General features: G+C 49.1%; 1 protein-coding gene and 1 long non-coding RNA gene across 2 annotated transcripts; one reads left to right on the forward strand and one right to left on the reverse strand.

Moving 5' to 3' along the window:
- Positions 1 to 2,041: 2,041 nt before the first annotated feature.
- Positions 2,042 to 10,047, reverse strand: LOC135575759 (uncharacterized). The gene is made up of 2 exons (XR_010467007.1): positions 9,654 to 10,047; positions 2,042 to 3,567 (listed from the first exon to the last, which is right to left on the reverse strand). It is a non-coding gene; the product is annotated as an uncharacterized LOC135575759 (long non-coding RNA).
- Positions 8,282 to 44,574, forward strand: HS3ST3A1 (heparan sulfate-glucosamine 3-sulfotransferase 3A1). Its single transcript, XM_065034596.1, has 2 exons — positions 8,282 to 9,166; positions 39,335 to 44,574. Exons 1-2 carry the CDS (start codon positions 8,595 to 8,597, stop codon positions 39,951 to 39,953), a joined length of 1,191 nt encoding a protein of 396 aa, XP_064890668.1. The 5' UTR covers positions 8,282 to 8,594; the 3' UTR covers positions 39,954 to 44,574.
- The last annotated feature ends 26,610 nt before the right edge of the window (positions 44,575 to 71,184 follow it).

The raw sequence follows: 71,184 nt of genomic DNA on the forward strand, positions 1-71,184 counted from the left end.
CCCTCCCAGCATATCACTGCAGATGCCTCTGACAGCTCCCAGGAGGGACGGAAGGGCTCACAGGTGAACATGGTGGCCAGGAAGGGAATAGAGAGATAGGAAGATGGAATCTGGGGGCTGAGAAATGTAGATTTGGCCAGCACGTGGCAGATATGGAGGCCAAGAAGGTCCATTGCTGGCCATCAACATGTTCAGACAAACCTGACTTTGTCTCAGCCCTCTGCCCTGTGTAGAGGAGGTGACCATGTTCAACCGATGCTGGGTGGCTGGACCTGTCTGACCTCCACCCACCCCACAGCTTCTCTTATCCGAACTTCACACGTGACTGCATCGAGGGAAAGGTGTCTGCTTATGTTTCCTGAAGCACTAAAGATCATGTTTTGAAACAGCTGAGCTGCTGACTGCCTGCACAGCTCAGTAATTACACACTCGGCACTGTGCTGTATATGCAAATTAGTCCTAAAATGACACCGGGATGTTGTGCTCCCAAGTTGTCAAAGCTCAGCCCTGGGATTGCTTCCAAAACCCGCCAGTGCTGGGGCGTGCTCACCAGCCAGGCAGTCCCTGGGGGGGATGGCTATTGGGGTCATGTCACACCCCACTCTGGCCACATCCAGACCTCATCCCAGCACAGTGATGGGCTTATCTGTGAGCTAGTGCATGCATGAGAATCCCCACAAACACCCCAGCACAGACCAGCAGGTGGGTGCAAACACACTGCCAAAAGCACAACAGGGCAGGTTATCCTCCTGGGATTTTTCTGGTGCGTTTGGTGCAGCTGTTGCTGATTCTCAGCCATCGCCCAGCCCTATCTCAAAGCCTCAGTGAGTTGTCCAGCCCTGACTTCACCCGCTGCTGAAGCACAGCCGCCTCCGAGCTGGCAGTGGGTTTTAGCATCGCCTAGAAGGAGTGCGGGCTGCCTGAGGATGGGATGCTGAGAATACAGTATTCAGCCCAAACTCCTGGGGTGATGCAAGCAGGCCAGATTTCCCATACAAGGCAGGAATGTGCGGCTCTCGTTCCCCCTTCCAGCAGAAACCAATGCTATGTTACTGCTTTGCTTCCTTTTAAAGTGCTCTCTTCAGCCCAGCAAAGCCAATAACTGGAGCTGTCACCAGCTCCGCTCAGCCGGGATGGAGCGAGAGCGGCAGCGCAGGGTGTCCTGGGGATGGGGGCAAAACCCTTGCCCTTCCCATGGCACCCCCAGGGGTTTGCGGGCTCTGATGCTGTTTTGCTGGGGGTACATCATTGCCCCTCTCTGCTGCTGGTGACACCACAGGGTTCGGTGTTTGCTTGGTGTTACAAAAGCCCCGGGAGCACCATGGAGCTCCTGGCTCAGGTCCTGGCGCTGAACCAGCTGTTTCCAGGTGTGGTTTCAGCCTTCCTGAGGGGGTGTGATATTTCAAAGGTATTGCATGGAAAGCACAAGCCATGGGGTACGAATCAACACCTTTGGAGCTCCACAGATACCATTGCTGTACAAAGGACAAGTTCTTTCTTAAAATCTGCTGTGAAGGGAGGAGCTGATGGACCTTACAACCAGCCCTTGGTCTCTGCCTCTTCTGTCCAGCACAGCTGCCCTGTCCCAGCCCTTCAGGAGCCTGATTCAGCACTCAACGCTCTCTAAACATTGCTGGACATCCAATGAAGTCAATGAAAAGACCACCTTTAACTTCAGAGCCCTTTGGTTATACTTTTGGAGAGAGACAAGGCTTTGTACAGGCTTGCAAGAGGAACGAAGTGAAGCAGCACGTGTACATGAGCATCTTCACGAATGGGGCACCTTGTCCCCAGCCTGGTCCTTGGGGACATTTTCTGTGGCTGGCCTGTCCATCCTGAACCAGGAAAACCTTACTGAGCACATCTTCATGAAAGCCAAGCCTTCCCCCAAAGCAACAGTTGGAAATCAGGCTTCCCCGCATCTTTAATATAGAACCATAAATGCAGATTTAGGGTTTAATTTTCCCTGTATTGCTTTCATTGTCTGGTTTGGCATTTTTTTTAAAAAAGTAGAGAATAATATTAAAAAGCACAAAAGTCCTGGAAGGTATTTATTGTTGTTCCAACCTGTAACCAGTCACAACTGTATCAAACCCAGCACAATGAAGCCCACAGCGCACAAATAAAACGAGACACAAACAAAGGTAATAAAAGAGACAAGTATCTGTTTCAAAAGCACTGGAAGAGCAGCAGGAGTGTAACTACTTCATGTTCCAGCTAATATAGCTGTCTGGAGTGAGCCTCAGAGCTGTACCAGGGAGCAGTTTATGGGTTTCCCTTGGAGAGCTCTTGTAAATATTTGCCTGCAGTGGCTGAGGACCCTTGGGAACTCTGGGGAGACGTTCATCATCTCGGTTTGCCAGCCCAGCTAATGGACCCGCTGCTCAGGGTGCCGCACAGCTCACCCTGCGCCGCGGGCGGGGGGCACGACCCTCGGTTATCACACCATTGTCATTATTATATCATGTACTGGGGGGTTCAGCCTGGAGAAAAAGGAGGCTCAGGGAAGACCTTCTTGCTCTCTACAACTGCATGGAAGGAGGTTGGAGCCATGGGGGGTGTTGGTCCATTCTCCAAGTAACAAGGAACAGGACAAGAGGAAATGGCCCAAAGTTGCACCAGGGGAGGTTCAGATTGGATCTTGGGAACAATTTCTTCACCAAAGGGCTGTCGGACATTGGAACAGGCTGCCCAGGGCAGTGGTGGAGTCACCATCCCTGGAGGGGTTGAACAGACACAGAGATGAGGTTCTCAGGGACATGGGGTAGTGCCAGGGGTGGGTTAATGGACGGACTGGATCATCTTGAGGGTTCCTTTCATCCAAAACGATTCTATGATTCTATTCTAGGTGCAGGGCCAGTCCCCTTAGGTTGCTGGGTGAAGTAGGTGTCACTAGCTGAGTCCACCAAAACCACAACTGCGAGCTGTGAATTCAATAAACCAGGGAGAGGTGTGATCAGTCCTGCTGGCCCTGGAGGGTCTGTAGCCTGTGCCAGTCTTTGGTAAACACCGATGCAGCTGCTTTCATGGGAGGTTGAGCTGTTAACAAGCTGCAGACGCCCTCCAGATAAATCATCAGCCCATATATCTCAGGGAAGGACAAACAGGGATCATCTAAACACCAGCCCTTTTGCTCCCCAGAGTATATTGCACATGATGAAGCGCCCAGCTCCAGGCCATGCTCTCCCCACCTTTGTGGCAGATGCATCACCCTGAGTGTGGTGGCCACGCTGGGAAGGGCAGGTCCAGAAATCCCAACCCCCCCACAGCATCCCATCGGGGCTCTGAATCCCAGTCAATCTCCTCTTCTTACTGGTTCTTATTAATTCATGCTCCCGATCCAAGGCCTCTAGGATGTCCTCACATCTTGTGCCAGCTCTCTAATGAAGTTGGCTTGTTCTCCATCCCGCTGGGCAGGAGGTATCAGGTACAAGGTGGACAGCGTGCCACATTCAGACGTCAGGTACAGAGATACGTTTCCTCCTGCCTCAGCCAAACCAGGACTAAGATTTCATCCACTTTCTGCTCACGGATCTGTTTGCTTTCTGGGGGCAGGCACTGCATATTCTGCAACAGGATAAACCATTTTGTCAGGTTAAGTGAGTGTAGGATGAAAATACTCCCTCAAAACCTTTTTTCTTTTTGGTCTATATTATATTTCCTGTGGATACTCTTGCCTTTCAAAAAAAAAAAGGAAAAAAAAAGCCCATCCCTACATTTTTAGTGTCTATGGCTCAGTATTTCAGGACACCTTTCCAACAAAATGCCCAGAACTGGAGAGACTACTCAGCTCTCCCACACATTTCCAGCACCTGCCCCTACTTGTGGTGATGCTCCATGGGGATGCAGTTCCCAGTCCCAGTGCTCGCTTGGCTGTGCTGCTGCCCTGTACACCCTGAGCACACGCTGCGCCTAATGAGGGCTCTGCAGATCCCCTAAGAGAAAGACCACAGTTCCTTTTTTAATAAAATAGGAGGCTTCATCTGGAACCTCACTGCGCCAGGCTCTGTACATCCACCCACACTCCTGCTCTGGAGACATTCAAAACCCACCTGGACATGATCCTGTGTGATCTGCACTGGTCACCCTGCTTTAGTAGGTGGGTTGGACTGGGTGATCTCCAGAGATCCCTTCCAACCCAAACCAGCCTGTGATTCTGTGAAAAAGTTTGGTGGAGTCAAAACCCACTCAGGAGCCAGAGAGCACTGGGGTGAGGACACCAGCCATGGTCTTTCTGCCACCTCTGCCAGTCTGGGGCTGCAGACACCCCAGGGCTGCCCTGGTGATGGTAGCAGCTCATCCCTGGCACCCTGGTCCCGCTCCAGGGCATTTCCCACCAGCCTTCCCCCGCCACACCTCGCTGGCTGCCAGTCCTGCTGACTCTTGAGGACAATGCATGTCCCTACAATCCAAAGGCAAAAAGTCCTTGAACTTTCTGTGTGATTTCAAGGGGGGGGAAGGCCCAGGAGATTACCGAGATCAATAGAGGATTTGGGTAAAACAGGACCCGCCATTGACTGCTCCCTCTCCTTGAGCTCTCAGATCCTCGGCACTGCTGGCCTGTCCTCATCAGCTATTGTTCCGATTCATTTTAGATGAAGGGGCTTTTGTTGTAGGAGCCCATGCAGGGTCACATCGCCCCTCGGTTATCAATCTGGTTCTCTCCTCTGTCCCATACTCCACCTCCCCACTACAATGGGATGTTTTCTTCGGCAACAGCTTCCTGACAGGCAGTGGTTCCCTTTGCCTTCAGACCTTATAATCACTTGTCAAGCTGCGCTCGCCTCGGGCTCCCCCGGTCCCTTTTCCACCATACTCCCAGTTTAACCCCTGATCCCATCTATGCTACGGGTCAGCAGGAAGGGGAAAAAATACATCTGTCCCCATGGGGCTGGCACGGGCTGTGCACACACGAGGCATCCAAGCTGGGTGCTTTCCACTTGCCTGATTGTGCGGGAGCACCTAGAAGTATCAGATGGCGGAAGCCAAACCTTCAGCTCTTGTTTGCCAAAGTGTCAGAGGATTTCGGCTGCTGAGTTTAAACTTTTGCAGACTTGCTTGCCAAAGGGCTCTCCTGGTAAGCAGACGTGTTTCTGTTGTGCCTCATGAAGGGACCCCAAACGAAGGGCATCTGAAAACAGCCCGTTTGGAATAGGAAACCTTACTAATGGGTGAGGCTTATGGTGGTGGAAGAGCATTTCGGCACCAACCATGCTGGGTGAAGAGTCCCACTTGCTCTCAGAAGTAGCAGCAGAAACGCCTTGTGCGGCACAGCATTCCTTGGGGGGAGCAGGAGGAGGACAAGCAATTAAATCAGAAATAGATAAAAGGAGAAAGGAACAGCCGAGTAAAGTCAGGAACAAGTGCAAACAGGACCACAGATGAGAAGCTGCCAGGACCATCCCCGGGCTGAGCCTGCGCCAGCAGCGGGGCCGCTGCCAGGGAGCCGTGAGTCACGACGTGCAGCCCTGCGAGCCCGGACAGCCGCGCTTGCCCCCGCCTGCAGCCCACCGGGGAGGGTGACCACGCACCCCTGCACCCACCACAGCACCCACCACAGCACCGGAGCTCCCCTGGGCCCCCTGGGATCCCGGCACCCCGGGGCACCCTGCTGCTGCCAGGCTGCAGGAAAGGGATGCTGAGGTCTGGGATGGGGCGTAGCGAAATGCTCTGAAACAGGGAGATTGATCAGTGTGGAATAAATTTAAGGGGAAAAGAAAGAAGCTGCACTGAAAATGTTAAGTCAGTTGTGTAAGAGGCTGAGTAAAATGGAAATCACCTTTTGCTCCAAGCATCTAAGTCATTAAAAAAAAAAAAAAAACAAACAAAAAAAACACGTTATCCCTGAGAAGGGTTATTTTGGCATTAGGGCTAAAACAGATAAGAGGTGTAAATTCTCAGAACTGGATGTCATGACATCAGCCACTCAATTTTTCCAACTTTATAGTACAGCATTCACCAAACAGTCTTTGCACCAAGAGAAACTCATCTAAAAATAAGGACAAAACCAGCCTGCCAATGAACCTCAGTGGAATCTTGTATTTGCAGCTGTACTAGCAGAGTCCGCAGCAATATGGGGTACAGAAGGGTGAAGCTATTTGCTATTTGATTTCCCTGTCTTGCCCGTTCTACCAGGTCAGACACCTCTTTTCTCGGAGAGCTGTTTCTGCTGCCGGAGCCCCCGGTGCCTTCAGCCCCAGCAGGCAGGAACAGTGAGTCAGGTTCTGAAAAAACTCACAAGATTGCCTTAAATATAGTAAGGCTGTTTTAAATACAGATATATTTGGCTTATTGCTTTCTAGACACCGAAACTTTTAAAATAGACTCTGGTCATATTTTCCCTAGGCAACTGGTGACTTTTTAACGGGAAGCTGAGATTCTCACCAATACTTCCAGGAAAAAAAAGCAGCAAATGTGAGTCCTGTGATACCATCACAGCAGATACACACACATCATCCCTCTGCACTGTTTCACAATGATTTTACTTCTCTTTTCTTGTTTTCCCTGCTTGAAATGACCATTTATTCAAACAGAAAATGTAGCATTGTTCTAAGTGTCTAGGAAAAAAAAGTATCATAATAACCAGCATAAAGAAGTCAAACCACTTTGCATTGATCGTGCTCCTTCTGCAGGGCCCACTCCAAAGCCCATTGATGTCAGCAAAGTCTTTTCATTGGCTTCAATGAGCTGCGGATCACAGCGCAGATTTATAAAGGCGTTTAGGTTCCTAATGATGTAAGTAGTTGCCTAGAGGTGCTGGGGGCCTAACCTGCTTATAGCCTTTTGTAAATCACACCAGGCATCTACTTACATGTTGAAGCATTGAAATACCTGAAACGCTACAGTTTCTTGAAGTCACCAAACATATCGAGTTGGAATTACACACACTAATTTTAGATAAAGTGATCTGGCTGCGTTGTGGCTGGGCTGGGTATAGATCTGGAAATCCATATATTCAAGATAAGTTTCTTTGCTTAGAGAGGAAAAATGTAATAAAGTTGGGAGAAGATCTAATAAAATAATTCCTTGCAAATAACATTTGTTATTAATTTTGGCCTGTTTACTATTTGGAAACACATTTTTACTTGCCAGCCAGCTCTGCAGATGGCTCATTATTATTCATTGCAATTCCCCCCCTTTCATTGAATAATTTGTGGATACACCAGCTTTATTTCCAAGTAGTTGAAGTTTAATTCCTCAGCTAGGTCCACACCAAACAGAGGGGGGGAAAAAAGATCTAAGTCAAGTGTTTCATGTGCAAGTTTGTTTAAAAATTCTATAATCTATGACAAACATTTCAAATTAAAAGGACATTCCCACAGGCAATGAAATAATGAAGTCCTTAGAATCAGGCAGCCGAGGCATGAAGCTGATAGCTATTTCCACATTTTATGTACTCTCAAAGGAGAAGAGCAAATTCTGAAAGCAATATCATGTTGTGTTTGTAGATATTTCTTACCAACTCCGAGCCAGATTCTGCAGCCAGCCTAGAGGTAATTTGCACAAGCGAGTGGGGAAAAGTCTGATTTCAGGGTTTTTTCCGTGCTGTATTCAGTACAGTGCTTAGTCTAACTGTTGGCTGTAAGCCTGCAAATATATTTTACACCCAGATCAGCAGTTTGACCAATTTGAAGGGGGACTATTCTTCCATTCAAGGTATTTGTGTATGTAAGGGTGGATAATATCAGCAGGCAAATCAGGAATTTGTACTCAGGTACCAGAGGGATGGAGAGCAGGTAGTTCAAAAATCTGAGTGGACAGACAGAAAGGTGGACAGAGTGCAGTCAGATGGACATCATGGTCTCATCACACTACACACACTTTAAGGAAAAGTCCTGCAGAGTTCGGCTCACAAATGAGCCCACTGCAGCTCCAGCGGGCGGCTGGAAAAAGTCAGCACCTAGGGAAAAGACGGAGAGAGCTGACATCTCCTCTGACTTGCGGGACATCTCCGCATCCCCTGGGTCACCTTCCCGGCGACCCTTCTGCTCCCGGGACAGCCTACTTGGCATCCCCGCACCCCCCGGGTCAGCTTCCTGGGGACCCCTCTACTCCCGGGACAGCCTCCGGAGCATCCCTGCACCCCTCGGGAGAGCCTCTGGGGCATCCCTGTATCCCCCGGGAGAGGCTCCCGGGTCACCCCCGCACCCTGCTCTCCCTGAAGGGGCTCGGAAGCTGCTTCCCCGCGGCTGTACCGGGGCCGGGCAGGGGGCGGCCCTGCCCCCCGCCCCCGCCGCGCCGTTGCCCCGCCTCGCCCGCCCCGCTCCGCCCCGCGCCCGGCGATGTCTCCGCCGAAGTTTGCCGCGGCAAGCGCCGCACGTGGGAGCCCCGCACCGAGCCCCCAGCGCCGGCGGCTCCCGGCCCCGCGTCCCCGCCCGGCCCCGGAGCAGCAGCGGGGGCGGTGGCGGCGGCGGCGGCTCCCGGCCCCCCCCAGCTGGGGGATGCCCCCCTGAAGCGCCGCCGCGCCGTGGCCCCAGCGCTGGGGATGCGGCAGCGCGCAGCCCCCCGGCACCGCTGAGCGCTGCGCGGAGGGGCCGCGCCGGGGGGCGGCCGCGGAGCATGGCCAAGGCGCCCGGCCGCCGCCTCGGGGTAGCATGGCCGTGAGCGCGGCGGCCGCCCCCGCCGCCGAGCCCCTGCCCCGCAGCATCTTCAAGAAGTTCCTGGTGATGCTCTGCTCCCTCCTCATGTCCCTCTACGTCTTCTATTGCCTGGCCGACCGCTGCCAGACCCTGCCCGGACCCATCATCGCCGCCGGCGCCGCCTCGGAGGAGGAGGAGGGCGGTGGCGGCGGGTACCTGGGGGGCTCGGCCGAGTTGCCCCCCTGGCAGGCGGCGGCGGCGCGGCGGAAGCGGCTGCTGCAGCGGCTCAAGCAGCGGCGGCGGCGGCAGGAGGCGGCGCCGGGCGAGGAGGTGCCGGCCGGGGGCGGCGGGAGCCGGGCCGGCGGCTCGGGCGGCGGCGGGGGCAGCACGGCGGGCACGCCCGGCACCCTGACGTTGCTGCTGGGCGAGGGCAGCAAGCGGCTGCCTCAGGCCATCATCATCGGCGTGAAGAAGGGGGGGACGCGGGCGCTGCTGGAGTTCCTGCGGGTGCACCCTGACGTCCGCGCCGTCGGCGCCGAACCCCATTTCTTCGACCGCAACTACGAGCGGGGACTCGCCTGGTACAGGTACGGGACGGGCTGGGGCGGGCGGTGGCACCGCGGTGGGGACGGGGACATGGCCGGGCCGGCAGTGCCCCCCGCTGGCCGCCCAGCCCCTCCGCCGCCCACCGCGTTCCCGGAGCCGCGTCTCCCCGACCTCCAGCCCCGCTGCCGAGCTCCCCAGACCCACTCGCCAACGCTTTTGTCACTCCCTAGGTCCCCCAGCCTCCGTCTCCGTTTCCCGATTCCCCAGACGCTCTCCCCTCCATCCTCCCTCTCTCCACCCCTTCTTCCATCCCTGCTCCCAAATTCCCAGCCCCGCTCTTCCCCCAGATCCTCCTCCCTGCTCCCTGCCACCCATCTCCTGATCCTCTACCCTTCCTCTCCTGCTGACACCCAGCCCCAGTGCCGGGTCCCCCCGTGGGTGCCTCCCTATAGCAGGGGGGGCAACGGGAAGAGCAGTGGGTGCCCCATAGCCCAGGCGACTACACAGGGATGCTGTGTCAGAGCTCACCACCCCCGAGGAGCACAGGTTCCCCAACATCGTGCTGCTCCCTGGATTTTCTCGGGCGTAGGGGCTTTGCAAAACCTGTGGCTCATCCTAACTCCCAGCAGAGCCCCAGCTGCCTTCCCTTGCAAAGCATCGTGCCATCAAGTCCTGCAACTCCCAGCCCAGAGATGCAGCCGTTCAAAGCAGCTTTCCTGTGTCCAATGTGGAATAAAAAACAGATTTCCCATGCAAATGTTTCAGCAGCCTGCTAGTGAGTAACCAAAACTGTCAGTTCCAGGAGCGCAACCCATGCACTCACCTTGTCTAAAAAAATGAGCAGAAAGGTAGATGGGGTTCTTCCTTGAATTAATTAGTGTTTCATTAAACCAAATAAAAGGTATTCCCTTTAAAACAAGACAGTAAATGTTAAAGCCAAGGGGCAGGATTCTCATTAAATGTTTTCCGTGTGTGTTTTAGAGTTAATAGAGCAGCGTCTTCTGGCAGATTCCTATGGGAAGGACTGGTTAGGGTGGGGGCGAAACTGCTCTTTCCCAGACCGTGTCTGTGTTTGTGGCTTTTTTGAATGAACAAGCAAAAAGGAGAGGATTTCGGGTACCCCCGGAGCTTGTTTTACTTTCATGTTAAGCCCAGCTATTAGCAGAGAGGAGAGGATGATTTTGGCTCAGCTTGCCGTGACAGTATTGAAATGTGGAGTAGGATAGTACTGACAGTCCGAGTGTTTATGTAAAAGTCTTAACACGTGGAAGTGATGAGCTTCCTTGTGTATCTGCCAGTGTCAGAAACACGCTGGGTTTTTGAAGGCAGGAGAGTGTGGCTTCTCCGAGAAGAAAGATTTCCTTTTGTGTGGGCTGAAGCTGTCTACAGAATTATATTTTTAGTCTGTGCTTATCCAATTTCCCCATGCTGACCCTGTATCAGAAAGGAAACATTAAAAACGAATCTGAAAAACCTCAAGAACTTTAATCAAGTCTTGACTTTGAAAAATAAACACGTGGCTTTGGGATGGCATCTACTGAAATTTATGGTGGCTATGCAGAAAAGCTCATTTATCAAAGATGCTCTGGAAGCCTTGAGGAGCAGATGGCAGTGGGATAGACCCGCTTCTGGAAGCGGTGCCTGGGTGAGGAGTGCAGACCTAGACAGAGGAGGAGCCACCAGCATTTAGGGCATAATGCAGCCATCAGTGTAGGGGATTTAATTTTCCAGAGGTTTTGGTCTTGATCTTGCAGCTCTTACTCATTCGAGGTGCTGCCCTGCAGGCTGTTTGTGTGATCATTATGTTTTACCATTTGGTACATGAGCTCTCCCATTAATTGCTGCAGTTTGTTTGTTCTGGTATTTGATGTACTGAATTTCATCTCTTTTTTTTTTTTTTTATTAGCCCTGTGGAGGCTGAGGTACAGTGAATTCTTTGTATGAGATTATTCCTTTGAGACCTAATCTTGCTGGCTTTGCTCGTATGAGTAATCTTTACTAACACACGGAGTCCCGGTGTGATGGCAGAGCTGCAGTGTCAGCTCGCTGGTAACCAGTTACCAGCCTGTTATAAATACTCATTTAAAAACATATCTGTCTCTCTCCGTGGGTTTGTTGTAATCTTTGATGAGGGTTCAGTGCTGGGGAAATGGCCAGATGTTTGCCAGGGGTCCTGATTCCTTATCTTTGGCATCGGCAGCTTAGGTTTCACGTGCATTTCTGTTTCCCAGCAGTCAGACTAAACAGCATCATTACGAGGTATAAACAGTTGGGTTCGCTTTCAGCGCCCGCAGGAAGCCGGCGCGGGCAGCGAGCGCCCTGACCAAGGGAACAAAAAGCTCTTGGGTGTTTGCAGCAACACAGGTTTGCAAACGGAGAAGGGCCAGCCAGCCTTTGTGCGTGATAGTGCCATTGTCACCAGAGCGCAGAGGTGGGCTGTCGCTACGGTGCCACACCAGGACCGTGGCAGGTCTGGGGCATTGAGGGGACCCCGGTGCCTCTGGGAAACAAAAGCAGCTCCAGTAATAGCTGCTTGTTATATGGCATGAGGATGGATGAACAGGGGCTGAGCTGTGGCTGCAGCAGCAGGATGATGCTCCCAAAGTGGCCAATTGGATGGTTAGTACCTGTAGGGCAGCGTGAAAGTCTTGTCACCCTCTGGGGTGCCACAGAACGCAGGAAAACACTGTCCGTTAAATCAAGTGGAATAATCACTCGGCTCTTACAGCCTGAGCCGTGCCTGCGTAAGAAGGCAGCTGTCCTACCGAGTGGCTGACTTCATAAAAAACAATCCGAGTGATTGAATTTGGTAAGTGTGACACCTCCATGTGCGCCCCTGTGTGGGTTGAATATCAAGGGATGCTGTGCGCCGAAAGCAGCTTTCTCTGTATTGGGTTTGCGAGTCCTCTCTTCGTACAGGGACAAAAGGCGGGAGGGGGCAGCCCACAATGCTCGCATTGACTTCCCAGCGCAGAAACCTCCCCTCCAGCCCTGAACAAGGCTATTGAGCCAACAGAGTTCAATAGCAGGTGACCATGGGTTTTAATAGAGTTCAGCTGCCATCCCCCACCTCGAATACAGCTGTATACTGCCTGGGGAAAACTCCAAGAATAGGAGCTAAGTCATTCAAGTACAGAAAAAAAAGTCTGGATTAAAACAAAAATCTGTATTTGCGGGTGATATTGCGAGTCTGGCTGGTTCCCTCTGATCCTTTGTTAGTCTCGCGCTGATTGAGCTGCCTGTTGGAATGTCATTATACTGTCAGTCACCCCAGGAACATTTATTTCATATGTTTTAATCTCTCTGCCTCTGTAGCACCGATGCCAATTTCACTAGAGCGAAGCCAAGCTAATGTCATTAGATTACACCCGATCCAGGGGAAGATGAAAGATAGTTCAAAGTTACTCCGTCAGGTTGGGAATTTAAGTATCACTCCTCCCCGATGCTTCCAGAGCTGGGGAGTTCTGTCTCCTAATTAGCGTTCTCTTGGGATTTTTCTCCAATTTTGTTTTGTTTTGGTTTTTCTTCTTTCTATTCTAGGCAACCACTGATTTTTTTTTTTTTTGAGTCAAAGGGAACAGAGAACATCTCAGGTGCTTAAGAGATCTGGGATGGAGGAAAAGGAGGTTTCTTCAGGGGAAATGTGCATACAGTAGCTATGAGCAGCTGCATCCCTCCTCGTGCCATTTCCCATCCTCTGTGTCTCAAATCCTGGTGAAATCAGGGCCCTGGGCTTGAAAGAGTTGGGTCATTCCTGTATCAGTGGATGGCCAGGAGGTCCGTGGGGTTTTGTGGTCACTGTAATTCAGCTGCACAGCCTGTGAGTGCTTTGTAGCCATGGAAGTGAGGATGGGAGCAAAGGTGTGGGGAGCAGGAGTGTGTGGATGATGCCAGGGGAGACTTCAGGGGAGCGAGTACAGTTCATGAAAGCTGGAGCAGGACCAGGTGGCCAACAGGAGAAATGTTTTGTTGTAAAACCTCTGTGGGAGGGAGATGCGTTAGCTGTAGTTGCTCTATAGTTATTTTCTCCCCCACGTTTTTCAGCCATCCTTGCAGCCCCTGCAAGAAACATCAGGTCTTTGATTGTGTTGAGGGTGTGTCCAGCCCAGAACAAGGGTTGTGCCGTTGGACATCGAGTTTGAGCCAGTTTGGGTTTTACACTCTCTGCTGTGCTTGTAGGAAGGTCTGGTTTAGCAGTGTTGGCTCCTTGTCCTGGGAACATCTCGTCTCCCAAACACTAATTGCATCAAGCGCAGCCTGCAGCAGTTTCTCTGGAAATTGCAGCCTTGGACAACCACATGCTGAAGAGGATCAAGGTCCTTGTTTATTTATTAGCTGTGTAATCAGATACCTCCCCGTACCGAGCTCATTGTGCCAGGTGCTATATAAAAAGGGAACAAAAGATGGTCTTGGCCCCAAAGTGCAGGTAATTTGCTGTAAACAACAGGTGATGGGCTGAGACAGGTGCAAAAATGAGTGATTGTTGATTGGACAGCCTGGGTCTCCTGGTCAGGGAGTCATTGGAGATGAGGTGGGAGTTGAGGTGGTTGAGGGAACCTCTCCTTGCTGGGAAAGAGCAACAGGAAGAAGGAACTTGCTGGAAATGATGATGAGATCATGGCTGGGGTCATTGAGTCCGTTATAAAAAGATATTAAGTGGCTCTGTGGCTCACGTGCTTTGCTGCTGCCTTTGTGTGTCACCTGAACTCAGACACTCCAAGGCATTTTGGTAAAGATTTGAAATAGTTTGAAGGCTGGCACCTCACTTCTGGGGAGATGTCCTGGTGTGCCTCAGTCTGGCCATCTGTAAAGCGTGAGGAATGTCACTGCCCTGTGCTGCAGGGTGGGGCAGCGGCGTGGTGACTCTGCAGCACCTCTCTTCATCACAGATATGAGGTGCCATATGGAGTCTGAGCTTGTTGGGCTGTGCTGTGGGTTAAGTAACAGCCAAAGCAGCTGTACCCCACCAGAACTGCTGGCAGAGGTCCTGTAGCCTTGGCGCAGCTTCGGCTCGCTGTCCTCTCATGGCTAGGTGGATTGGCAGCTAGTGTGCCCACCTGATGGATTCTGCTGTCCAGACACACACCCCGAGCAAGATCTGTCTACAAAGAGCTGGGACTGGGCTCTTTCCCTTCTTACTCCTTAAATAAACCCCAAAGGGTTATTATTTTTGGTGGTTCTTTTAAGCATTTTGCATCTATATATATCACTTCTGTTTTCTGTTAGCGGACAAGTTCATACCCAGGCCTCATGTCCATTCCTGATGATGGGGTGAGCTCATGAGTTGGTATGTGAGGAGACATTAACCCTATTCCCCTTAGAAAGCATCAAGATTATGCCCTCGGACACATGGTGTGAATTTTGGGGTTGTCTTATGCAGGGAGTTGGACTCGATGATCTTTTTGGGTCCCTTCCAACTCAGGACATTCTGCGATTCTATGAAATTAAGTGCTTTGGATTTTATTGGATTCTGCTCCTGCCAGATCCTGTGGTGTGCATGGGGGTGTACTGGAGAGGTTCAGAAGTCAACAGACCCCATCCTTCTCTCCAATATGGCTTCATGCCCTGGGACATGGGGGGTTGGAGGGGATCGGCACCTTCCTTGTCCCCCCATAGCTCTGCCTGGGACTGGGGTGTTTGGAAAATGGGGCTCCCCTGGCCCTGCCTGCTGGTGCTGAGCAATCCTGAAAATATGGCCTCGACTGTCCAAGATTTTGTCAGTTAAATTCATAGAGCCGGGTCTCGTGAAGAGCAGCACAAAGCTCCAGCTGGCTGGGGCGAGAGCCCATTTATGGCAAAAATTGCGATATGCTTTAGACGAGCAGCAGATTCACCCCGCTTAAACCATTAGTCTTCCTTTAAGGTCAGATCTTGCAAATCCCCACCTAGGCACATAGTCTGTCCTTCTGCTGCATTTGGGGTGCTCCTGGGAATAATTACATTGAGTCTGGGGTCTGGGGCCATGGTCTGGCTGCACCATCACCACCGGTGTATCTGTTCAGCGTGGCCAAGCTAGGATTTCACCCTGAGCTTTTGAAGTCTCTAATAAGAGCAGTTAGGTCTGGGGAAGGGGGAAGGGAGCTGGTGCCTTTCCAAAGAGTTCAGAGTGAACAACAAGTGAGCAGAAAACCTGAGAATAACCCCCCCGTGTGCCCCCTTCCTGACGTAGGCATTAAAAGTCCTGAGCTGCTAATTATGCTTTTCCCCTGGAGAATATCGACGTAACCCAAACTGCTTTTGTAGGGAAACAGCAGCAGCTAGCGAGGGGGAGCAGGGGTGGTTGTTATGGCCATAAATCTTTGCAAATTCTCATTACGTGCAGGTATTATGGAAGGGAAGTGGATTAAGTTGCAGCTAAAGTTGCATTGCTGGGGTTTCACCCCCTTACAAAGGCGTGTGCGGGTCAGTGGGGCTGTTTGTGGAAGGTCTGTAGGACTGGGGCCATCCTGGGGACCGTGACAGTGGCCGGTGTCTCTGCCTGTCTCCTGCATAACCCACCTCTTGGGTAATTCAGTTTTTCACGGTTTGTGGTTAAACATGTCAACCTCCAAACTGTGCCCTCCTGAGCCCTCGTGGCTCCCCGGGGGGTACATGAGTAGGATCATGGCCATGGTGAGAATATAAATAGAGTTACTCTAGGAAGTGAATTATTCTTAGCGTTTCTATCATTGAATGATGCGATTCTGCAGGAGGAAATCTTTCAGCAAAAGAAATCACCGGTTCCCTTCATGCGTGGCAAGACCATCCTTCTTGCTTCCTGGAAGGGAGGCGACTCAGAACATGCTCTTGCTGTTGTGACACCATCTGTTGCAGAGATATAAAGATCCCTGCTCAAATTCCCCCAGGCTCCAGGCTGCTGCCGAGTACATCTCTGGTGGGAAACAGAGGAGAAACTTCCCATTGCTACCCTGAGGGAGCTTTGGAAACCTTGTGTGGTCGTTTCCTTCTCTGTTGAGCAGCCGTGCCCAAGTGTCACATAAGAAAACCCCAGCTGGGCAACTCCAGGCATCCAGCTGCCTTCCTTGCACAAAGCTGTGCAGACCATGGATGCCAGCACAGCAGCTTCAGCGGGATCCTGCCTGTCTCCCGGCTGGGAACAAGGGATGGAGCATCCTCCCTTGGCCCGGCCGTGCTGTTCAGCTTTGCTTCCCAAGCACAACTAAGGGCTGGAATTTGGGATGTGAACAGTTGTGTCAGATCTGACCACAACTGCCCTTCCCACCCCTGCCCCTGGTGAGAGATGTTCAAGAGTGACATCGTAATGGGAAGCTGGCTATTTATTAATTTCTCTCTCTAGCGGGGTCTCATTTTTAATGGGAAAATATCAAATCAAATTGTTTTGACTTCCGTGCTTGTCTGGTGGTTTATGTGCATGAACACTCACATGTGCATCTTCAGGCTCTCAAGTGTTCCATTTTGTCATTAACATTTGATTTCTGCTTTCATGGTATTGTATCCTAACATCTAGTACCACATACCAGCATCTTTTAGCATACAGGACCTTTGTTATCTAGCTTGGTGCTGCTGTTGGTCTCCTGTAATCCTGGTAGGGAGGCTGGTACCAGCATCAGCAATGGGGATTCAGCATGGGCTGAGCTTCCCTCAGCATCAGCCACATCCCCCCGGTGCTGCCCTGCTTCTCAACCAGCTCCTTGTGCAGAAGGTCATGGAAAGTTCTCCTGACTCCTCTTACAAGGGTTGAGGGTGCTAATCCCCGTGTCCGGGCTAACTTCCAGCACAGGTAATTCTAGTCTCTGCCCCTAAAAATTAACTCTGCGGTTTTAACTGGCTCCAGTCATCTTTGTTTGCCATCCGCGGACCTGCTGGGCACCGTGCTGCTGGCAGAGCCCTACGGGGCTCAGGGCAGTTGGCTTTTGATGGCTGGGAAATGATCTTTCCTCTGGTCTGCAAGATGGTTTGGGTTTTTCTCTGTGCAAAAGCTGCGTGTCGCTGCAAGGGATAAAGCTAACGTTGTGCAATCTTCCCACCCTCCTGCACTGTTGAACTGCGCTAGGTGAATATTAATATTTGTCTATAAATATTTGCCTGGTATTTATCAATCTCATACCTGTGTGACAATGGTTGTTAGCTCATTCATCATCTCTAAAGAAGGAAAAAAAACCCCAAAAGCCAGATTTTACTGCACGCAGTGAGCAGAGCATGGGTAGTACCCCAGTTCTTCACTTCTGCCCATCTGCTGGAGGGTTTTGCTGCCTGAACGGGGGTGTGAGCCCCGTGTAAACCTGGCTGGGTCTAAAGGGCTGCTGGAGGTGTCTGAGCAAGCATTAAAACCCCAGCCTATCTGTGTGTTTGGGTGGCTGGAGGGCGATACATCCCCCAGGAGAGATGTGGCAGGGATGGTGGCATTGCCTGTCCCATGTCCTGTGGAAGGAGGTCATGGAGCCAAGGAAAAAATGTCATTACAGGGCAGGTTGGAGAGGAGGGAGGAGCACAGAGTTGTGTGCTGAGGCTGCTGGAAGGAAAACTTTCTACCAACACTTGTCTCTCCAAGGAGACCAGCAACACCAACCTCTCCATTTCATAGCAAAGAAGTGAAGGTAGGAAAGCCCATCAAACAGCCAAGAGTTTCTTGTCTGGCTGCTACTGCTCCTTGTTTGAACCAGGGTGGCTGGTTCCCACCTCACTGGTCCCAGCTGTAGCAGGGTCTTGCTCAGGCTAGACCCTCCTTAGAGCCGGAGATGAGATTTTTGTTGTGCTGTGTGTCTTTTGTGTCATGTCCAGGGCAGCGACGATGCTCTGGGACACACTCAGCCTGGCCGGGTGGTGGTGAGCAAGGGCCTGTTCTGTCCCGTGCCTCAGTTTCTCCATATCTGAAATGAGGTTACACTGCTGAGCTCATAAGAAAATACTAAGGTCATTGCTAAAGATGCTTCTAGTGCTGGTGGGACTTGGCTTTCCTGCAGTTGGTGAGCACCCGGATCCCTCCCTCCAGCATCTCCCGCTCCAGATTGTGTTTGCTCCAACCACAGGCAGATGCAGAGGATGCACAGAGGGTTGGAAACAGCATCTCATCAGTTTTAAGTGTTGTTTCCACGTGCATGGGGTGTGATCCCTGCTCAGCCCAGCTGGGCTCAGGGCAGCAGAGCTCAGCTCCCAGAGCTTTGTTTGCAACAAGTCTCGATGCTGCTCTGCCACTCTCGCTTCCAGCAGCAGTAAATCCTCTGGAAAAGCCTCAGAAAGAAAAAAATCTAGTAGGACGCACAACTGGTTAGCCCGGGAGCCTCTGAAGGGGCCAAGATGGGGGGAAGGACTTTGCAGCCTGACCCAGATGCTGTGCACAGCATGTAATTGAGTTTGACCAGTCAGCCCCGGTGGCGAAGCCCATTGAGGCACTGGAGCCGCTTCATTTGCCACTTGCACAGGTTGAGCTCTGCCCTGCCTGCATGGGGGGGTCACAGCCCCCTGTCACAGTGTGGGGACATGCTGCCTCCATGGCACAATGTGGCAGGGTGGGTGAGCCAAGCTGTGAGCTGTGGGGTTAAAGGAGGCTGTACCTCGGAGTTCTACAGACTTAGTCTGCTCATTGCTTCCTAATTGTAATTGAGTTGTTTGGCCAAGTGACAGCAAACTGCTGGCTCACAGCTGATGCCTGGATGTGTCTGCGTTTCTCACGCACCCATCCCTGCAGCCTGGCTGTTCAAGGGGCTTTACAACAGTAAAATCCAGCCTTCACTGCCCTCCCTTCCAGCCTGCCCCAAAATAGAGGTGAGAGGAAGAAACTGGTGCTTCCCCATCACTGCCTGCTGATGCCAGGGGATGCAGCAGGGTAGCAGCTCATCTCCCCAGCCACAAACACAGGGAGCAACTGAGAGAAGCCACGGGCTTGATTTATCCATCGGGACCCGCCAGCCTTCCCAGGCCAGATGTGAAACCTCTGGTTTCCTAGTGTACCTCTGGATTCTTTGTTATGTCAGAAAACATTCTATTGCAGCACTGGGTTTTTTAATTATTTATTTTTGGACAATATAAGCATCTCCCTAGCACATGCTTCTGCTGCTTTTTCGGCTCTCACCCTAGAGCTCTGTCCCCAGCGCCATTCTCACGGGGAACTGCCTGGGCTCGGTTGTATTACAACCCTGGGAAGGTAGATGGGAAAAGCATCAGGGTGGTGATTGCAGAGGCGAGGAAGGAATTTGGGTGTGTTTGCTCTGGAGTAAATATGGCTTAAAATTATGAGTGACTCTGGATATTGTTAAAGCCTGTGCAGCAGCGCTTGGTTTCATTGGCCAAATCCAGCAGCATTGTAAAAGCTGGTGTAAGCCCACACTGAGATGAAGGAGCCCAAGCCTGGGTGACCTGCAGAGCTGCACTCAGCCCTGGCTGCTCCCAGGTGCTTTCCTGGCTGTCACCGCCCTGGGGACATCCAAGGGTGAGTAGGATGGAGGAGTCCAGACCCAGACTGGAGCCTGCTGGGTGTTTTGGTGTGAATGAAGACATGGGTTCCAGAGACACATCCCTTGCTGGGAGCCATGGGGCTCTTGGGGGAAAAAAGGGCCAGGAGGGAGCTTTAGGGAGTGATTAATGGCAGGGCCATGGGTCAAAAAGGTCCAATTATTTCCTGGTCATATTCCTGCTGGAGGGGGCGATAAGCTGACACAGGAGATACGGGTCAATCTGACCCTCTGGCTTTGGAGCACAGTGAGGGCAGGGATGATGGGGACACCCCCAAGCCTCATTCACGCTCTGCAAAAGGGCTGTCAGACACGAGCCCACGGGTCACCCCGACATTGCTGACTCAGGCACAGTTCTCCCCCTCAGTGTGGATTTCCAGGAATGCTGTCCTTAATGTCTCCCACTAGGCAAATCATAGCCGTCATATGTTTAGGGGAAAAATTGGATTTGCCTTGTAATCTAATCAATGTTAAATAACAGTAATTCTAACTCTGAGGCTCTATGTTTAAAGTGCTGTTGGTCTCTGGGGGATATCGGAGTTATTTAATCTAATGAAATCACCATTACTGTCTAATGAGGATGCACCACAGGGATGTCTTTACTGGGAAGGAAAGCAATGGTTAAATAATTGGGAGGCAGGGCCAAACCTTCAGCAGGGATAAAGGGGCAGGGTGCAGTAAGTTGAAGGTGTCACCTGGTAGGGACATGGAGCTCTTTGGCTGCGTCTCTCTGATGTCTTTCTAAGGGTGACTGTCTTTTCTCAAGACATTGGTGGTGTGTGCCCAGGTCTCTCCTGTCACCTCCCTGGGCCACATCAGCGCCACCTTTTCCCTTTTCTGGCTCAAGCAAGAGTTATGTTTTTAACCCATCTCAATACTCCATCCTGTATCACAACTTGCTGTGTTACCCAGCAGGCTGCTGTGTCGGCTCTCCCTGTGGTGGTCCAGGCTACATTGTCTGCTGGTTTTTAAGCTGTTTTCCCCCAAGCCTGCTGTACTTTTTCACTTTCATTAAGTGTTTTTTCCTTATCTCCTTTTTAGAGGGAGATAGGACCTGTTCCAGTTCACATTTCCCACGCTGGTTTCGCAGCAAATGCTGAGCCACCAGTGGATCAGTCATTACGGACCAAGCGGAGCCGTGTTGAGCCGGTTGCTTTCCTATGTGCTGAACTTATTGTATTCAAATATCTTGGAGTTAGATCAGCAGCAGGCAGGGACTCTGTGCTGTCAAATGCCAGCGCAGCTGTATCCCCCATAACTAGGGGAGTGCTCCTTCCCCATAGAGCCTGCTCTAATTTCCCATTATTATTTCTTTAATAAGACTGATGCTTACTGTACATCACTCATTTGCTGCTAAAATTGGAGCCATTAGAGCAATAAGTGGCAATTACCTTCTGAGCCATGTGGCGTGTGAGCCCAGCGCGGTGCCTCCCTGCAGGAGGAGGCTGAAATTTGCCTTTTCGGGAGCAAACACCAGCAAATGGGAGCGTAACACAGGGGTGGCTTTGTAGGGATAGGTGGGAGGGCTCTCAGGAGCGCCCAGCATTCTCCAGAGCAAGGATTGTACCCAGGGGTGCTGGGAGACGGTGCGTCTGGTTTGACGTCCATGGATGATGGGAATGAGGAGGGGTTGTGGCTCCACACGTGGTGCTGAGTTATCTTGCGATATAGAACAGCCTGTCCCCAAAGAGTGGCTTCTCTCCTGGAAAACAATCTCCATGCTAAAAAAATAAAAAGGAGCATGTCTGGTAATTTAATCCTATTAAATGCTCCTAAAAACCATGTCTGTGCAGCACAAGACCATGCCAGAAGTATCTGGAGGAGTAGATGCAGCAGGACCAGTTAGGATTTGGTGCAGAGGGTGGGGCAAAGGAGGGATTTCTGGAGGAAGGAGTGAGATGTGCTAGCAGGCAGGTCTGAGAGCCCTGTGCCCACATGTCACCCTGTCCTGCATGGCCACAACCTGGCTAGCAGTGCAGGACACCAGCCCTTGTCCCCACAGGGGCAGCACTGTCCCCAGCACTGGTACATCTGAGCCCCACGGCACAGGTCCCCTTGGCATGGGAGCGCAGGCGATGTCCCCCGTGCTAACGAGGAGGTCCAGGGGCCACCATTGGCGAGGACGGTCCCCACGGGCAGCTCCTCAGCGACAGCCGGGATGTCTGTGTTCATTATGCACATCCCTTTCATGCCGCCTTCATTATTCGCGTGCTATCTAGTGTCATTAAGATATCAAGTTCATTTAGGTACATCCACATTGGCAGTTTAATTATGTCTGGGTACTACTCTGGATTTTATTCATGGACTATCTGGGGGCGGTTGTCAAACACAAGCCCAGGAGATAAAGGTTCGGTGGCTACAGAATGCTAATGTCCTGCTGGTTCCCTTTTGACAAATACACATGCCAGTTATTACCAAACTGATTATTTCATTCATTAACACCACATACATCAGCTCCCTTCACCCAGTATTATTGTATACATTCATCTTTTCATAAACAATTACCTGACAAGGTTGGGAAAGCAGAGTACGGGGGAATTAATGCTCTGATGGGGAGTTCCTGGCATGGGTTAGTAACAAGGTGCTGGGGGGGTGCAGAATGCCCCGTTAGCGTGATCGCTTCATTAATCAAATTAGGGACAATAGCACATCACATGTGCGCCATGTTTCCCAACAATACCAAACCCATTTGCATTGTGCTGGGGGCACGTTGGATGGGGCTCCCTGTCCAGTTTGTGGTGATGGAGAAGGTGAAATGAAAGTCCCTGGACCTGACAGGAAGGCTTGCAAAGTTCACCGCGGCCGGACCATGGTGTGTGTTTCTTGTCTGTCTTATTTTTTTATAATTACGTTTTTGCGAGGAACATTTGCATGAGAACAGGTTCTTTGTTTATTGTTTGTGCCTTTTTTTCTGGCTTCTCCATATTGCTTTCCCACAGCTGTAACCCTCCACGACAGCATTAGCAGTGGTGGTGGAAATGCTGAAAGACACCATGAACATGCAGCTCTCTTGGTAACCCCTCAGTCTTCTTTCTACATTTTTTAACTGTAAAAGGCTGCCTGTGGAGGGAAAAAATATACAGAGGGACATGAACAGTGAAGAGTAAGCAAACTCATTAAATAAGTGATTCCTGCAGCTTGCTTAGAGATCTTAGTGAAATCCATCGGGCCGGACTAGTGATGCTGCTTGCCCCGCTGGAGGTTGGGCTCACAGCCTGGATCTGCCATGAGTAGCATCTTCCAGCACGTTGCATCTAGCGTTAACCCCAGACATGGAGCTGCTCTCAGTGATTTCCCTTCAACACAGAACCCTCAAGGTTTCCGTGTGTAGCTGGTCCCGTATTTATTTCTTTAAACACGTTGTACTCTCAACTGTTCCCACCAGTGAGCTGGCTCCCGCTGATACGGAGCAGGAGCAGCTGCAGGGGGCCACCAACACAGCCAGAATCAATTCAGCTTTTCACTCAAACAGACACGTTTGGAAAGTAATGCTTCAGGGGGTCACACTTCTGCACCACTCCAGCGCAGGATTTGCAAACTAAATGAAGGATCTGAGTGCGATTTAAGTGCCTAACTCCCTTAGGCCCCTTTGAAAAAAGCCCCACTGGAATAACTAAGAAGCTTTCCCTGTGTTTTTGCAAAAGCATTAATCCTCCTTGCTATCTCTGCAAGTCTCTTTGATCACACTTCAAAATCTTCATCTCCAATGGTCCTGGCTGGGCTTTCCAAAGTGGCTTAAGAGCAGTCGTCTTGCTGCCTCTTGGGGAGACCTGGGCTCCCAAGACACGGAATCACTTTTCAAAGCTCCCCCCATGAATCTCCACTTTGGGATGGGAAGATCATACCACACCAAAGGTCCCAGTGGTGCCACTGCCCTGCAAGGTGACACCCTGTGCCCCAACCACTGGGAGATGCCTGATGGCCATGGGTCAGCATGGATTTGAAATCCCTGCTGCTGTTAAGAGTGTCATAGAATCATGGAATCATTTAGGTTGGAAAAGACCTTTGAGAATATCAGTGTGGGCTTGGCCAGTTTTTCCTGCATTTTCTTACATTTTCCCAGGGGAGTGCAATGAGAGAGAGCATGGTCGGGCTGGGTTTTCTGCTCTTTGTGGATGCTGAGAAATGAAGGGGGAGGAGGGTTGGCATTGCCAAGGGGTTTCTGCATGGAAGAGCTCTCAGCAGGGCAGCCCTGGGAAAGGAGAGTCTGGGGATCATCCCCAGGAGCCAATCTGAAACCCCCAGCCCATGTTAATTTGGTGCTGAGTGAGGAAGATGAGGGTTTATTGGCCTAGAGCCAAACAACTCAGGTTGACTCATGAAGCTGAGGTCACTAATTGGTTTTCTTTTCATCCATTCATATTCTGGAGAGCATTTCTCTTTCTCTTCTCTTATCTTCTTCTCTTGTTTTGTTTTGTTTTGTTTTTCTGTTTTACTGTAATTAGCTGGATTCACTCTTGGAACCCTTAGTGTCACACCAATGCCCAAGCAGCAACTGCCACGTCCCCTCCATGCAGCGACACGAAAGTGAGTGTGGTACAAAACTACAGACCAGCCGGACCCAAGCTAGACACTGTGCAATTTACTCATGAAATTTAGATATGCTATCAGCTAGAACTTGCTGAAATATGTCAGATGACTCTGTTTGATACCGGGTCAGACAGTGATGCATTCCCTGGGAGGAGGTGGAATAAAAACGAGCTCTTAATGCGCGACCTTGTGAGCTGGGGCTCAAATCCCCTAACAGACCGAGGGGCTGGAGGGGCCAGGGTGCGATTGCTCAGCGCAGTTTCTTCAGCACTAACCCCCGCCTTGCCCACAACTTGCAAATTAAGCTAGGAGGAATCTTTTTAAGCTTTCTATTTTCTGGAGGCTTTTGCCCTCTTTTCACTTGACTGCTTTGCTCCAGGAATGAAAGTCAGGAGCCCTTTTCCAGCCATTAAAGTTTCATTTTGCAAAAGGACAAAGCATTGGCACAGGAAGGATGAAGAATAACTCCGAGGGTAAACTTGTCACAGCCTGAGGTCAGGCTCTCTCTTTTTTATAATACAGATAGAGGATTTTTTGGCATTGCGGCAGGAGGAAATGTGTAGTGATATATAAAGAAGTCACTTCTCAGCATAATTTAAGAAACAACCCCTGTTCTCAAAAAGCAGGGAGGGTGCTTTGAGGTGTCTGGCTCTTTCATAAATCTTTCCATTGATGTGCACACACACACACACACACACACACACATATACATGCAGCATCTCCAGCAGAATAGGGCATGTCACAGTATTTTCCAAAGTTTAATAATCTCTGTTGAATTGTTCAGGATTTCACAACAATACCTTGGAGGACGGATCCTTTTATCTCTGCAGAGAAGGGAAAAAGCCCTTCTCCTCGCTTCTGACAAATGCCACAGTCGGTCCCTTAACCTACAGGGACACAGGGGTGTCCAAAACTCCCGAGAGTGGCCCAGGTGGGTCTCAGCCTCCTGCATCCACTGCCCATTCCTGCAGTCACTATGTCCTAATTTTTGGTCTCTGAGAATTTCTTCTCCTCCAGAAGCAAGGAGGATGGAGGAACACCTTTTGTTTTTTTTCCAAATCACATCCATTCGATGGTTTTCTGTGTCCTTCCAGTTTCCAGGCAGTATTTCATGCCCCTTTCCATCGCCTGCAGCTTCTCACCCACCTCCCCTCTGTCCTGCTCCAGTTCCCATCCTCGCTCCTCTCCCATCCTTCTCCTCTTCCATGGGCAGAACAAATGCATTGCTGTGAATCTGCACAGCAGAGGGTACCTACGTGTTTGCGCCTAAGAAAAATGAGGCAGACATGGAAAGCAAGCAAATCACATTATATATTGCAAGCAATAATGTAGCTCCCAGGGGACAGAGATAATATGGTGAGAAACAAAGGAACAATAGACTTTGCTGGCCTGAGCACTCACTTGATTGTGGCTTTTCTGGAATTATTTTTGAGTTCTTCTGTGTGAGTGGTGAATCGGGCCTCGGAGCTGATCAGACACGAGGATGCGGTCCAGGGACTGTGCTGGGGACGCAGATGGTTTTGTACAGGAGCCTGTTGTATGTATTGCTCTTAGGAGGAGACTCTTGCTGTGCCCAGGAGCCCCACAACACAAGGGATGGGGATTATTTTAAAGCTGGCTGTGATTTTTGTGGTTTGGGAAAACACACCACTGTCTGAGGGACTTTATGTGAAGAACTGTATTGTTTTGAATTCCCATTTAGGGGTGGGTGTACTAGTAGCTTCTCTTCTCTCTTCCTTTCTCTTTCTCTTTCCCTTTCTCCCCTTCCCTTCCCTTCCCTTCCCTTCCCTTCCCTTCCCTTCCCTTCCCTTCCCTTCCCTTCCCTTCCCTTCCCTTCCCTTCCCTTCCCTTCCCTTCCCTTCCCTTCCCTTCCCTTCCCTTCCCTTCCCTTCCCTTCCCTTCCCTTCCCTTCCCTTCCCTTCCCTTCCCTTCCCTTCCCTTCCCTTCCCTTCCCCTCTTTTTCTTCTTTCTTTTCCTTTCTGTCTTTTTCTTTCTATCTTTTGCTGTCTGTCTGTCTTTCCACCTTTCTTAGACCTCAGCAAATTCCAGGAAGCCATCCGTTGTCTTTAACACCCAAAGGAAAAATCGAAGGGAAGGGTTCAATTACTCGCATGAAAAATGAGTCTCCTAACCGAGGTCTATCCATTTGCTAGTTGTGCTTGTTTTAAAACTGAATTATAGAGACTGCACATTTTTCTGGAGACAAATGCATTAATTTTTCTCAAAACAGACAAGAGAGAAGCAGAGGGAAAATAAGATAATAAGAGTTTCCACAGTGATTTATATGCCTTTGTGAAAAATAATGGGGGCAGACAGCAGCACGCACCATGGGGGAAGGGGCTGGGGGTGGCAGGGATGACTGTGAGGAAAACTGCCAGAAGTCCGAGTCCGATTGTTAGTTTTAGATGATATAAGATCACTTTATGTCTCTGGCTGGCTTGAAAAATCTCTCTTTCTCTCTATATATACACACACATAAAATATACGCCATATGATGCACTTAAAATCAGCACGGGCTATACTGTTTATACAGGAAAGGATTGTGTTTCTCGCCGACCTCTCCCCAGCCCTCCTTCTTCTGCCGAAGGATAAACTGGGACCTTTAGAAAACAAAGTGGTGGCTACAATTTTTAACAGATTTGCTCTTGCATATATTTATCTAGGGCAGGCGAGCCCTTCCCCAGGGCCAGCTGCCTCCGCTCTCGGGCAAAAACCAGGGGGGTTGAGTTTATTTTTTTCTATCTGTTCACTTTGGTTTGATTTATATGCTAAAAGAGATATTTTTATTATAGTGCGTAGTAAATTGGGTTTCTTTATTGCTCATGAGAGCTGTTTTCCGAAATTGGACTATTTATATAGTGCGCTGATTGCAATGTATTTCCGATCTTAATGTCTAACTGTAGGGAATAAAAAAAAATATACTGAGTCATATTTCTTAAAAAACTGCAACCTTTTTTGAAATAAGATGAAATGGGTAACTTCTTCTCGAGAAGATGTTGTGGCACACAGCAGCTCCCAGGAAATGATCTTGGTTTAGCAAGTAAAGGCTTTTGGTGGGAACTGGAGACTCTGGAAGGGTTTGAAGCAGTTCTGTGGTTTGTCCATTGTCATAATCCACAGGAAACAAGTCAGGAAGACCAAAGGCCACCGGGGCTGTAGTACCTACGTTGATGTTCCTCTCCAATTACTTACAGGAATGATTCAATGAATTTAATCCCCGTTGGTTTCTGACTAGAGAATCCTGTGGCGTTCAGATGGGTATGAGAGCAGAGGGAGGCTGGAAGTGATGCTTTAAAGCAAAACCTAAATCTGTTCCAGGGCAGATGGTTAATTGTGTGGTTCAATTTATTTGCCTAATTCAAATCATGTCGTGTTTGCCCATGGAGCCAGAGGAACCGGTTTCCTGTTTGTTTTGCTAGAATCTGGGCTGAGATTTCACTGCATCTTCTGCAGCTCCCACGTGAAGCTCCCCTGCAGGGAGAAGCCTTCGTGGTCCTCAGCAGAGAGTCACCCTGTCTCCAGGGCTGGTGGAGAAACATCATCTCCTGCAGAGAAGGGCTGGGATGGGGATAAGTCACCATCACTGTGTTGCTTTGCAGTATTCAATCTCCCGTCTTAGAATCACAGGATGCTTTGGGTTGAAGGGACCTTCTCAGGTCCCCCAGTGGCCCCCCTGCCGTGAGCAGGGACATCTTCACCAGCTCAGGTTGCTCAGAGCCCCGTCCAGCCTGGCCTGGGATGTCTCCAGGGATGGTTCATCCACCACCTCTCTGGCCAACCTGGCCAGGCTCTCAGCATCCTTAGAGGCAACAATTTATCCCTCTTCATGGCTCTAGGCCTGTGCAGGTGCTTTAGGGAATAGCAGCACCCCCTTCTCCCATCCTAAAACCAGGCTCTGAGATGTGTCTGTGGGTCTGGGCCCCATGGCCCCATCAGTCCCCTCTGGCTCCGGACCATTTCAGGGGGTTCCCAACTTCCCAAATGGGCCTAATTGAAGTCTGAAGAGATTTTTCAACAGATTCATGGCTTTTCAAAGGAGAAATTTACATATTAATAAGAAGCTGTTCAGACTGATTGGCTTAATGTGTTTGGGGTAAGTATAATTAAATGTCAAGGAAAATATATCATGAAGTAATGAAGCTGAAGCTAATTTATCAAAAAATGAGTCCTAGAGAGGGAGACATTTCCAACAATAAACAGTTCTTTAACCTTCCTCTTTAGGTGATTTGCTTAGTCAGGGCTGAAGTGTGTGGTCTTGAAGATCCTCAAGTGAGAGAGACATGAGATGGTTACTGGTTTGAGGGTTGAGGTTCTTCCATGTTCTTTCCAGTACAAACCCCTCTGCCCTGGCACCCCAAGGCTGAGCCCATCAAGAGGGTTCACGTGGGATGAGATCTGGTCCTCCTGAGGCCACCAGCAGGACCCGGGAGGACTTTTGGGGAGATGCACATGTCTAACACTTCAGGGGTGCCCCTAGAGACAGGCTTAATTATAGCAGATGTTCTTTTTCTTTTTATTCCTCTCTCAGTCTTCACTCCATAACCTTTTCAGAGCACATGCCATCGCCTGCCCTCTTCACCTGCAAACTGGGGATAAAGATCAGCCTATACAGGCACATCTTTAATATGAACAAAAATCTGCAGCGCACATCCAGAATGACAATGCAGGTCCCCAAACTGGGTATTTTAACCTCAGAATTGAGGAGACTGAGGTCCAGGCTGCAGGTCATGCTGGTCCCTATGAAGGATGTGACTCTCCTGCATCCCTCTGTGTGATGGGAGGAGGTTGTGAGCTCCCTCCCCATGGCACAGCTGTGCAGTGGGCAAACGGGCACATGTTTTTCAGCAAACCTGCTGCTTTTGGTGAGTGCTGGGGTCACAGGATTCATTTCCAGCCATGGACTGTCCCTTGCTGCCCACCTCCAGTGATGGGAATGGGATGGGGAGCTCTTGATTTGCACTTTGGGCACTTGCAAGTGAGAAAGGCAAGGTGCAAGGCTGGGAAAGGATCGTGCCCATCATCTCAGCTGGAAAATCCTCCTTTGGCATCATATGGCATAAAGGGGAATCAGCAGGTTGCAGAATAATAGAGGCATCTGTAGAGGAGAGAAGAATTCATGTCCATTTTCATTAAGAGGCACCACAGTTACAATAAAAAACAGCACCAAAAAGCCAACAGAACCAGGCATGAGAAGCCTGAATTTACCCAAGCAAATCCACCTGGGAAATGAGGAATCACTTTTGATTTGGGAGCTATGTTGGAAATAGGCTAAAATCACTGTGGGCCTGATTTACCCCCTTGTAAGAATCAGCTGATGCTGCAGGGATTGGGCAAAAGGCTCATGCTCCACGCTTGCAGCCCCGACCACTGCTGGAGTTAAGCTCCTGCTGAGGAAGGTATGTGGTGCTGGAGAGACCACCGAGATGTAAAGACACAGGAGATCAAAAAATGTACGTGGCCACTGCCAGTGGTGATGAGCATTGGGTCCAGGGCTTCTGGGGAGGGCAGGGCTTGTGCTCCCCTGTGCGTGACACACCCTATACCTGCACCCTTGCTAGAGCTGCTGGAGTGCCTTGAGCAGGTTTGTGGCCAGGCAAAGGGGGAAACACAATAAGATTCCTTGGCAGGAAGTCAACCCCAAACGCAGCAGAGAAACCTCCTTAGGTGGTGCCTGGTGGTCTCCCCAATCCCATACAAAGGATGGAGACATGGTAAAGAGGCCCATGGCCAAGGACTCCGGAGCTCTTCATCTGCTTCTGGTAGGTGGATCACTGGGATTTACCAGCAACACCACTGGGCAGGACTCAGCATCCTCCCAGATGGATGCAGAAATGCATGATGATGACTTGACTTTTTAGCCATTGGAAAGAAAACAACTACAAAACGCCCCTTTTCCAAACCCCAGATGGTCAGCCTGGAGGAGGCAGCGGTGCCACACGTGATTGCCTCAGCTCCGAGGAGTTTCTTGTTCCAGCACAGAAAATCAATGGCTTGCACAGCTAATGGCACCAGGGAGTTTCTGCTTGTCGATAGCACTCAGGCACTGGATGTCTCCGGGAGATGCCCAGATGTGTTTCCCAGCACAGAACATTTTCAGGAGCCTCTCTGCACGGTTCCTTCTGCCAGACCACTCATGGGATGCCAGGACAGCAGCACTGCCTCTCACCACTGGCATCATTGTCAGTGGGACCTGGGAGGTCACCAGGCACCTGCCTGAGCACAGGGCTCCCCGCTCACCTGCTGCCCTCACAGCAGCAGCTCTGTCCATCAATAATTAATCAGAACAATTAGGCAGAGGGCTTGCACATTGTAATTAGCTCTGATCAGTGCAATCTCCCTTCCCAAGGTGGGAGGAGAGAGTGAGGGAGCACTGAAAGCACAGCGGGGGGGACAGGGCTGTTGAGCAAAGACCCATGTGCAGCTGCATTTTTCGTGCAAATGCTCCCCTGACCCTTTGAAACAGCCCACAGCCCCATTGCCCAAGGGCCAGGAAAACTGATGTGAAGTTATACGTGCGCCTGCTAGTACAGGGGACTTCTGGGGACAGAATGAGCCCATTGTCTTGGGGACACTGCCACTTCCCGACCGGCCACCTTGGCCCCAGAACCATGGAGCAGCAGTCGCCCTCTCCCTGGCCCAGGAGTGTTCCAGCTCATGCTGAGCAAGTTGATGGCCCCAAGAGCCACAAAGAGAGCATCAGGTCTGTGATGAGATGCATAATGAGCTACAACTACCTGAAAGGGGGTTGGAGCATGGAGGATGTTGGTCTCTTTTCCCAAGTAACAAGTGATAGGACGAAAGGAAATGGCCTCAAGTTGCACCAGGGAAGGTTTCATTGGATATCGGGAACAATTTCTTCCTGGAAAGGGCTGTCGGGCATTGGAACAGGCTGCCCAGGGCAGTGCTGGAGTCACCAGGGGTTAAACAGGCATGGAGATGAGGTTCTCAGGGACATGGGGTAGTGCCAGGGGTGGGTTAATGGTTGGGCTCGATGATCTTTAGGCTCTCTTCCAATCAAAATGATTCTATGAGTCTATGTTGCACCTGCGGGTATCAGCAACAGCCCCTGCAAACACACCGCTTTCTCTGCCGTGTTTCTTTGGTGGGTTTCTCAGCTCCTCAGGAAGGAGAAGGCTTTTTGGCTGTGACCTTGGGATGGGGTGACACAGGTTGCTACCCCCATGGATGCTACGTGACAGATTAGTGTCTCCATTTTGGAGGCAGTCAGAGCGTTGGAGGTGTTTCTTAAATGCTGAGGTGTTTAAACCCGCTGGTGGCTGGGAGCAGAGCTGCCGCAGCACTTGGCATGCAGCAGGGGTGCAACTGGGCAGGGGGGAGTCTACTGAGGGACCCCCAGGATCCTGGCACAGCCCTTGGGTGGACTCGCAGATGCCTTTGCCAGGATGCCCGTGTGATGGGTATGGCCACCTGCCTCGTCTTTCTGTGTCACCCTGCCCTGACAGACCCTGCCTGCCACCTGGGCTGCGTTTGAGGCTGAGACAACTGCTGGGGTTTGGATGGGGACACGGGAGGTGTCCAGGGGTCCCTGTGGGCTGCGGAGATTTGCACCACGGGTGCTGGCTCTATCCGTGCCGGGCTGTCAGCCACCTCCTAAACTTCAGAGGGAGCTTAACTGGAGGGAGAGGAAGGCAGCTCCGCTGATAAGATTTTCCTTGACAGATACAGCGTGAAAACAGATGCTACTGGCTGCAGATGTAATGAAATACATAAATACCAAGACTTGCTCAAATAAACACGGGCATCCGCTGTAAGGACGAGCTCAGGAGCTCCCGCCAGCAGCAAGCGCAGAGAGATTTGGGGCGGGAGGAGAGGCCCTGCCTCTGCCATAGCATCTTATTCGGGAAGGTGACGTATTACCGGTGTGCCGGGTTTATCCCCTGCGCCCAATCCGTCCTCCATTTAAACCAATAGCAAGAGTCTCCCTTTGATATTCGTGTCGATTGGACTTGATTTTACATCCAGCAACACAACAAGTGATTTTCTTTTTTCCTTTCAGAGCTCTCTGATCTTTTCCCCCTCTCCTTTCAGCCTCCTCAGTCCCACAGCTTTTCTTGGAGATGTTTTTGGTGCTTTTCTTTTCTTTTTAATTTTTATTAGATTCCTGAAATGCATCTTTCCATGTATTGATTTCACCTGACATCTGAAGGAAGGCAAAGCAGGAGGCTCAGCTAACTCCAACGTGCCCTCACAGCTCATCAAAGCAAATTTAAAACCTTGCTAGAGCTGCCAGGGCAGCACAGCCCCTGGGCTGGGACACCAGCCTCGGAGGAGGGACACATTCATCTCTTGAGGCATCGTTTTTTAATTTATATATACATGCACGCTGCTGGTTACATCAAGTTATCACTCTTGCCAGAGCATCTTTCTTTTCAATCATCTCCTGTACAGGCTGTAATGGTACTTCTGGGAGTGTGGGCTCGAGGGCGGGCAAAGGCAACTGCTTGTGATAGCAGGCTGTGATTTTTTTATAAATTTCTGCTGCAGAAACACTGCTTAAAATGGTCTGGAAGAAAAAGAGAAATGGTTGGAGGGGAGAAGACAACTCGCTGGTGGCTGCAGTAGCACAGGGAGCAATACACACTGCTTCGGGGGCGTCAGGCTGCATCAAGCCCCAGGCACTGCTGTACCTCAGTGTCCCCATCCTCGTCCCATAGCTTCATGCTGGAGAAGGATCCGTGTTTCCCCCGGCACTGTGAGCTGTGAGACATCCACACTCATGCCCCATCCTGGAGACAGACATTCTAATAGCATTTTGGTAGAGAAATTCGAGGTGAAATAAGCCAGCATCAGACAGTTAATCTTCCTTTTGCTCTGCTCTCCTTCCCCTTGGCACAGCATCCACCATCGTACGAGTCACTGAACACCTGACATACAGAAAGCAGCACCCAAGAGAGAGGCAGAGAAATGCTGTCGAATGGGACAAAAGGGCAGGAGGGCACCAGTGCCCATCTCAGTGCTACTGGGTTTTTTGGGTGGTTGATGGAGGAGGGTTCCCCTCAAGTTTTGAATGCTGCTGGCTCCCAGAGATTAAAGCGATGTGCTTTTTCTCTTCCTCCTCCTCCTCTTCTTCCTCCCATACACAAAGACCAAATAATTTTGCACTAACAACCCGATTTCATTTTTAACTGTGCGGTCACTTTGTGGTGCAAAGGCAGGACCGGGGACTGATGTTTGCTGGTGGGAGAGTGTCCAATCCTCCCCGTGACCCCATGTTATGTTTCTGGGACCAGATATGGCCCTTCCTTGCCAGAAAGGCTCTTCCGTGGAATTCCAGGGATTGCAGAGCTCTTGGGCTCTTTTGGAAAGAGCAGCATTTCTATGATACAGTTTTTTCCTGCGATGACCTGGTCGGTTACACTTCCTTAAAACAGCCCCGGCCACCACAAGTGATTTCCTTTCCCAGCGCTGTTGCGGGCTGGGCTGCTTCAGAGCCCGGCCAAACCCTGGCCGTTGAACCTGGAGCAAAACCAAACTGCTGCTGGTTTAAGCCGGGCAGGGCAAAAAGTAACAGAGGGCAGGTTTCTTCTGCAAAGCTTGCTGTGAGGTGTTAATTAGCAGTTCACTGGCAACTCATTTCGAGCCATGGAAACAGGGAGGCTCCATGGATGTTCTAATATCTGCCTGGGGGTTTTCCTTCCCCACTGTTCCTGCGTGTATCCCACTGCTTGGATCAGTAGCTCAGGCTGGCAGGAAAGATGGAAAAGGCACCTGGAGGCTGGAGAAAGGTGCTCCCCAGGCTGGGCTGTTCAGGAAAGGTGTTTTGGGGTGCAGGGGAGGGGTACGCAATGCCCTTCTGCTGCGTCTCATAACCCTGCTGCAGCTTGCAGGCTGTGTAACGGGAAGATGCTGATGGCCAAAGTCAGCAGCACCTCTGGGAAAGCCCAGCCCTGTGAGAACAAGCTGTGTGGAACTCCGGCTTCACGTCTCTTCATTTTCATCCCTTTTCCAGAGGACAACTGAGGGCTGTGGCCAGGTCCCAGTCTGCTGGTGCTGGGACCAGGCATCAGCATTTGCTGAGCAGGGACTGATCTTCCTTTGCTGCTCAGTCACGCTGGGTTGTTCCCTGCTCTGGCACCGAGGAGCTGTGTTGCTGCAAGCTGCAAACCCCAGGGCTGGTCCAAACCCCTGCTCTGCATCCCCCTCCTCCTCAGTTATATTGCAATTGCCATTTCAGGCAGTGCACAAACTCACTTTCACGCTGCAGGTGAGCTCGAGGTAGACCTGGCCATGCACAGGGCAGTGCTGACCCCAGCAGCACAGGGGTGACACCATCACTCTTCTGCATGGCTTCAGGCTGGCATACCTTATTCTGAAAGATCATTTCAGTCCATCCAGCCTGGATACCCGGGCTCTGACAGGCTGGTTATTTTTAAGAAGTCATACCAGGGAGAAGGACCTCACTTTCTGGAGGTAAGAGATGAGTCCTGCCCTTAGCACATGACTGGGGCAGGTGTTACTAGAGGCCAAGGAGCACATGGGGCTGATGGCTTTAATCACAGCAGCTTTATTTATTGCTCTGGGTTGCAATGGCTTGGTGAAGAGCTGCCCTTATCTACCAACGTCAGCCTCCCTTCAAGAGGGATCTGGACTAGATTTATGTGGGAAAGGTTTGCAGCAAGTCCATCCCCAGCTGCTTTTAATGCCTTGCATGCTGCCCAGGAGCTCAAGGGGTCCTGAGCAGGACATGGCTTGGTCCAGCTGGGAGCAAAGTGGCAGATGGACTTCAAACAGCAAACTCACCTCAAGTTCTCTAGGTCCAGTGACCAAAAGCTGCTCCCACCTCAGTGGGAAACAGCAGCACAGGGCTGCTCATCCTACATGAAGCAGGCTGTGCCTTCCTAAAAAAATCTCATTCTGGAACAACCAATGCTTGTTCTCTTGCTAATCTCCAGCTTCTCTTGCTGCTTCGAGCTGGTGGGACAGCAGCACAGGTCAGCTGTGACAGACCAGCTGTTTTAACCCATTTCCTAGCTCCTGATGGAGTCAAGGCGGCTACCCAGCATGGGCTGGTGGCAACCACCACCACCACGTATCATTGCATCCATTCCTCCAAGCTGTATTTCCAGAAGCACAACCCTTGGGTGCTTAGTCTTGTAAGGATGGAGCCTGATATGTTATTCTGGTTTCTTGATGTAAAGTGATGCCTTCTTGACGTAAAGTGAAGCCCAGAACTGTGCTTTTGGTAAGAACAGGGACTTGAGATAAAGTGGTGTCTCTGTGGACTCTGATCTCCAGGGCTGAGCCAACACCCTCCCTGGGAAACTAAAGTCAAGATTTTTAAAGGCATCATTGTACAGTCCATAAAGAGATACAAAAGCCATAATAAACATGACACCAAAGCTCAGTTCCCACACCAGGAGTGTCTGAGGGTTGGGCAACTGTTACTGGGACGTTTTGATGTGATCCCAGCACTAAAGGCAAGCGTTCAGGACTGGCACACTGGGCTGCATCAATAAATCCCTGAGCAGCACCATGTGCATTGCTGGGTCCTGCAACCACCTGGTGCTCAGCTCTTGCACAGCATCGTCCCCAGCCCTTGCACAGCATCGTCCCCAGCCCTTGCACAGCATTGTCCCCAGCCCTTGCACAGCATCATCCCCAGCTCTTGCACAGTATCGTCCCCAGCCCTTGCACAGCATTGTCCCCAGCCCTTGCACAGCATCGTCCACAGCCCTTGCACAGTATCGTCCACAGCCCTTGCACAGCATCATCCACAGCCCTTGCACAGCATCGTCCACAGCCCTTGCACAGCATCATCCCCAGCCCTTGCACAGCATCGTCCACAGCCCAGCACTCTGAGGCAGCTTCACACCTCCCACCCTGGCCTGGTCCTGGAGTATTTGCTGCAGCAGCTCCAAGGGAGGACAAATCCAAACCTTTGCATTACCAAAGTGAAGTCCTGCAAAACCCATTGGGGTGAGGAAGGGGCCACAACCCCCCTGAGCAGCAGCCCCATGAGGTACCTTTGGGGGTTTGGCTGGGAATGGCCATCTCAGATAACACTGCTGGGAAGAACGTATGGACCTGGAAAAGGCCAGATATGAATATGCATGCCTAGCTGAAATGCTCCCTTTGAGGAAAGTCTTCCTCCCCTATTAAGTAATTAAATAAAGCCCCAAGCTCTACTAAAATTAAAATAACAGAATCCATTTATTCTGGCAGGGCCCACTCGTGGCTGCTCTTGCCAAAAACATTTTTGTGGTTCTTGTCTTTTCAAGTGGCTCTTTTGCAATAAAACCCAGATGCCATTAGTCCAGGGAGGCCTCCAGGCAACTGTTTACGTCCATGAAAGATGCCCTTTGTAATTAATTAATCTCCCAAAAGCTGTGGCAGCACATTCCCTGTGGCTCCTGGCGTGTCCCTGCCCGCCGGCCTGGCAGCGGAGGTGCCGGCTCATTCCTGGGCGCTGAAGAAAGCTTTTGTGTTGCAGCCTCGCCATGGAAGGGGTTAATCTCCTCCTTGGGAAGACGCAGCAGAGATTTCAACACTTATCCGAACACAAACAGAAGCCATCCTGCCTTCCTGCTGCTGGTTCTGTAGCTCCTGCTCTTGCTTGACAGCAACTCACAGTTGCAGGAGCTGCGGGACAGGGACAAGGACCAGCCGGGGAGCAGTGGGGAAAGGGGGTATAACCTGGTTCCTTTCACCCTTTCGGGGGTTCAGGCACTTCCTCAGTCATTGCAAGGGGTCCAAAGAATCTGGGAAATGTGGGCTTGGTGCACATGGGTGAAAAAAACAAGACTGCCCTGAGCAAAAAAACATATCACATTACATTACACATTAGTATTCTGGTTAGAAAAGACCCTCAAGATCATTGAGTCCAACCATAAAGCTCACACTACCAAGTCCACCCCTATCCATGTATGAATGGCCAGAGCAAAGAGCCGTCCAGCTCAGTACCTTCTTCCAGAGGGCAGCTGGCATCAGGTATCTACTGACAAGTGTACAAAAGCTGGTGGTCTGTAGGGCTTCTTCTCCTCTTGTCTCCTCCCAGCTGAGGGCAATCGGGGTTGGGGCTCCCCATGGCGGAATTGGCTTTGGGACCCTCACATTTCATGGCCACCCGTTCGTTTCGTCCAGCATGAATTTGGCCAGGCTGTTTCTGAACCATTTACACTTTTGGCCTTTGCAGCATCATCCCACTGTAGAATTCTGTGTCTGCTCAGCAAAGACCATCCTCATGCTGGTTTTGAACCCATCTGCATCTTTACTATGAACAGCAATTGCCTTTATGTCTTCATACCCTTCAGGATTTTTCGTTTTGGTTTTTGTTTTTTTTTTTTCTCCAGCCTGAATGTCCCAAATTCATGGAGTTTCCCCCAAACAGAAACCCTCAGCAAAAACCAGCAAATATTTGGCTTCTCTAGGACCATGTCTTTGCTCAGCCTTTATGCAATGTGGCTGCAAATAGAAAGAATTGCCCTAGGAAGGGTCAATCCTCACTGCCTCATTTGTAACATAACAACTCAGCCTGGGGTTTGGTTGTTATTGGTGTTTTTAGCTGTTGTTGGCTTTTCGCTGTTGCTTTTTTGATAGATGAGTTTAATTTTGCTGGCATATTGCACAGGTTTGCAAACCAGATGTTGCTGCTGAGAGAGGGTCACAGTATCACAGGCAGGGAGCAGTTCATCACGGCACACGGGTGTCGCAACCACCGCGGGGTCAAAGACGAGGGGTCAGAGCATTGGGGGGATGTGGGTCCCTGCTCCTCGGGACCCGGGGCTGCAGTTGCCATGAGAACTGCTGGTGGCACAGGGTGACCCTCACTGGTGCTGCAGCCACCTCCCATCCATCTGCCATTCCTCTGGGAAGGGCCGGACTGGTGGAAGGAGACCAAGCTGCCGAGAGCTCTGCTGAGAGCCCGGATGCAGGGACGGGTTTGTGTGACCACACGATGATGGCATGAATCACTGGTGTTTTGCAGGTTCTGGCTCCTGTCCAGGGGTGATACACAGGGTGACGTGATAAAGCTGGTGAAGGGTCTAGAGAACAAGCCTTAAGAGGAGCGGCTGAGGGACCTGGGGGGTTCAGCTGGAGAACAGGAGCTGAGGGGAGACCTTCTGATCTCTGAACTGCCTGAAAGGAGCTTGGAGCCAGGGGGGTTCGGGCTCTGCTCCCCAGAAACAAGCGCCAGGAGCAGAGGAAACGGCCTCAAGTTGTGCCAGGGGAGGTTGAGGTTGGATCTGGGAACAATTTCTTCCCCAAAGGGCTGTGGGGCATTGGAACAGGCTGCCCAGGGCAGTGCTGGAGTCACCAGCCCTGGAGGGTTGGACAGACACAGAGATGAGATTCTTAGGGACATGGGTTAGTGCCAGTGTTAACAATTGGACTCAATGATATTGTGTGTTTCTTCCAACCAAAGCAGTTCTATGATTGTGTGTGAGGGGATGGGATGTGGTGTGGCAGGTGAGGAGCAAGGAAAGGAGCAGGGAGTGCCCAGGATGAGCAGACAAATGGCTGCTCATGTAGCACCTCCACCTTCCTGCCTTGCCTTGTTTAACAGAGAGGAGCTGAGGTTATCCTGTGGCCAAATCCTGCAATGCTTTAGCAAATCACACCCAGTGCCTGGCCCAGGAGGGCTCTGAACTCCCAAGGGGACCGTGAATCAGGATGGACATGGCCCAGAGCCCCTTCTCACTCCCGGCTGGAAGAGCTTCCCAAAGTGCTGCGTGTAGGATTTCTCTGGGTGGAAGGAGGAAATTGCTGAGGTCAGGGGGCTGATATTGCACATTTTTATGTGACATCAGCTTGCTGCTACCTTGAAAATACCAAAAGATAGAGGCTTACATCCTGGCCCTTGAAAATCCCTTGTGCCTTGCAGGAAGGGAGTGTTGTTACTCCAGAAATTCTCTGTTATTCCAGGGAATTTAAGCCAATGTGCAGGAAACCCCAGTGCAGGCAGGGAGGAATTTAAAGGGATAGGACATCAGGGGTGTAGAGATGGGTTGTGTTCTTATAGTGCCATTCAAGAAGGGAGGTGGGATCCCCCTGAAGAAGCCCCCAAGATGCCCTTGAATAGGCAAAATAGGTTTAGGTCTAATTCTAGATAAACGGGCAGCCAAAGTAAGAGGAAATGAGGAGTCTGTTTGGCTGCTTTGCTGAATCAGAGCATTATGGTCCTCCTCGTGATCCATACAGGGAAGAAATAAAGCTGGGCTGGAGGCATGAGGCTCAGGAGCATCCTTGGTACCCAGGACATCCCTGGGGCATTCGGCACTAACGTGTCTCTCTCTCCCCCTCTCTCAGAGACCTCATGCCCAGGACCCTGGAGGGGCAGATCACCATGGAGAAGACCCCCAGCTACTTTGTCACCAAGGAGGCCCCAGCCCGCATCTCCTCCATGTCCAAGGGCACGAAGCTCATCGTGGTGGTGCGGGACCCCGTCACCAGAGCCATCTCGGACTACACCCAGACGCTCTCCAAGAAGCCAGATATCCCCACCTTTGAGAGCCTGACCTTCAAAAACAGGACTACGGGCCTGATCGACACCTCGTGGAGCGCCATCCAGATCGGCATCTACGCCAAGCACCTGGAGAACTGGCTCCTCTACTTCCCCATCGGGCAGATCCTCTTCGTCAGTGGGGAGAGGCTGATCAGCGACCCCGCGGGGGAGCTGGGCCGGGTCCAGGACTTTCTGGGCCTCAAGAGGATCATCACCGACAAACACTTCTACTTCAACAAAACCAAGGGCTTCCCCTGCCTGAAGAAGGCAGAAGGCAGCAGCAAACCCCACTGCCTGGGGAAGACGAAAGGCAGGACCCACCCCGACATAGACCAGGAGGTGGTGCAGAGACTGCGGGACTTCTACCGGCCCTTCAACATGAAGTTCTACCAGATGACGGGGCAGGACTTCGGCTGGGACTGAGGCTGAAAGAAATAATTTAAGAAAAGAAAAATATAATATAATATATATTTTTTTTACATATTAGTAGAGAAGGGGAAAATACAGAAAAAAAAAATAGTTGTGCTGAAACATGATTGCTTCTGATTTTTTTTTTTTGCTTTTTGTCATTTTCTTTCTTCTCGCAGAGGTGATGTGTCTGTCCAGAAAAGGAGGCTGTGAACAACCTGGTCCTATTGACATGGCCTGCAGCTTAGCTGCCTCCTTCAATGGGCCCAAGGTTTAGCACTGTTTCTGCAAAAAAAAAACAAAGGTAAAAAAGGTGCAAAGTTTCCCTATGTCCTCAAGTCCACCCCCAGAAGTGAGAGGGGTGCTTGGGGGAGCTCAGAGCCTCCCTGGAAGGTCAGCCAGGTTTTGGCTTGCAAATGCCGTTTTAGACCAAACCTCATTACTTTTGACAATTAAACAGAAGAGGCTTAATAACTAACTTGGCTTTCAAAACCTTACCTTAGGGGATTTTTTTTTATTGCATGAAACCTTTGGTGAAATTATTTTCATTTATCCAATTTTTTGTTTGACTTCTGCCCTCCCTAAATCAAGCTCTTTTCACCAACCAAACTTATTTTTCATCTTACAGAAGCCAAAACCAATAATCCTTTGTTGTGTTTTGAGACAAAACAATTTTGGTAGCCAAAAGTGAAAGAAAACAAATGATTCTTTTGACTCAATGATGAAAACTGCCAGGTAGTCAAAAGGCTCATTCACGGGGGTTGGCTCTAAACCAGGGTTCCCCATTGCCAGCACCATGCACCCCTTTGCTGGGCTGACAGCAACGTGCATTTCCCTGGGGGGGGGCATGACCCATTTGCAGGGATTTGGGTGATGGGCAAGAAAGGTCCACACTGAGATGATGCTTGTGATACCCATCTTAAAGATGATGGAGGACCCACCGTCCCACCACTCGTATGCAGGGAACAAGTTCACAGTGTCTGGTGGATATTTAAGCCATAATGAAGAATATTTTAAGTTGGACCAGTCTTAATATAGCGGAGAAAGGGTTTTTTGGGAAAAAATGAACAAAAGTCATGTCCAGAAAGGGAAGAGAATGAGGAGATGCTGGAAGGTTTCTTGTCGTTTCCTAAAGGAGAACTGAGGGAGAAACAGGAACAGGAACGTGGGTTGTGCGGGGCTTTAAAAATCATCAGGCAAAACAAATCTCCTGTTTGCAATAACCAGGAGCTTTAAATTCTTCACTTTGATCCTTATCACCTTTTTTGGCTGGTAGAAGTGTCTCAGCAACAGAAATCTATTAGTGAAGCAGGATCTTGTTATTACCGTGGGCTCATTTATCTGCTGTCTCTTTATCTTCAGCATTTTCTGGACTATAGGAGCATCTAATTATTGGTTGGTGCTGTATAAACACAGCTCCCTCTCCCAAGTCTAACTTTGGAAAGGCCTGGATGCGGTAAAACAAACTACATGGGGGATCATCTGGTAACCTGGGTACCAAGCTCACCATGTACCTGCACACCAGGCAAGATGTTAATAAAATCACAGCAGAGATTGCAAGGAGTCCCAATGACACGAAGTCCCGGGACCTTCCTATCCCCTGAAGACACACCGGTTTTAGATGCAAAGCCCATTTCCCAAGGTAATTAAAACAACTTCATTAGTGTTGTGAGGCCCCAGGACCTTGTTCCACCATTGCTGCCCCAAAGCCCCACCTGAGCTCAGGTGTCCATGCCCCAGCTGGTGATGGGCTGGTGGCACCAAAGCCAGGCTGAGCTCAGGGGTCTGTTCTGACACAGCACAGCTCAGTGCCACCCTCACTAATACCTTCAGGCTTTTCCCACCTTCTTGTTCCAGTGTGTCCCATTTTAAGCCCCTTTTTGGCAATGTACTGTGCCACATCTGGGTAAACATTTTACATAACTGCCTTCTGCAAACGCCTTACAGCGGAAATGCAGATGGGGGGGTCACACAGACCCCCAACAGCCCTTTCTCTTACCTGCCTCCCTTCAGCCCCTCAAAGTTCATGCAAGAGATGATGTGAGAAAATCGGAGATGGATGAGCCTCTTTGGCTTCACAGGGTCGTGGTCCCTCCCAGCATCTCTGCAGCTCATTGCTGGAGCTCAGAGCTCCCAAATCAGAGTCACAGAGTCCCAGCCTGGTGGGGGCTGAAGGGCCCTCTGCAGATCCGCCAGTGCAACCCCTGCTCACGCAGGGTCACAGAGCAGATCACACAGGTGGGTCCAGGGGGTTTGAATGTCTCAGAGAAGGAGACTCCACACCCGCTCTGGGCAGCCTGGGCCAGGCTCTGGCACCTCCCAGCAAACAAGTTTCTGTTCCTATTCAGATGGAGCCTCCTGTGCTTCAGTTGAAGTTGGAAGAGTGTTTGGCTCTTGGTAATGGTCTCCCTTACGTACCACTGGAGCCGAGGGCGGCAGCAATCTGCACTCCGCCTGTGCTGGCCAGATCAAGGGGGAATGGGCTTAAGGTGTAACCAAAAGGGTGGGAGTTAATTCATGGGAAAACCTTTCTAACAGGAAGGCTTGTTGGGGCAGGACAGGGCCATGGCCACCATCCCTCCCATGCTCTGCTCTTCCATCCCAGTGCCAAAGCCAAGCTGGTGGCAAGGACAAGGCACCACTCACGGGCACGACTGAACCATGCAGCACCACTGAGGCACCGAATCCAAGGTTTTCCAGGCTGAAATGATTTAAGCATGCCATTTCTTTGGTATTTCAAGGAGATGTAAGGTTGGGCTGATCTGTACATGCCTTTGACAAGCATAAATATCACTTAAGAGTATGATTTTTAAAAAATCAATATAATTATATTGCTATTGTCTCTCAAACGGTCACATTTAGACTGATAAAAAGCAGCTTTATAGTGCTACAGATTGTTCTTCCCATATTGAACCGGCTATAGCACTAGCCAGCACCTTCATACAAATTAATTTCTAGAACTGCCATCAAATCACCGTCATTAAATCAGTATATAGCTTTGGTGTGTACACAAGCCCAGCTATCGTACCTGCCTTTACAGAACTCTTCCCAGCACACTGATCTCTGCTACATAGCCATACATTCCCAAAAATGCTTGAATGTTTTACACCCACTGTTTTCTGAGGGTTTGAACCCCTCGGTGCACACTTAGGAAAACTATCGGGGGAGCTGAGACTGTAATTGATTTTTTCGGCCTGGGCCATAAGTATTTTTGAAAATCTCTCCACGTATGAACAATGGCTTTTAAAAAGAGGTCCCGCAATCAAATGCTTTGAACTCTAATAACATTTAAGCCTCTAAACTCTTTAGGTTTGTTTTAAAATCCAGCCATGAAGTTTAGATTATTGTAACCTAAGAAGAATTGGAAGTAAACTATCGAAAACTGCTCCCCTCTTAGGCCTACAATAATGAGCATGTGTACTAGGAGAAAGCAAAAACAGCTATAAATAAAAGTTAAAGTGATGTATAAAGTTCAATCAAAAAGAAAAAGCAGAAAAATCAATACATTAACTATGAGAAACTAATTAGGTGTATTCAAATTCTTCTGGTTTCAATAAACAAATGTGCCATTAGGCACTGATGAAGCTCCGGCTTATATGCCATGCAACATTTAGATTTTTAGAACATGTAAAAGAAAAACAAAATAGAACACACCTTTATAAAGCATCCTGTCAATGTCAGGTGTTGAATTAATCTTTCACATCTCCGCCACCCCGCTTTGCACAGCAGTGGCTCTTGGAGGCTTTGCAAAGCAACTCACACCGCTCAGCCCCACAAATGGGCCACAGAAACCACCATAAGCTTTGGTACGGGGGGCTGAGCACAAGTATTGCACTTATTCTTCAAAAATCTGTTGGTTTGGGGTTTTTTTCCACTGATGGTGACGTGTTTTGGCACAGGCTCCTAGAGCCCAATTCAGACATACAGCTGGAGGTGAGACCTCCCTTTACCCACTGCAGCCAAACCCCAAGTGCAGGAAGGCTCTTTGCATCACGCTTCAACTGGCCACAGCTGGGAAATTTCCGAGAAATAGGTTTTTCTTTACCAGTGCAGCTTGGCAAAACTAAACCCGGACCCTCTGCTGTGGCAATTCGCATCACTGTGATTTCTGGAAGGGCGATGACCCGGCTGCTGCATCCACCTTGTACTTGGTGCTGATTTTGTGCCATGGGGAGTTGTATCAACTCTTAGGAAAATGCTGCCACCCAATAATTTACACAGTTAAAAGGAATATAAACATGCCATGAAAATCAGTATATGGGCTCCTCTACCTGGTATTCGGGGTGATCTCTAGGGCGCAGCACTAAGTTAAATTTCCAGCTATTATTTAGCCATGTCTACCCTGCACCGAGCAATTTGGATCCTCAGCCTCCTCAACTATCCCATATACACACTGGCACACACAATGGTAGGTGTCCAGATTAGGAAAAGAAAACAAAAATTGCCCATTTTCTTAACGATTAAAAAAATTCTTGTTCGTATATAACGGCTTCTGGGTTTTCTCTGCTCCCTCCCCCTTGCTTGGTGATACTGTCACCCTTCTCCCTGCGGTGCTATTTCAGTATGAAACAGACTGATTTTTCATTTAATTTAAGAATGAAAAAAGCACACGTTTAATAAAGTTTACGGGTACTGAGAGGCTGTGCTCTCTTTTTGCTGGCGGCAGCAGCCTGGAAAGAGTAGGCAGGTTTATGACAAAAAAAAAGGAGAAAAACACAGAATTACCCACTTGTGGGTGATTTTAATCTCCCAAACCTCACGCACCCCATGGCTACCAGGGGGGTCTGTCTGCTGTGACTCCCCAGCCACGGCCTTGGTGGCATCATTTCCATGACCTCGGACCTTCCACTTTACATTTCTCCTGCAAACTTAATGTCATATGCCTTTAATTGCAAAAATCCTTGAAAAATCAGGTCTTCTGGCTCACCCCACCACTCAACCCATAGCCATCGCTGGCCCTGCCACGTCCACAGTGTTTCGGCCCCTAATTTGCTGAATTCCTGCTTTTCCCCAAGCTGGTGGGAGAGGAATGGACCCAAATCCCGGTGCACTGCATGAAACCCGAGGTGGAAGCAATGCCCCAAGAAATATATACAGCGGAGCAGGCCCCGTAGATCAGGTTTTCTGTGTGGTCAAGTAAAGTGATATTCTATTTACTTTTTTCGATGTATAAACAGATTAAGTCCCAGGGAAAATACGCTCCCAAACTTCATAATATTTTATTAAACCGCTGAAGTTTAATATAATCTTTTGGCTTCCACAGAAAAATGTTCCATTTCTTTTCTGAGCACCTTTGATTTTATTTTCTTTTAATTACCGTTATCCGGAGTTAACAATGTGGGTTTTGCACTCCACCCAGTGAGGACTATCCAGATGAGAAGTGGGGAATTTTGCTGAAATACAGAAATATCTATGTGGTGGTAAGAAATCAGCAACGCCTGGGGTGGAAAACTCCGGAGAAGCCAATGTGCAGAATGAATTCCCCTCCGCCAGGCAATAACGAGGCTGCATTCCTCAATTCATAGCATTTATTACCTAAGACGTTGGCCAGCTATGGCTTTTAACAAAAAATTATACCTCCTTCATCTTAGTGCTGTCCACACGGCTGCTCGAGCTCGCTCCATCCCGCAGGCTCATTGCTCCGTGGGGACAATTCTCATTAATCCAGGTCCAACGCTGCCCTCGGGCTCACACTGCACCGTGTGAACGCGGCTTTGGATGCATCGTCTGTCCCGGTGTGAAGTTGCTGGCGACGGCCAACACTGCGCTGAGCCTCCGGCACAACGCCTGGCCCGGGATCTTCCAGATCTGATGACCCAGCAATGCCCTAAGGACAGCCCAGCTCATGGTGGAAGCTGCTGGGAGCCAAGCAGAGGTCTTCCAGAAAGACTCAGCACCTGCGTTTCAGCATCGTTAAATAGGAATAATAAGGGTAATAATCATCTCGCAGTTCTTAACTGTGTAATTTATGGAGGCCAAATTCACTGGTGGGAGCGTTACCCAAGGTCCTCAGCGCAGCAGATGGACTTAAAACACAGTTTATCAGCCACAAGTACCTGCTCCCCTCCCAAAGCTCTTGGCTATTTGCTCTCCTGCAATTCGGAACAGTCCTGGGAGAGGAGGGTCCTTCTTCACTGACACACCAGCATCTGGCCTCTGAGAGTTCCTCCATTAATGCCAGGGCAATGGTGATGCTGTAGACATGATTAGACCTGCTTGGCCATGGTTTCTCCAGCTCATTTCTTTTGTTCTTTCATCAACAGCTGTGATTTAGGGCATGTGAGCAACATCTAAAGGAAATGACTGAGGGGTATTGGCTGGGGAGCACTTAACTTCCCTTGTACAGACCTTATGGAACAGAATCAATATATTTTCTATATTTCTTACTGCTGGAGACCCCCCATGGCTGGGCAGAGATGGCAATGGAGTGAAAAAATTCTCCCGAGAAGGACAAGTTTAAGAGCACAGAGGAAAGCGGCTAAATGCATCATATCGACAGGGCAAACGCAGTCAGGAATCTAATGACCTGCCTGTCCGCACGCCTGCAGCCACTCGCTGCCTTGTCTGCAGCTCCCCAGGGCTCTGCCGGTGCACAACGGCCCCGCAATGGGACCTGTGTGTTTGGGGGGTGCAGGAGGTTTGTGCTGCGACCACAGGCTCCCCACGCAACCAGGGAAGGCTCCAGCGAGGTGCGGGGCTGGTGGAGGCAGAGGAGAGCATCCAGCCCTCCGAGCACGTTATCAGTTCAGCAGCATCACGGGATTTGCTGGATTGTCAGGAACCATTTCCTACTGGTTTGTTTTGGGTCAGTTTTGTTTGTTGGTTGTTTCTTGTTTGTTTGTTTTTTTGTTATTTTTTTAATCAGGTCTTCCAACTAAAAGATCATGTCTGCTCAGCCCAGAGCATGTCTGTTGTCCAAAGTGAAGCCACAGACCAAGGACACCAATTCAGGGGCGCACCTTATCCCACAGACACATCTCTAGCCACCTGCCATGAGAATCATAAAGACACAACCAATGGCATCACTATACCATGATTAAAAAACCAAACAAACCTCACTGTGTTTCTCTGTAAGTCAAATCCAGTGTTGGCCTGAGACCAAACTTCTCCGTTTCGTACATTGAGAAGATTCAAGGTCAAATGAAGAAGTTATTTGTATGGCTACCCATGTGAGCTGCTGGCAGGGCTGGGGCTCAGGACACGGCCAGCTTGGCCCGTATAAGCTGGATATTGCCCCCATATGTATTGATGAACTAGAGGTGCCAGATAAGCTTTCTCTGGTCCACAATTACCCCAGTCCTGTCGCAACCACTGCCTGGTCACAACCATCACCCCATCAGCCAAACTGTCATCCTGGTTTGACACCCTGTATTTTACCAGCTTTACTGAAGAGAAAGTCGTCATATGTTTCTACTTTTCGAGGAGCTGAGCTGTCCTTTAGATAGCAGCTGCCAGTATAAATATACACGAGGAACAGGTTTTTAGTTCCTGAAGAATGTCTAAAAATTGTAAACAAATCTCAAGTCATATGGGGATAAACAGTCAGAATTTCAATATTGTTTATAACTTGTAAAAAACAACAGTCGTTTGAGTTCAGTCAAGCCAAGCATTTTGGATAGATAATTTTTAAACATTTGGTTTCAATTCTCCCCAACCTTCAACAAAGAAGCCCCATTCATGCTATATTTAGCTTACAATTCAAAATGAAAAGTATTATGGACTAGGGAACCGGATGTTTCTATTTCAAAAAAGAAATGGTCTCAGACACTGGACCATCTTGGAAGAGCCTTCACAGAAAATGAGAACAAAAACACTTGGTCAAGAAGTTTATCCAGGCTGATCTTCTCCTACGTAGAGTTTCAGTTCTGTTGAATTAGTTGTTTCCTTTGCTTAACAAACAAGAATACTCTGTCTAAAAGAAAATATTACTGACAAGTACCATTTGTCAATCCAAGAGCAGAAACGTCCCTCCTTGGCCCGGCCCTCCCCGTCAGTGCCCACCAGCCCTCCCTGGCACCGGCCCCGCTCCCACACAGATGCTTTGCAACCGGGCAGAGTGGAAAACAGAGTTCTTTAATTTCCTCTTCGCATTAGAGCTCATTACGAAAAATCCAGAGGTCCCTTGTTGCGCAAACGTCTGCATTTGCATGTCTTCTGTAAATGTTTAAATTCTATTATCCTGGAGAGGTTTCTTTTCTTGTGTCTTTCCTGTACCACTGACACTGGCCTCCTTCTCTGCCCACAATTAATTCTTGAAATATATATATTTTTTTCCACTTCTGTCATTGTCTCTCAGCTGGATGGCTCACATTTGCTAGTCCTGATGTTAGGAAATTACCTGTTTAAGCTATGTGTTGGTATCAGTGATTACTCAGTCAAGTCAGGTAGCAGTTCTCCCATTCCCAGGCTGGAGAACACATCTCTCAGAAAGAAATAAGTTGAAAATAGTTACTATCAAGCTTTACTGGGTGCATTTTAAATGCTTAACTGCCCCTGTTGAAATGCATCAGATCTGAGGCATGTGCTTATTTCTTGAACCAGTGTTTATTTCCAGCCTCCCAGTACCTACAAGAAAGCTGAAGAGGGACTTTATGTAGCAATAGGACGAGGAGTAATGGCTTTAAACTGAAAGAGGGGAGATTTAGATGAGATATAAGGAAGAAATTCTGCACTATGAGGGTGGTGATGCCCTGGAACAGGCTGCTTGGAGAAGCTGTGGATGCCCCATCCCTGGGAGTGTTCCAAGGCCAGGCTGGATCAGGCTTTGAGCAACGATGCAGAAGAAGTTGGAGAAGGACAAGTTACCCAAATTGGTAGTCCCCAGCCCATTTTGCCCCGAGGCAGCAACACGGAGGCTGAATAAAGAGCCAAACAGAACAGCCTACTACTTTTTCTCTTACAAAGGACCTCGGCGTCTCACAAGCAACATATTACTCCAGCATATAGCTGTTGTCCCCTGATTCAGATTTCCTACAGACACAGGCGTGCGTTTGTGCACACGCAGGGGTGTCTGTGTGGGAGACTGGAGCATTTGGAGTTTTGGCGAGTCCTCCGCGCACATCAGAGTGTTCCCGCTCTGAAATACAGGGGAGGCAACTGAAAAATAAAATAAAATAGAAAGACTCCCAGATGTTGCACTTGACTTTGTGTCAGGCTCTTTGCTACCTGTGTGGCCCTGGCAGAGCACCGGGGCTGCTTGGATGTGAGTTCCCGTGCTCCTGTTGGATCCATCCCGAGATAGGGAGCTGGCTGCTGGTCAGAGAGGAGAAGCCAAGCTGCAGCTACTCCCTCCCTCCGCTGCACTCCCGTGGGCTGCACTCCAGTATCTCTGCTGAGAGAAGGAAAAAAGGTTTTTTTCTATTAATCAAATGAAATAAAGACGGAAGGGATGAAAGGGAAGGTTCAAGGGAGCTGCAGGTGGGGAGACACCGAGTGACTGGAGTGCAGCAGCTGTTTCTCTACGGCTCGCTCTTGCAGAAGCGTTATTTCTGCTTCACATCCCTTCTCTGCTCCATCCCCAGCTTGGCCTTGGAGCAACATGGCTTTTCCTTCTCCTCCTTCCTCCCAGCCCTTTTTCCCCCATGCACACCAGAGCATCTCAGTGTGGTGCTTGCTCAGAGCTGCCCGCACACACCGCTCAGTAAAGAAAAGCGAATAATTCTGTCAGATATGGGCTTTGGGGATTTCTGTGCTCAATGCTTGGCCACTCTCCTTTCCTGTACCATCTTCCCAAACCCAGAACTAAGCAAATGAATGAGCTTCAGAGCATAAGAATTACTCTTTGCCTTTGTACTCCCAGTTCCAATTCATCGGCATAAATCAGTTTCCTTTGGCTACTCCTTGTTGGAAACTCCTTTTCCAAGCTCTCCTTCCTTTCCAGCACCACCACACCCATCTCCAACCAGAAATTACACCAAGAATGCCTACAACCACCCATACACAGGGTGTAGCTCCATCCTCAGGCTTTGATTTAGGCTCTTTGCACCATGGTCAATTGGAAACAGAGACACTCAATCACCCTCCTTTCCTTTTTATACTACATCCCACAAGCACCGAAATGCAGCCAAGTTTGGGAGGTATTGGTATTTTGGTGGACAGCTGATCTTTGTGAAGTGATATGCAAGCCAGCTCAGGAGGATATTGTATTCCAAGGCAACTGAATCATATTTCTGGTTTTACATCAAATTCTCTGCTACCTTTTGGCAGAAAGCTTTCTCTACATAACATCTTGTTTGAAGCTCGGCATCCTTGCACTCAGGTTAGGTGCTGCAGAATTCCTCTAGATCTGCAAGGGTTTGTATTTGTGCATCGTCCGCATCAGCTCACATCAAGCACAGCAAGGGTCCTGGGCACTTCTGATCCTCTCACCATCATAAAATCATGGAATGATTTTGGTTGGAAGAGACCCTCAAGATCAAGACCAACTGTTAACCCAACCCTGCACTACCCCATGTCCCTGAGAACCTCATCTCCACATCTGTTCAACCCTCCAGGGATGGTGACTCCACCACTGCCCTGGGCAGCCTGTTCCAATGCCCCACAGCCCTTTCTGGGAAGTAACTTTTTCAATATCCAACCTCAACCTCTCCTGGTGCAACTTGAGGCAGTTTTCTCTCATCCTATCACTTGTTGCTCGGGAGAAGTGAGGGAAGAACTGGTGTCCTGCAGCTGGTGGGTCCAGCCCACCCTTTAGCAGTCCCTGGAACAGGTTCAAGCTGAAAGGTTCAGTCTCCAGAGAGCCCAAGGAGACTGTGGATGGAGCCGCTGGGACTCAGAGGCAGGGGGAACGTCTCCTCCCAGGGCCCTGCACTGCTTTCCCATGTTTAGCCAGTTGTAATGGGAAATGACAGCTGTTGAAAGCTGCTATTCACAGCCCTCTAAACAGTTCATTACCCCGTTCCTCATCACAGCCCCTCACCGAGATTCGCTTTGGCTTGAGTCCAAGCCCAATGTGGCTGCAGAGCCCAGCCCAGCCACAGTGCTGGTGCTGTACCAGGATGGGGGGTTCTTGCTCCACATCACAGCCGCCCCACAAAAACAGCCACAGGCTGTGTCCCGCCCCACAGCAGAGCCAGCCCCAGCTCTCCTCCCCTTCAGCCAAGACACCAATACTCACCAAGGCCCCATTTGTGCATCTCTGTAGGTTTCTCCGGTATTTGAGTATCTCCCAAAATGACTCTAGGTGTGTTCACTTCAATGTTCCCTCATCATAAGAAGGACATTGAGGTACTAGAGAGTGCAGAGGAGGCAATGAAGCTGGTGAGGGGCTGGAGCAAAAGTGTGATGGAAGCAGCTGAGGGACCTGGGAGTTCAGCTGGAGAACAGGAGCTGAGGGGAGACCTTCTGATCTCTGAACTGCCTGAAAGGAGCTTGGAGCCAGGGGGGGTCTGGCTCTGCTCCCCAGGAACAAGTGACAGGGCAAGAGGAAACAGCCTCAAGTTGCACCAGGGGAGGTTCACATTGGATATTAGGAAAAAATTCTTCCCAGGAGGGTTATCAGGCACTGGAACAGGCTGCCCAGGGAAGTGGTGGAGTCACCATCCCTGGAGGGGTTTAAAAGCCGTTTAGATGAGGTTCTCAGGGACATGGGTTAGTGCCAGAGTTAGGTTAGGCTATGGTTGGACTTGATGGTCCTGAGGGTCTCTTCCAAGTGAAATTATTCTGTGATTCTATGATTCACTCCTGGGGATGCACACACAGAGCAGGCACAACATTTACCACTCTGCTCTTTATCTATATCTGGCCCCTTTTGTCCCTCCAGCACACACACTGACGTGTACAAGAACGCTGCACCACTTCAAACCCTAAATGCCTTCCTGAAGCCCAGGGGCTCCCAGATATCCCCCTTTTTTCTCATCTTTGCCAGCTCTAAAAGACTTTCTGCCACTAGCTAGCAGTGGTTTTCACCAGTAACCACTGAGGTGGCTTCCTGCACAAGGTATCCAAAATTCAGGTTGGATCCTGTCTGTAAGGTCCTAGGCAGCTCCACATCTTGAGGCGCAGGCTGAAAACCTGGAGGAGGATTCAGAGAAGACCCATAAGAATGGCTGAAGTCCTGGAAAGCCGTAGAAATCCTGCCACGAGTAAAGGAGCCAAGCAAAATCTATCTGGCTTAACAGCAAACTTTTCTCAGCCTGCAAGAGAAGAGATCCAAGACCTACAGTGATCTGAGCTTGGACCAGAGCCTTTGGACACTCCTTTAGGTGGCTGAGTTTGATCATTTAAGTCTGGATTGAATCGCCCCCTGTTGCAGGTTGGCCAGCTGTGCTATGGAGGATGAATTAATTCTTCTATTTCTACCTCACGGTTCTGAGACTTAACGTAAATGATTTTACCCTGAAAAAAACACAGCATGGGGGTACCAGAAAAACAGTTCCTACCCATGGGCCCTAAGACTGTTAGTCAGACATTCAAATAAAAGGGTAAATACAGCTTTTTGAAAAGAAATCTCAAAAAATCCACTCTTGCCTCTAAAACTGACTGTCACATCATTTTATAAAGAAGAGACTCCTGCACTGGATAATTACAGACATTTCAGCCAGGATAACATGGTGCATAATGAGATAGCGGCAGCAGGTCATAATCTCACCCTCTTGGGCTCATCTATCTGCTGGGACAACCCTTCACCAAAGCTTTGGAGATGAGGTCTGATCCAAGCCATGGATCACTAACGAGGGACTCTGCAGAAAGACTTGTGCTCCATCAGCTGCCAAAGCCAAGGGGACAATCTGAGAAGAATGTGTTGTATGAATGTCATTAGCTTCCTAAAGACAGGTGCGAAAGCTTTATCAGCCACCAACCTGAGAAGAACCGTATTTAAAGGCACCTTGCAATAACAGTCACAAGGTAACACCGATTCACTCCCCAGGTCCCTGGAAACACAACAAAGTTTCTTTTTGTGTCTGGTTGTGGAACAAGACAAATCCAACACTTCTGGTACACAGTGACGCTGCCTCCCATCATGGGGGAACAGGAAGGGGTCCCAAGCAACCATCACTAGTGTATCAGGCCAAATACCATCCCACTGTTTTCAGATCTGCCTGTATCCATCTCCTACCTATCTTCCCTTTAGCTTCTTGAGGTTAAGGCCTTAGAGCAACTGGATTTTAGACATCACTTCTTGGTGCTATCACAGCAGAAACCATCATGCTCAGAGCAGCTCAGTGTTCAGCTGCTCCGTTGGTGCAGGACATGGTGCAGGAGGGATTTTCAGAGGGGCTGGGGGCACCATGAGCTGCTGCTGTTGGCTCTGAAGAGGAAGGACCAGAGGAATCTGTGGCTCCCTGGAAGGATTTCTGTTTCCACAGCAGGCTTTCAAAAACATTAGCAGCCACAGCCCAAGAAGCAAAATCTCTGTTTGTGGGTAATAAACCCAGACAGATGCCTCCTGCACGCAAACAGCCGGTACCCCTGAGACAAGAGGCTCTAAATAAATAATCAACAAATCCTAGAGCTGAATGCACAGTTGCTATTTGCATCATAAATAAATGAGGAGGCTTTTATTTACTCATTCTGGGGGCAGAGCACATCACAGAGGAGTTCCTCAGAGCTCCTACACCAGGGATTGTCCTTACTTCAGCACAACCATTCCATTCCCACCAGGTGTTTGCTCCTGCGCTGCTCCCCAGGAGACACACAGCTCGCCAGTGAGAAGGGAAAACAAACATGAGGTCTCCATCATAATATAATAATACTGGCCCAGGTTGGCCAGAGAGGGGGTGGATGAACCATCCCTGGAGACATCCCAGGCCAGGCTGGACGGGGCTCTGAGCAACCTGAGCTGGTGAAGATGGCAGGAGTGGCACTGGGGGAGCTTGGATGGTCCCTTCAACCCAAACTCTTCTATGACTCTATGATCACCATGGAGTGCTCAGCTCCCTGTTGACCTCTCTTAGCTGACAAGAATGGACAAACAACTACAGTGAAACGGCACCAGCCTGGCAAACAGGGGCAGCATTCAGTGTGTCATTCAACAGAAGACAAATCAAACCAGAAAGAAGAATGTAAGAGAAAAGTTCCCATTTCTTTACCTTAATACCCACAAAACAGGGAACACAGTGTCATTTCCAAGGAGAAAACCCATCTTTTCAGACACAAAATATATCCCTCGAGATCCAACAAGCTGAGGTCTGGTTTGGTTTTATTTAGTTATGTATTATATCAAGTGTTATTGATCCGTTTGCTTCAAGCAAAGCAGCGAGTAGTGCAGCCCTTTCTTCTCTTTATGTCCTGAAAATTGTGTTTTTTCCTCTTTGGGTTTGGGGATGACAAACAGCCAGAGCTCACGGAGGCTCAGAACACACACATGTACCCTGACCCCATCTGTCAGCCAGAGCCTGCAGCTCTTTTGGCTTATTAATAAAACACAACTGGGTCTAGGGAGCTCCCACCCCTGGACACCACAGTGGCTCCAAGCCTTGCTGGTGGCACAAGGAGGCCAACAACTGCAGTATTGAGCCAGGAACTGAATGTGAAACCAAAAACTCCAAAATGCAGCTCACCCTTCCCCATAAGTCATTGCCCTGCAACCCCACGTGCATCTTCGGTGACAGGAGGTGGCCAGTCCCGAGCAGATGCAACACGACATCATGGGCCTTTGCAACGCAACATGTGGGAATCCCAAAGCAGACCCTTTAGGAACAATTTCTCTCCAAATGAGATTGATATCTAATTGCATCACTAACCCAGCTGTCTAGTCAACACAACGATTTTATCAACCATCTGATAGCCAAAACACATTTCTATGCTTGAATGGTTCATTGCAGGGTTTGTATTTCTAATACAGCTGTGAGAGGACCATGGCTTTGTGCACTGATCCCACTGAGATGGGATCTTCTGGGGGGTGCCTTGATCTGCAGGGTCCCAGCGAGAAAGGCCCAGTGCCAGCCCCAGATGTGGTGCTGGGATTTATACCACTTCCTACAGGAATGCAAGCTGCTCCAGCACTCATCGAGCTGGCACCAAATTGCTAATACTGTTTAAAATTAGGGCTGGTAGAAAAATGTGTCATAAAATTTATTTTGCAAAGGAAAAGTCATCTTTAGGTTTGTTGTTTCTTTTTTTTTAAAGAAAGTTATTTCCTTTTCCCGCACCACCAGCACTCAATCCTCCCCCACCCACTGAAATCATGTCTCATCTTGCAGAGGAAATTTTGATTTTTCATCATAAAAAAACCCAAAAGGCTAAACAACCGTAACTGAATTATTTTGGCACAAAGTTAATATGTTTCAGCTCCAACATAATGCCACAACACCTCTGGCATTAAGTACCCCAACCAGGGAACAGCAGCAGGAGTACAGTTGCCATGAGGATGAGTGGCAGCACAGCCAAAGCAAACTGGTTGGGTTTTCCAGTAAAACATGCCACTTTCCAGCTCAAAAAAAGGTTGTTTTACCTCCTTGTGCACATTAGAATCATAGAATCACAGACTGGTTTGGGTTGAAGGGACCTTCCCAGCTCCCCCAGTGCCCCCCCTGCCATGAGCAGGGACATCTTCACCAGCTCAGGTTGCTCAGAGCCCCGTCCAGCCTGGCCTGGGGTGTCTCCAGGGATGGTTCATCCACCACCTCTCTGGCCAACCTGGGCCAGGCTCTCACCACACTCAGGGCCAACAATTTCTTCCTCATGTCCAGCCTGAATCTCCCTCCTTTAGTTTAAAACCATCACCCCTTGTCCTATCACAACAGGCCCTGCTAACAAGTCTGTCCCCATCTTTCTTATCAGCTCCTTTTAAGTCCAGAAAGGCCACAACAAGGTCTCTCTGGAGCTTCTCTTCTCCAGGTTGAACAACCAGGTAGGAGGAACTCTGGCTTGAACTCCTCCAGCGCGCAAGACTTCGCAGCTTAATCAATTGCTATTTTTAACACAGTTGAGGTTTGTGCAGCTTCCCAGCTCTTCAGAAAATCAAGAAAAAGCAGGATCTCACCCGGTGGCACTGCCTGTGTCATGGATGGCACATAGGTGATGCATTTCAACCTACAAGATTAAAGTTTTACAGTCCTGTAAAGAACTGTAAAGAAGCTCAGATAATGGGAAATGTCAGGAAACTTAATAACAAGAGAGATTAGCACCCTGCCTATAGCACATTGTTGCTGTATTCAGCCAGCTTTTTATATATAATGTTGACAGCTACATACAAGCTGTGAATAGTTTCCTATCTCTTCCAACCTCCAGTCTCCAGGAACTTGACCGACTTCCCTCAAGCTGGTTTGGATTTAGACTGGCTCTGCTGAAATCAGAATTGAACACCCAGAGCAGACTGGGGCAAACCAGCCCCACAGCTCCAAAACCAGAGGAGCTGTTTTGCTTCATGCAATGGGAGGATGGAGGAAAAACACTTCAGATCTCTTTCCTTGGCAGAAATCAGCATCCCTCTTCCAGCTCCGGTAGAGCTGTGCTGGTTTATGGTGGTGGGGGATCAGCTCCTCTGCTTATGGCTCTGGAGGATGGTGGAGCCAGTGCTGAAAGTGAAGACCTGTTCCATTTCTAATACCAGTAAGAATTAACTGCCCAGTTTAAGGGGGGTTGGACTAGTTAACCTTTAAAGGTCCCTCCCAACCTAAACTATTCTATGATTTAGCAAGAGCAAGGGGCAGCTTTTTCCAAACTGGCTGGAAGGTGAGTACACCGCGGGCCTGGGGGTCAGACAAGGAGCATCCTCTGCTGAAGGACACCCCACCACCCCCCAGGCCCCATTAACCTGCTCTTAAGGCTGGTCTGGGAAAGCAGAGGTGGCCACCACGTCACCAGCTGTATCATCGTCTCTTCTGCTCACCTTTTCACCTCAGCTCCAGAGCCCAGGTTTCCCCATCAGACATGGCATTCCCAAGGGCTCGTCATGGCATTCATCACATCTCTGCTAACAGATGGGATTTTGACAGGAACGTTCCCTTCAAGTCCTCCTTGGCCTCCAAATACTCTTCTACAGTGTTTAGGGCTGCTCTTCTGCATCAAATATCTCTAAAAGAAATCCCCTCCCCAAACTTTTCAAATGAAAAAATAAATAATGTGATTAATTATTCTGAAAAAGGCTGCTTATAGTTCGGACTCCATAAAACAGAATGCCCGATTTAATACACTATCTGAGAATGTGCTGTTTTTCATTTCAGCGCAATCAAGATCTAAATCTGTGTTTTCCTCTCTCTCATCTGAGCTTGAAATGGTTTTATATTTCATCTTGCTTCAAATTATACACACCAAGTTTATAATGGGACACGGTCTATTTTGTTGCCAAAACTTGCTCTGCAAGATCATCTATTAAAATGTATTTATTTTTTATGACAAACAAGAAAAATGACAAAACAGCTACCGAGCGTCTGCTAATGAGGACCAAATGCCTCCCCAGGCACTGTTCCTATTATGGACATCCACCCGGGAGCTGAGTTCATGCTCTTTCCTTCCTCACCCTCAGCTTTACAGGGCAAAGGAGGGAGATGCAGGTGAATGCAGAGCTTCACCAACGTGCTCCTCTGCAGGTCACCCGCACCGAGGATGTTGCTCTGACCCAACCACCCTTGATCTTGCATCTGAAACCAGTCTGGGCATGAGGGCAGACTCACGCTCATCCATTTCTAACATCCATGTTTTATTCCTGGAGATGATGGCAGCAAGAAGACCCTCCAGTGACCAGTATAAACAGGCCTCCTGTAGCATGGGGTGCACTATCCATGCCCCAAGCTTTTCAGCTTTGAAGGCAAGAAGCAAATGCTGTATGGAGAGAAGAAGACCACTTGGAGAAATCCCTTCAGCCTGGTGTTTCATCTGCTCTGCCAGACACCAAAACAGTCCTGGGATTTTCCTTAGGAGTGTTGACTTTGGAGGTTTCCCTTAGCTAAACGATTGCTTATTATGGCACTAAGCGACCGTACTACCTGGCTCTTCGCCACCACCACGGCGGTGGCCACATTCTGCAATGCTTTGGGTTCCCCTGTTAGAGGAGAGCAAGCCTGCCCATGTTCCCTTGGCAGGAAAGCAGGCTATGACATGAGACCTGTGGCTAAAAATCACCATAAACCTAATGCTATTTCAGTTTAAATGACAGCTCCATTTATACTATAGTCATAACATAGAAAGTTCTTCCCCTACCATCTTATGTATTTTTGCCATTCTAGTTGCTAGTCAGCACAACAGCAAGTTTTTAACATCAAGCATGGCAACCCATTGCAATAAATTCCTTATGTATTGTATGAATAGCTACATACATTAATAATTTAACCATGGTTTAATCAACATTATATTTATGGTTTAATCATGACCAATTATGTAAACGTTCCATAACAGACTTACAGACCAAGGCTCTGGCCCTGTTTTCATGGCACAGGAAGAACACGTATATCCTCAGTGATGTATTCAGCAAATTAATCACCCATTTCTCCATGGCACCAGCCAGGCGAGGGCTGGAGCGTGCTGGCCATCCCTTGCCCTGCTCCACCCAAAGAGTTTTCTACGTCCTTTCTGCTGGAACCACGAAGCGAGTTGCATGCGATGGAATGGAGGTTGTGGAAGCAAAGCTCATGCCAGCCCTGTCCTGTGCCATGTTTGCACACCTGTGTGTGCTCCCATGTGTTCCTGTTCATGTCCATGTGTGCCAAATCAGGTCCTGGGAGCACCACCCAGCTGCAGCGGGCAGGAGCTTGGTGCTCGTGTGCTAAGCTGGCTGTAAAGATGGAAATACCATGGAAAATGCAAGGAAAAGGGACAGAGTAACTCAGCCGGTGGCTGAAAAGCAAAATCACTTGGTCTGAGCAGAGAGCATTGACAGGAGCAACCACATGCAGGAGAAAGGAAAATCACAGCCCTGCTGCAATCCCCCAGGCAGCAGAGAGACCTGATGGCCAAAGGCAGAAAGGATCACCCATGAACATCTGCTGGTCTCCAGAAAGGACCAGAGAACCACGGTCCTCTCGTTCGCCACAGGAGCCCCGGCTGCTGCTCAGCACTGAGCCCGCGGAGCTGGACCCAGCAGTTTCAGGTGCCCATCTGAAGCACTGCTGTGGTGGACCCATAGGAAGGACAGTTTGGGTGCTCCATCTCCACTCCCCAACCACATCATCTGGGATGCATAAGGGCCCTTTCACTGACAAGGGTCAGTGCTGCTTCCCGGGGGACATTTCTGAACTGAGACGGGACACCTGGCCTGGGACAACACCTGTATTTCAGGTTTCTGTTTTCAGAAGAGAACTAAAACTCACCACAGAAAACAGTAATGAAAGCAACATCCTTTCACCATTGGACCTCCAATGTGTCTAACGCAAAATGTGTGGCACGCACTGCACATTTCCAGTGCCATCAATAACAGGGACAGCAGCTTCTGCCCCCAACAGGCATCAGCCTCTTCAGTATTTGCATTTCTCAAGAGACAATGAGATTTTTGAAGGATCCTCCTTCTCTAGACCTTTTCAGACACTTTCTAAAGCCCCTGTGAAGCCCAGATCTCACTCTGGCCATGTCCTCTGATTTATTAGCTGTTTTAAAGGAGTTTATGGCTGTTGCTGCAGTCAGAAGATCACTGTGAACTCTCAGCCCGCGCTGCTGGCTTGGAGCTGCACGTTTGTTCCTCTCCAAAATTCACAGCCACGCTGATTTTATTCCAAGCAGCTAGGGCATCCTACAGTCCAAATGGTTCATTATCTCTGGCTTTCTTTAAAAGGTCAAGAAATGCTCTCTGCTTGGCAGATGGACTAGTGCAGGAGTCGTGAAGTCTCAGGATTTGTAACATAACAAGGTTATTAAATTGCAAACTCTATCCTGAGCAAAGCGACACGAAAAGTTTGTTTAAAGCTTTTTAAACAAAAAAAAAAAGGGGGGGGGATATTTTGAGAAAATTATTTTTTTATCCATTAAAAAAAAAATCAGAAAAAAAAAAGAAGTTGGATCTTCAAAGCAAATAACTCTGCTTTTCAAATAACTCCATTTCTCATTTTTCCTGATATTTGTTTACTGACCTGTCACCTTCAGGCCCTTTACGGAGTCCTGCTGACCTCTAAAGCTAGAAGAAATCAAATGAAGAAAAACGCAACAAGCACTTAACTATAACGAGCCCCCAAACCAAACAACAGTTTGCGGCACTGTCGCAAAACACGGATCCCATGGGTGTGAAATCCTGTGGCTTGCCAGCAGCCAACCCCTTGGCTGGCACTCAAAAAGGGTTGCGCCTGTTTGGCTCCGACTTCCACACGCACCAGGACGCTCAGTTGTTCCCACACAACCCCAAGTCCTCGTTACCCTTTGCGCCCCCAGCTCTCCATGGAATACCGGACAGGAATGACGAATGCCAGCCCCCAATCCCCAGCCTGGCAACACTCAGCACAACTCAGACTTTAAGCTCTACAGACCTTTATGGAGCCCAAGCTGAGTTTTATTAACTCCAGTGGCTGCTTGGACAAAGCATCCTTTATAAACCCCATTAAGTTCCTGCTTTTAGCAAATACTTTTTCTTTCCACACTGTAATTATTTGCCAACGAAGCAGAAACCACCAGATTGACAGGATTTACTCCTAGGGCTTATAATGCCCGTTCCTTGCTCGCAGGTACATGTGTCACAGTGGCACAACCAGCCTATTTTTGGAGTCCTGAGGGGAGGAAAGATGAGCACAGGGGGAGCTTGCAGGCTGAAGGAAGAGAAGCAGGGAACGAGATGCTCTCTGGGGCGATATTCCCCACTCCACTCCCAAATTTCTCTGTGCTATTCCCAGCAGCAGAGACTGCTGCTGAACTGGCTTGAAGGGTGAAGACAGTGGCTGCAGAGCCAGAAGTGCTGCTGCTGGGCAGGGAAAGGAATAAGGGGGGGTCTGGCAGCCCAGCTGGGAATTGCTGTATGTGGCTGCACGAACATTAGCAGCCCTGTGCCTGTCTGCAAAGGGCGCTCGTGCTGCGGTCTCAGCTTGGCAATTCAACCTCAGCCTTCCATCCACAAAATGATGAGAGTTGGTGAGAGCCAGCAACTGTGGCTGGTGCATCTGTTCACCAGGAATGTGCATCTTGCAGAGCTCTGGGGCACACGGGGCTTCGAGTGGCTCCAGGAATGGAGGCGCCCTCTTGGAACAAGAAATTATGCTCCTGAGCATGTCCCAAAGGATCCTGAAACCTCGCTGCTCTGCCCCACAGCCAAGCTCTCTGCATATACAGATTGAATACTAGGAACAATTTCTTCCCCAAAGGGCTGTCGGGCACTGGAACAGGCTGCCCAGGGCAGTGCTGGAGTCACCATCCCTGGAGGGTTAAACAGAGAGAGATGAGGTTCTCAGGACATGGGGCAGTGCCGGGGTGGGGTGACGGTTGGACTGGGTAATCTTGACGGGCTTTTCCAACCAAAATGATTCTATGACTCTATATACGTGAGGACAGCTTACACCACTGGAGGATGGGTCCCTTGCAGCCCCTCGATGCACAACCCGCCTGCAGCTGCAGTTGCAACTCTGCCCCACTTTGTGTCACTCCCCGAAAGGCGCCTGAATGCACAGCAATGCTCAGCCTGATAAACCAAACCATTGTAGCTTTAAGGCACTGCTCCAGAAAGAAAAGGCCTTTCAGCGCAGTGAATAGCATTGCTTTTCCTCCACGCACCATCTGTTTGCCAAGATGAAGAGCTCTGGGCTGGCAGAGGCTTCATCATTCGGACAAGAATAGGTCCCACTGTACTTACACTTCCCAGTTCCCAAAATAAAAACCACCGCAAATCATTGACTTCACTTACCCCATAGCGAGCACAGAGCTGGTGTAAGGAAACACCTGATTCAGCTGTTATCCCTTCCAAAAGCAGAACCAAAAGATGAACACAGCTCTGGGACCATGGTCAACAGTCCCTTTGAGCAGCCTTAACAAGCCTCATTATTTTTTCAGATGGGGAAGGGGAATTACTGCTTCAGAGCATCCTTACAAACATGCGTGACAACGCTGCCACATATACATCCCACTCTGCAGGGAAAAAATACACGATGGATCCCAGTTGCCAAGACTCAGCATGTGCTGGGGGGCTCAGAGGTGCCAGCAGGTCCCTCCAGGCTCTACGTGTCCCTGGGGACTGAAGTCTGGCCACACACCCACATTTCAGCAACCAACTTCCCTTCTTCTCGACTACCTCAAGAGATGATCTTAAACTGCTATGGTTCTCTAATCCAGGATATTTGAAGAGAGAGAGGAGGGTTTTCTACAACTTAAAACCTCAGATGCTCCCCGTTGGGGTCCGTAATACTCCCACCTTGCTGCTGGGAAAACCCTGGCTGGGATGGGGATGCAGTTCTTTACCCCCAACCCTGAAACAAATCCACTTGTGCCCTTTCCTCTCCATCGCTCTTGTTCTTCTCCAGGATGGGTGTCTCGTTTTCCCACCACCTCAGGGAACATCTCCCTCCACCTGGGAGAGAATCAACCTTGCTCAGGGTTTTCTGGCTTTTTCCACTTGTGGCCCAACATAAACAGTATTTAAATATCATCTTCCTGCTCCCCCCTTCCTCTCTTTTTGTCACCTGCAAATTTAGATTAACAAGGAGGTTTGACAAAGTGCTACTGTATATGTTAATAAACCCATTAGTGTCGGCCCGCCTGACATATAACCTGCAGAGCCTCCAATGTTTACTAATATGATTGTCAAAGCAGAGGAACATTACTTTTTAATGACATTTCATATCACTTCAGTTGAAGTAATATCCTGGGACATGATAATCAGAAAGTCATTTAGCCACAAAACTATGTGCTAAATAGAGGCTGGTGCATGAAAGATGCTCATTTTGTCAGAAGTAAAACATTCGTGTTTGCTTCATAAGTTGTAAGCGCACTTGTGGAGGAGAAAGATGTTGTGAAATATTTATTGGAAGCAGCTCGGTTCAGGTAAATGGGGCTTCAAAATGAAATGCTGGTAAAGGTTATTATTGTATTTGCTGTATCTTTTGCATGCGATACATCAATTGACAATTCATACATATGATATGCTTAATAAACCAATGAGATTTTAGAAGTTCTGTTTAAAGACAATTTCTGAAGTGGTACAACTGGATGTTACTGAATTTATTGCTGCTTTCAGAGTAGGGGAATGGCTGCAAGACAAACTGAGATGGGGTTTGATTTTACAGAGCATCTCCCATGCTCCAGGTGATTCCAAAATGCTTCTAAAGCAATGAGGGTGGTAAGAAGGTGGCGGTGGCTGCAGACAGCCCTGCTGCCCTTATTAACAGTTCTCTCCCTGGCTTGGTGGTCCAGGGCCACTGCAGAGCAAGAGGCAGCAGACTGAGGAGCAGAGGATGCTCAGCCAGGGGAGGGGGAACTGGGGAACCCCCTGACACATCCCACAGCCGCAGAGCTGCACCGGAGCCACTGAATAAAACAAAGAAATCAGCCTGGGTCAGAAAAAGATGCAGAAATTAATAATAAAACAATCATTTCTCCTTTTTCAAAATAAATAACCAAGGGGAAAGGGGATCCCTCTGTCAATCTGTTCAGAACAATCTTTCTGATAGGAACTAGCAACTGATTCAGTTAAAGTCTCCCATCGGATGGTGGATAGAGCTGATTAAAGCTGTGCATGCACTATTAATAGGAGCAGGGTGCTGTTCTGTCATTATTATTAATTATGCTGCTGTGATTACTATCTGTCCATCTATCCACCCATCCTCCCTTCCATAATCCCAGCATTGGCCAAGCGTGTATGAATACAAATTCTTACTCCTTTTTTGTTCCCAGTTTTCCAGGGGAGAAAAAAGAAAAGGACCGAAAGTCTTCATTTACAGGCTTTCTTATTAGTGTGTGTGAGAGTGTGAGTGTGCCTGTGTGTGAGAAAGTGAGCGAGTGGGTGGTGGGAGATGAGTGGGTGAGATGCATGTGGGAGCATTTGGCTGTGAAAAAGGCACAAAAGGAAAGTTAAGTCAAAGAAAAAGACTCAGCGTTTCATGTTGAACCCACTGGATTCCCGCACCATCCTCCTTCCGCAGGAGCTGTCCCACTGACGGGGTCCGACCCCCGGACACCCCTCTCCCACGCTCACAAGCATGTCCCCACCTGGGAACCAGGTTCTCTTGAACTCTCAGCCACCGTCCCCAAGATAGTCAGAAATTTTCCTTCACCAAATAATTAGACTGTGATAAGAGGAAACAAATGGGCCCTCGGAGCTGCGAGGGCTGCAATAAGAGATGAATTATTAGTCCAAGATGGAAATCTCCTTTGATAAATGACTGGCCCCAAGGAAGGAAGGATTCAGCAAAACACAACAACGTCTTTGTTGTGACACAAGGAAGGGGAAGGAACAACCTTTTAAAGGGCAACAAAGACTTTGTGCTACCACCTTGACCAATTGATTAATCAAGTGCATCCCACGACGTCAATATGTTTCCCTCTTTGCATTAGTTCCAGCATCTAAATGTGGAGGGCGGCGATGACGTGTTCCGTGCAGGACCAGTTCTGAAAGCCCTGACAGATACCACCACGGAGGGCATTGGGAAAGAAGACAGAGCAAAGCCTGCCGATACATCCCATGGAGCGGTGTCTAAAACCAATCGATCCATACAGCATTTCAAATCTAACACAAACCAGCAGCGAGCCACAACAGGCTGGGAATAAAAAAGGAGAAGCGCATTTTCCCCTTTTCCCCTCCTTCGAGGAACCCAGCTCAGCGAGGTGGGGAGATGCCTCACATTCCAAGTGAAGGAACTGCCATTTACCAATACTGGCCCAATTCCTGATATTTTTGAAGTCTAGTTCAGAGGGTGAAAAAACCCAAATCCATTGGCATCACTGAAAAGAAACCCAGCAATGAGGCACTGGGCAAGGCATTGAAATCAGCAGCTTGAACATCACAGATTCTCCAGGACTTCGATGGTGAGAGGGGTCGGTATATCTAACTCCAAGCAAGTATCAGAAGGACCCCAAGAGCACTGTGGGTCACCAGCAACAACAGTATTAGAGTTTCTAAGTCCGTGTAGCCTGGAATGCAGCTGTCCCAGTGGACGGGTAACTGGGGCCTCTGGTACCACTATTTTCAGTGGGAGATTTAAGTAGAAACAGCAGAAATGTACACATATATATGGATGCTATGTAACATATATATATATATACACTTTTAAAAAATCTGACAGAAATGGCTCGAGCTGGAATTACTAAACATATTTCTCTTTTTGTCCTCCCCCAGAAACCGCTACCAAAACATACCTCTCCACCTAACAAGATTAGCAAGGTACCATGCTACATCTTTATTAGTTAAAGCTGACCATAGTGCAAAACTTGGCCAGAATCGCAAATGAGCTGACTGCCAGAAGGAGGAGTGCAGCCAGCAAGCAGATTTATTCTGAATGGGTCTCTGCTGTTTGCCTTGGGGAATATGCTTCCTTTTCTTTAACTCCCTGAAAACTGGTAGCCAAAATTCAGCTCTCCTCATACCCCCCGAAGCCATCGGTTCCACTGCCTCCCACTCATGTTGGCCTTGTTCAGGCTTAATTCCACTGCCTGAATACAAGGTAAGAGAGAAACAAACTTATTTACTTGGATGGTTCAAAGTAGAATTTAGCATATTTATATATGGCAATTTTTGCCCTCTCTACTTTACTTAAAGGGACCAGAATATCAAATATTAATAATGGAACCCTGGATGTTGGTATCAGCAGTACTTATTTTTAAGGCCATCTTCTGCCCTCAGACAAGCTAGCTTGGATTCCAATGCTTTTCTTTCGTAAAAATGGGGGCATGGAGGAACAAGTGAAAAAGATAATTTCTGTTATGAAATGAATGATGCTAGCCTAGCCTCACATGTACTGGCTAATAGGAAATCTTTCACGAGATCTGCACATTCCTTTTCCAGGTCACACCCAGAACCTCCTTTTAAAGGTCTCAGGAGGACCAGAACATGCCTTGGGGGAAGGAATGGAGGCCAAAGCATGGCCACGTACCAGCGTTTCACTGCAAACTAGCTTCTTGCTTTGGAGTAGAAATGGAAAGCACACACTGAACAGATCTGGTTTCCATCAGCCCGTTATTTATAGCGTTGGTTTCACACCATGGATTATACACACTCATGTTTGTTCTTTCAGGCTCTCTCAGTGCTCTGCCACAATTTCTTCTCACCTGAGCAATGAATCGGTGTGTGTTACCCTGCTATGATCACGTTCTTCACATCCCATTTAGTTGTGAGTTCACTAAATATGCTCCACAGAGCTTGGCTGCTCATGAACTGAGAGTTTGCAAGCAGAATATCTCCAAAACATCTTTCTGAGCCTTGGGCTAAGGTGGTGAAGTCAGGCTAGTTTACCAACAGTGCACAAGGGAGAGATCTCCTGGAGCCTTGGATTCCCAGGCCTCAGAGCACCTACTACCTCTCTGCAGTCAGAACAATTAAAAATACCTTTGGTATGGAGAAAAATATGGACTCGTGAAACAGCAAATTACTCTGCTCAGCTACAGCATTTGAATGGCTGTGTGGTGGCAAAGACTTGGTATGAAGTCCCACCTTGGCCAACTCAACAGAGACTGCACCAAAGACCTCTCATGCCAGCAGCCCATACTAAACAGCAGATCTGGGCCCGAAACAAGGTCCTGCACAGCACAAGTCAAAAGGAAATCTGCAGCTCATGCGCTTGCTGGTTACTCACTGGGAGTAGAGCGAGGGTGGTGGGTCCCTTCTGGTATGCCTGGAGTCATCCACCGTTGTTCTAAGTAGTGAGGTTAAACAATGGCTGTTTGGTCTCTGCTGTCAACTGAAAGGGATTTGGTGTCCATAATAAAACTCCTGGCATATGATCAGTCACTGTATATAAACCCAAATTACACCAAGAAAAGCCAGGATAGTGTTAAACAGCTCTAAATTATCATTAGAACAGAGGTCATCCCCAGTCAACACATTCTGAAGAGCCATGAGCAAATTACAGTATTCTTCAGATTCTCCTCTGGTAGACATGAGGGTGAAGAACACGGCTGTTGGTTCTTCTTGAAAGTTCCAGCCAAATCTGCATCACAGCACAAAGACTGCAGTAATTTCTAAGATACCCAGGACCAAACAACAAAAGATGATCCAACACTGTCCCTGAGGCCACAGTCATCAGCATCAACGACCTCTCCCTGCCAGATTTAACTGGGAAAGCAGGACACCGGTCTACATCACAAACATGGCATCCTTCCCCAAACCCACAGAAGTACAGCTGACAGTAGCCTACACAGTCTGCTTTGGAGATGTGACCTTGCCAAGCTGTCCTCCAGTAGGACCCTACAGCTGCACCTGGGGCTCCACAGCTGCTGCAATGGGCAGCAGAACAGGCATGTTATGCCAGAGTCACCTTCTGGGCAACTGCAGCTCAGTGAGTGTTGACTTAATCCCCAGAAAACCACACAAACACTTTGACTAAGCAAGATGTACTCAGGAGACTAAGGGATAGGTTTGGTCTACTTGTAAAGCTGTAGGTGGTTCAAGTTAGAGGAGATGGACCTTACACCCTTCTGCTGGAATCTGAGGGCTTGATTCAGGTGCCAAAATGCAGATCCCTGCATCTAATGCCATCACAGATGAGGCAGATCTGCCATTTCCATGCAGATATCTCAAACAGCATGATGTGCTTATCGGGCAACTGAATGGTACCCGAGCAGGAATTCAGGAGGGAACCTCAATTACAGTTTGAGGGCTGTGGGATGGAGGGGAACTGCTCGCACTAAGATACTTAAGATGCTTAATAATTAAGCTTATCAAAAAGAAGAGGAAGAAGTACCTTATTAACAATAAAGAGCACTTACTAAAGAGGAGATCTCTCATAGCAGAACTCTCTTTAATCTAACAGACAAAGCCGTATCAACATCCAGTGGCTGGAAGCCAAAATTAGACAAATTCAAACTGCAAGGAAGGTGCCAGTTTGTAATTGAAAGAGTAATGAGCCATTGGAATTACTCACCCCAGGCTGTGATGGATTCTCCAACATCTAAGTGGATGCTGTTCTAAAAAGCGCCACATTGCAAGCACATATTTCTGTGTTTGGGAATTATTGGTAAAGGCTTTCCAGCTTGCACGAGTTGTTTGTGCTCTGAAAAACAAACAAAAGAAGTATTATGCTGTTCTATTAAAGATGGAGAAAGGAGGTAGAGTGAGTTTAAACAGACAGACTGTGACAGTACTAGAAACAGGATTCAGGTCGCTTTAATACCATCATTGTCCAGCCACAATTCCACTCTGCAGAGCAGCCCGCAGCCCCAAAGCAGCCCCGCTTCTCCTGGCAGCACCCGCAGCTCGGTGACACCAGGTTCAGCAAGTAAACTCAGTGTCACAAGGCCAGGTCCAGACAAAAGACAGGGAATGGAGCACATCAGCCAAGCATTTCTACCGGGAACACAGCCACAGGTCCAAAGCTGCTCCTTACAAGTCTGAGAAAAACAGGACATCCCTGGAGGTGTTTAAAATACATGTGGAAGAGGTTCTCGGGGACATGGTTTAGTGCTAGTGTTGGGTTAACAGTTGGACTTGATGATCTTAAAAGTCTTTTCCAACCCAAATGATTCTGTGACTCTATGATGCAGGTGAAGAAGGTTTTTGCTGAGCTTCCTACACTTCCAGCGAGACCCCTCCCCAGAGCTGGGCTGCCAGGACTGGTGCTCTCCAGGCCTTTGTCCAACACAACTGCGCTCACAGAGCCCTTGGGCACACACCAATGGGTATATGGGTGGGCGCTATGCAGATATCCTGCTCTCTTTCTTTCTCTTCCCAATGAGCATTACCATCTCTTGCATACAATACAGGACAAAGTACACAAGAGGTGTATTTTAATCACATTTCCAGCAGGCAGGACAAAGAAAACCACAGGGGAAATTGTCATCTGCCAAGATACCTCCATGCTGGACCCATCGCATAGGAATGCCTGCTGCCAGGCACCATGGAAGAGCAATAAACACCCAAGCTCGGATTCTCCCTCACTGAGAAAGTCTATTCTGCTGACTTCAAGAGTACGTAATAAAAACCAACGGGAAGGGCAAACAGAGGTAAAGGCACTGAAGGGCAGAATGACTCACTGTTGGGCCCTGGGAAATAGGTAAAGCCCAGAAGCAGGTGAATAAATGATGTCTCTGCTTCTCTGGTAAATCATTTGAGGTTGCCCTGAACAAAAAAAGGGCACAGAGATCAATTCACCCCACTCGAAATTCAAACAAGTTTTAAAGATGCTTAGATATCAAATAAAATATTACACCAACGTCGTCTAGTTTCATCTGGGGGCTGTGAAAAAGGCTTTTGAGAAATTAAATGGGGATAAATTTCTAAGACACCTGTTTTGAAATAACCAGGAGAAGTATGCCAGCTTGGAAATGACAAAATGAAACCTTTAGAGTTAGAACCATTTCTTGGTTCTAACCAGCCTTTCTTGGCTGAAAAGATATAACAAATTTTGGGGTAGTTTTTATAAAACCCCTGCAGATGCATGGCTAAGATTTCACACAGACCATAACCAGGAAGGACCCTGCAACACACCGGCTCGGAACACCCGAACAGAGGAACCCTGTTCCTCCTCCTTTCCCCAGCCTTTGCCTGCAAACACATCACCACAGTTAGCACACAAAACACCATTCATTATGGTCGGAATCGGGGAGCACGAAGTTAGCTCTTACACCGAGGCTGGGATCAAAACGGAACAAAAATCTTAAAAAGCAAGGATGAAATATTGAGCCCTCTGGAACTTCAAACAGAAAGACACGTTACTGTTTCTCAGGCAGTTGTGAAAATACTGTAAAAGCATCTTTAACTTTATTCATTTGAGTTTATTCATTCACACCAAGTGAAGGCGCTCCAGATTTACACATGGCAGGGTGGCTCAGGGCAAAACTCAGCCCTTGTTATCAATACTGTGGGTTCACACAACCACCACGAACCCAACTGCCCGCACTCAGAGAAGCCATCACTGGTCAACATTCTGCTGCTTTCTGCCCTGCATTATGGGCAGCAAGTCTTTGGTTCAAGAACTCTGACACCTGAGGTTTGTGTGGGGCACCTGAACATCCAGAGGGCTCTTACCCTGTTTCCCCAAAAATAAGACAGCATCTTATATTAATTTTTGCTCCAAAATATGCCTTTTTAACAAGTATAGCTGCCTGGACACTATTTAATGACTTTTTTATGAACTGTAACTAGGGCTTGTTTTTGGAGTAGGGCTCATATTTTGAGCATCCCCAAAAATCACGCTAGGCCTTATTTTCGTGTTAGGGCTTATTTTCGGGGAAATAGGGTAGAAGTGCTACAAGACCTCAGGATAAGTTATCAGGAATAACTATGGCTCCCAAGTAAACAGCTTCCTAGTGACTCAGAAGCTACTGGAAATGTCCAGACCTTCGCTGAGAAATTACATACCCAAGAATTACCAAAGCCATTGTAGACATAAGAAAGGGATCATTATTACAAGAATATAGTTTTTCAGGGTAGAGGGACTGAAACAACCCATGCAAAGGCACACAGGATGTCAATACATGCTGAGAAAGAGGAAAAAAAGCAAACCAGATGAGCAGGTATCATATTCTCCGTGTCTCACTACAATGCTCTGGTACTTCTACAGTGCAAATGCATCAACCCCAGCCAAATTAACTAAGCCTGAACTGTAGCCTTTTGCTTTTTCAGCCCTGTGGGCCTGGCCCCATCAGAGAAGATGTGGGTTTCATTCGCAGAAGGACCTTCCATGCTTTTCTTTATGTCACTCTGCAAAAAACACTGGTTTCCTGAGTACTTGCAACAAGTCAGAGCCCCTGGATCTTTTCTGACAAGGCTTATTTTGGCTTCTCTGCTAAAAGAGCAGCGAGACTACTAAGAACTGGCTCCTAACAGGGACAATCTGGGATTCAGACAGGAAAGAAACAAACAAACAAGAAAATCAGGAGGTAATAATCACTGGTCTGTGCATCCTTCCTGCTTCCAAACTTCCAGGCTGCCTGTTTTCTGAAATGACTGCTCAGGTTTGGATCAGTGCAGGGACCTCAGGAGCCTGAACACACACAGCGACAGACACCCCTTCCCTCCGAGCAGCGAGTAGACACTGCCTGAACCACAGGGAAAGCGGGACGGATGAGAAATTCTTCCATCACAACGGGAAATACAGCAGTCAGGATACCGAGAGGGTGGTCTGCCAGTTAATTCAGGAGACAGAATTCAAACTGAAAGCTCCATGTGGAGCAAATTAGCAGAAACTAATTCTAATCCGTCCCACGCTGGCACAGAGGCACGTCAGCCCTGCTTAAAATTGCACCTCCCTTTAGATCTCGGCTGCCCCTTGTCCTACGTGGAGAGAAGAAAGGATGGGGAGAGGCTGCACCG

Source organism: Columba livia, chromosome 18 (assembly GCF_036013475.1).
Source record: "Columba livia isolate bColLiv1 breed racing homer chromosome 18, bColLiv1.pat.W.v2, whole genome shotgun sequence".
NCBI classification, from domain to species: Eukaryota; Metazoa; Chordata; class Aves; order Columbiformes; family Columbidae; genus Columba; species Columba livia.

Bases quoted from the DNA above. Each gene is read 5' to 3' on its own strand.
- HS3ST3A1 (XM_065034596.1), top strand. From the start codon at position 8,595: ATGGCCGTGAGCGCGGCGGCCGCCCCCGCCGCCGAGCCCCTGCCCCGC. The intron at 9,167-39,334 runs GTACGGGACGGG...CCCCTCTCTCAG, and splicing joins CGGGGACTCGCCTGGTACAG to AGACCTCATGCCCAGGACCC.